Source organism: Lethenteron reissneri, chromosome 54 (genome assembly GCF_015708825.2).
Source record: "Lethenteron reissneri isolate LAM-NWPU_2019-01 chromosome 54, ASM1570882v1, whole genome shotgun sequence".
Classification (NCBI taxonomy): domain Eukaryota; kingdom Metazoa; phylum Chordata; class Hyperoartia; order Petromyzontiformes; family Petromyzontidae; genus Lethenteron; species Lethenteron reissneri.
The window spans coordinates 3,986,701-4,055,716 of NC_083832.1; the positions used below are offsets into that span (position 1 = coordinate 3,986,701).

General features: G+C 50.4%; 1 protein-coding gene across 3 annotated transcripts; it reads right to left on the reverse strand.

Annotated features, from left to right (window-relative positions):
- Positions 1-2,573: 2,573 nt before the first annotated feature.
- LOC133356611 (prestin-like) lies at positions 2,574-36,269 on the reverse strand. 3 transcript variants are annotated; one of them, XM_061574244.1, is made up of 22 exons: positions 36,147-36,269; positions 20,545-20,772; positions 18,045-18,184; positions 17,365-17,475; positions 16,563-16,774; positions 15,711-15,875; positions 14,906-15,058; positions 14,074-14,156; positions 13,012-13,159; positions 12,247-12,360; positions 11,982-12,059; positions 11,620-11,715; positions 10,096-10,202; positions 9,229-9,298; positions 8,989-9,081; positions 8,104-8,226; positions 7,262-7,405; positions 5,754-5,808; positions 4,582-4,757; positions 4,308-4,376; positions 3,242-3,331; positions 2,675-2,737 (listed from the first exon to the last, which is right to left on the reverse strand). In XM_061574244.1, exons 2-21 carry the CDS (start codon positions 20,706-20,708, stop codon positions 3,251-3,253), a joined length of 2,382 nt encoding a protein of 793 aa, XP_061430228.1. In that variant the 5' UTR covers positions 20,709-20,772; positions 36,147-36,269; the 3' UTR covers positions 2,675-2,737; positions 3,242-3,250. The 3 variants fall into 3 exon arrangements, with proteins under 3 accessions (XP_061430229.1, XP_061430228.1, XP_061430227.1); XM_061574245.1 differs by lacking the exon at positions 3,242-3,331 and having other exon boundaries at positions 2,574-2,737; XM_061574243.1 differs by lacking the exons at positions 2,675-2,737; positions 3,242-3,331 and adding an exon at positions 2,744-2,891.
- Between the last annotated feature and the right edge of the window lie 32,747 nt (positions 36,270-69,016).

Below are 69,016 nucleotides of genomic sequence, written 5' to 3' on the forward strand. Positions count from 1 at the left end.
ACGGTGATCTGGCGAATTCCGTAGCGTCACCGCGAGTGTCGTGGTGAGGCACGTTCGGCAGGCGAGGCCGCGACGCTCCGTGCCATCTGCACGTTCGAGCCACGGACCGCTGCGGCCTCACGGCCCCCCACCCCGAATCGATATCAAGCGACCGCTGCATATGCGGTCAAACGGCCTGAGGCCCCTCCCCCCCCCCCCCCCCCTGCTTGTCGAGCACGCAGAGGAGCTCGGTGGTAGAAATTCCACATTCCTATGGCAGGGGCGGGTGAAGTCAAGGGCATCCACGGTTGATTTCCCACAACCGGATTCGCGCGTTTGTCGATCCTGAAGGGTACAACGGCCGAGTGGGATTAGAGCGGGATTCGAGCTCTCGCGCTCTCGCGACGGGAGGTCACGCGCCGTGGCCCCCGCACTGCGCAGTCGGGAGGTGTTCGGACGTCGCAGACGCACGCATGGGAGGCTTCACCATGTGGGGAACGCTGCCCGACCGCCGGGTCACGTACGTAGGTTGAACTTCTTTCGCACCGTACGCAGGCGTACCGTGTTAAAATCGGAGGTGCGGAGGGGAAAGACAAAAAACTCAACAAAAAAGCAGTTAAAGAAATGTGATTACAATCTAGATTTAAAGTGCATAACTCCAGTGGCTTCCTAATGTGGGAAGGAAGAGCGTTCCAGACGGGCGCAGAAGCGCATCTGAAAGCACACGACGATGCGGTGATCATATTTGTTTGATGGCGAGCCAAAAGATGCTGCGAGGATGAGTCGAGTTCGCGTGATGCTGGTTTATGCTCCTTGACGAGATCAGCAAGGTACTGTGGTTCATTTGTGACAAGCACTGTGTGTAATGAGTGCGACCTTCTAATGTATTCGTTCGGCAACCGGAAGCCAATGCAGCTTGGCGAGCACCGGATGGGCATTGTCAGATCTTGCAGTACCCGTCACGACACGTGTCAAAAAATGTTGTACACGCTGCAGATTGCTAAAGTTTTTGCCAGACGTCCCGTAGAGTAGCGAGTTGCAATAATCGAGCCTTGTCGATACTAAGCTACATGCCACCGTATTGGCTATGTCACGCACGACTCAATCGTGGTCGAATGTGTCATCGAGCTTTGATATTAAAATTACAGGACCTCACCATATTTTGCACATGGTGATCAAACAACATTCAGGTCGAGTATGGTGCCGAGGCTCTTTAGGAGGAGCAGAAAACCGAATCCTGGAGTTTGCAACTGCCACACCGGATGCTCCCACACAATATTTCGAGTGCCAACCGGCAGAACCTCCCAGGGGCCCCAACTCAACGGTGCTTCCCCCGTCTGTAAATAAAGAGTACCTGGCTGTTCACCCACCCCTCACCTATGCACCTGCCTGATCACATACTCAGCTACCAACCCACTCAACACCCAGGAGTAGACTTCTTGTCCCATTCCGCCAGGCGACGACATGAACTTTGTTCGAGGGATTCTCAGCGATCGTGGTTTCCCATCGCACGGATGCTCGTGGAAGACTAAGCAGAAATATTTTCCAATCGATTTAAAATAAAAAATAATGAATTTGAGATGTCCGTCAGAATACATACAAGCACGCAAATGCATCACTCAGCCAGACCACACTGCGCATTCTACAATGACAATAGTTTCCCATCTCTACCCAGGAAACCCATACACGCTTCCAGGAAATCCCAGGCTTATAGCGATGGGGAAAGTCATTTGTCAAGACCGGAGAAACACAATAAGTGATTCACGCAATGAGATTCAAACTCTGATGCAGAGACTGCGGTGCAGCCGCTCGATCGACACGCGCACAACGCACTGCCCGGGTACTGGGCAGCCGTGACTCCATCCCCGCACGTGCCACCAACCCAACCGACCACGCACGCTCCCGGTAAAACTCGTCACGTGACACGCAGCCGATTGCCCTCGAGGATTTTTGGTGCCCTGGAGGCATTTTGGCTACAGCTGTCATTCTAACCCGTCGCTCTGTGCCATCATCGAAGCCAATCACCAACAGCGATGAAGATGACGACGACGCTTGTGCGTTTGCTGTTTAAACGTTCACACCGCGCTTTACAGGAAGCTCACTTCAAGGCGTGCTGAGGAGACCCCATCGACGAAAGGGTTCTGCAGGGTGGACCACTGATGGTGGATATGGTTACCACGGCAACCGTGGGTTACCATGGCAACCATCTCGCAACAACCATGCAGCAGCAAGTCACCAACCCCGTGTGAACAGAATCCACCGTGGTGATGGTTTAACTACAGTAACTTTTTCTCAAGACAACCAACTCAACACACACAGGTTTTTTTAAGTCTCCTTTTCGAGACAACTTTTTTTTTAAATATACGTACTTATCTGTATATATATAAAACATGTTTCCCTTCCTCCGAAATCACCACAGCTCGGACAACAATCAAGACGCAACCAAATCAATTGCACATGAATCACGGCGTTAAATCTCAAGTGACGTACGGATAACAAATCCGCCTGCATACATCCAGACATTTGTTCCTCTGCGCGTTGATCTTCCTGCGACTCCACGACCCTCCGGCACGGGACACGGCCCCCCCGCCTCGCGTGACGAGGCATCCGGGAGCGGCGCCGCGCGGTCGAACAGGGGTACCTCTCTCCTCCTCCTCGTCGTCGTCGTCCCCCGAGGAGGGCGTCGCGAGGGTCGAGGGGGCGGTGCGAGCGACTATCCTCGTTCGCGCGCACGTCACATCTTTGTATTCTCTACGACCTGCGGAGGGGACGACGACGACGCACGGGCACCGAGGTCAAGGGACGGATTCGCCACGGCGGGGAGACGTCGTCGCGTCGCCAGCGGTCGGCGAGCGACTCGGCGCAGCGCGGTTCCCCCAGCGGGCACCGCGTGACCGCTTCTGGCAGCGCTGCTGTGGACCGACGAGCCAAGTAAAGCCTCACCAGTGTGCTTGGGCTTTACTTTGAAATTAATCAAACAGGAATTCACCAAGACCACCGCCACCATTGATCCAGTCGTTTCTTTTTAAATCAACAACGTCATTACGATAATCACCGCACGTTCCTTAACCCCGTGTAAAACACTCTCGATCGTGACCATCATTGCCATCACTCCACCAATCACAACCCGTCCACCTTGATCGCTCAAAATCACCACCACCAGCACCAGCACCAGCAGTACCACCACCACCACGTGCGTACCGAGCACCGCAGATTGTTGTAATGCCACCGCATGCAAGCAGAGTCTACGAAGACGACCAACCTAAGCATCTCATTGCTCCTCCACGACTGCGGAATCCTCGGGCGGCAGCCCCAGCCCTCGCCAGGGTGAGCCGACCCCTGGAGACAAGCCCTGGGGGTTTGTGGCCAGGGGATCAATGACGCCAGGTTCAAAGAGGGCAGCGCGATCGCGTGCCGGCATCACGTTCCCACGCAGCCGCGGTTCGGCCGCTGGGAAAGCGAGCGCAGGGACCCGACGGTACGCCGTCGGATCCGCGACCCGACGGCAATGGCACCGCTGACTGGCCGACTCAGACTTCAAGTTAAACCTGTCGTAGTCGTAACTATAATAATTATAATTACGACATTAACAAAACGTGCAGAGTTTCTAGTAAATGCCTCGGGAAATCCTCATTTCCCTCGGTAGTTCTAACCCAGTGAAAATAATTCCACATTGTTATGGCGGGGCCCAGTCCATCCTATTGTTGTCCTTCCCCTGCACCACCAATTAGCACAGTTAGCTACGTATGTTGCGAAACAATAAGGTCACTCTTGCAAATGACACATCCTGGTCTCTGGAGTTCTCGCTGAAACAAAAGAAACGGACTTAAATAGACAAATGCTGTGTTTGTGAAGGCCGTCTAAACCCAGACCCAGGCTCACAGTGAAGGCCTCCTGAACCCAGACCCAGGCTCACAGTGAAGGCCTCCTGAACCCAGACCCAGGCTCACAGTGAAGGCCTCCTGAACCCGGACCCAGGCTCACAGTGAAGGCCTCCTGAACCCAGACCCAGACTCACAGTGAAGGCCTCCTGAACCCGGACCCAGGCTCACAGTGAAGGCCTCCTGAACCCAGACCCAGGCTCCCAGCCGTGGCCACTCTGTGCCCTGGCATAGCCATGATGAACCCCTTGAGGCAAGGAGCATTCCAAGGTGAATTGAGGGCCCGAGTTTACACAACAGACTTGCGTTCACGCATTAACACGAGCCACACCCACAGTGTAGATAGAGTTGCTGCTCGTGTGTCTGCTGATGGTATTTTTAACAAAGTATCTATTTCCTATACCCGCTACGAGCGAGCGAAGCGATGGGAGAGAAGAGCGGACTCACCATCGGCGCGGGGCTCCTGGGCTCCGGGTAGCACCCTCCGTTCTCCACGGGATGCGCGTGTTTGTCCTCCTGGAGGCAACATCGTCCGTCCGTTACCAGAACCTCACTCGCGGTGCTGTGCGTAGCGCTGTCGAGTGCTGCGTGTGTACATATGAAGAACTTCATTCATATTCTGCATGGCCAACCGTGTTACGTAGGAGGGTACGGGGGGGGGAAGGACAACAAACTGGCATGCTGGCTGCGCGGTGTGCCGTCGGTGCCAGCGTGCGCTCACCCGTCCGTCGGCCATGTGGTTGTGCGCGCCAGGCGGTGTGGCGAGCGCCGGTCTGCCGTGCAGCGCGTCTTGGCGCTGGCAGTGGGCCACCGCGTCGGGGACGCTCAGGAAGAGCTGCGCTTTGCTGGAGGGCCCACTCAGGAAGCCGGTTCGCTCCAGCTGGGTCACCACCACCGCTGGCGGCACACAAAGACAAAGATCCCCCGTGTCCAAGTGCCGTCAGCGCGGAGCACCTGCGAAGGCCGGGACGGCGGCGCACGAGGGGGTGGTGTGGCCGGCACCATGCCCGGCTGGCCAGGTGCTCTTTTAAGGCCAAGTTGAGCTACGGGATGTCCAGGAATTGTTCTGATATCTTTCGATTTAAAGCTTTCGTGACTGCGGTGAATCATCTTCTTGGTTCTTTCGGTAAAGTCACGTAGAAGGGAAATAATAAAAGAATAAAAATAGAACATAATAAAATAATTCTCACGACGTTTCGGCCACAACGCAAGCAGCCATCCTCAGGTGAAGAATAGGTCTGTTCTTCACCTGAGGACAGGCCTGTTCTTCACCTGAGGACGGCTGCTTGCGTTGTGGCCGAAACGTCGTGAGAATTGTATTTTATTCTGTTTTATTTTGATTACTTTATTATTTCCCTTCTACGTGACTTTACCGAAAGAAACAAGAAGATGTTCTGATATCGTTTGCCACTGATGTTAGCCGTGGCCAGGAGTCAAACCCAAGTGACGATGTTTGTGCGCTAAACACTGGGCCACCGCTCCCCGGACAGATAGACTCACGAGTTGACCACCAAATCTAGCAAAAGGTTGGGTGCGAGTTTGTGCGTGTATTTGAGAGTGGGTGCGCGAGTCGTGCAGGTGCGTGCGTGCGTGAACGTGGGTGGCGAGTTGTGTGCGCTAGGTCTGGTCCCGGGCATTCCTCCTTAACTTCAAGGTGAACAGAAACAACAGCGGGCGCGTCACACGTGCACTTAATCCGTTTGGTCGTGTCGAGTAGGGGAGGGCCAGATCATCGCGTGGCCCAACCCAATACGCGACCACGACTCGTAGCTCTGCACGCTGCCCGAACCGAGCATTGGATGTCCCCAGGCGTGCGCCCCAACTGGCAGTAACCGTTCAGAGGTGCGCCGAGTGAACTGGGTGAGCGTGCGAGGGAGCAGGCGCGTGACGTACCTCGACAACCAGCCAGGCACACTTGCACTCCCACCTCCTTGTGCTCTTGGAATATCTGTAAGAGAAAGAGCACGCACCGTGTCACAGAGGTCGCAACCGGGTACCCGATACCCGTACCCGGCTACCCGTACCCGGCCGGGTCACTTATTTCAGGTAGGGTACGGAATGCTCCTTGCCTCAAGGGGTTCATCATGGCTATGCCAGGGCACCGAGTGGCCACGGCTGCGAGCCTGGGTCCAGGTTCAGGAGGCCTTCACTGTGAGCCTGGCTACGGGTTCAGGAGGCCTTTCTCTGGGGGTCTGGGTTTAGACGGCCTTCACAAACACATTTGCGACCCTGGAGCGGCCGGGTACGGGTACGGGTAAGGAATCAAAACCTGTTTGCGACCTCTGCCGTGTCATCATCAGGCTACCATACGAGTTGGTGGAGCGCATAGAATGTTGGGAAACTCCTTTCCCGTGGGCGTCGTGGAGGAGCAGTACCCTGGCTCGCCAGGAGACGGCGGTACGGCAACATGCGGACTAAAATCCCCTCCGTACGGGATAGAGCGTTGCCCCCTCGCACACGTAGGTTCTCGCCGGTAGCTCCCGTTTCCTCCCACACATATTAAAACTTCAAAACACGTTCATACACAGATGACGGCAGAGCTTGGGCAATTGTTGTTAGCACCGGCTCACCGCCTGGTTTGCTGCCTTCCTGTTCATCTGTGATACCTCAGCCTTTGTGAGTTGTAATTTTCATCAACGCCTGGGCATATATAAAACTAAAAACCAGTATTTTTACATTATGTAAATCAGATTACGCACTGAAACGTTCGCGTTTCTTGCCGCTGGTCAGGAGCCAAGACGTTTAGGTCCATTAAGAACCTTCAAGGAAAAAGAGGCGACCCAAACCACTAAGAGCGAGTAATTAGGAGGTACACGCCCGAGCCGTGCGGCATCACGGAATGTGGGCCTTGAACAAGCTTGCACACGCTCGCTCTCGCACACGCAACGACCACACAAAGATCCCCTGTATAACCTGTCAAAGACTGTTGGAGAGAGTGCTAATGGCGAGCAACGCCTATGAAAGCCGGAACGGTACGTGTTGGGGTGGGTGGCCAGCACCACGCCCGGTCACACACACACACACTTACTCACTCACACAGACAAAGACAAAGACCCCCCGTATAGCCTTAACAGACTGTCGGGGCAAGTGCTGTTAGCGAGCACCTATGAAGGCCGAAACGGTACACGCCCGACCGCATTTGTCTCCCCAGTGCCAATGTTTACACACCACACCAGGGAGTCATTTCAGGCTGAGTCGACCTAGGGGAGGCCCAGGACCGGTTCAGATAATCGTCACTGGTGTTGGCCATGAGCGGGAATTGAACCCGGGTCGTCAGGTTTATAGCGCAGCGCGCTAACCGCTACACTACCGCTCACTCACACACATTCTCACTCACACACACTCACACACACTCACACACACTCACACACACTCACACACGGCCCGGTGAGCGTACGTACCCTCTTGAGCATCTTGACCCCGGGCGTGTCCACGAAGGTCACGGCGCCAAAGTCGAGCACGAGGAAGCGGTACGCGGTCGTGGTGAGGCCCTGCTCCTCGCCCTCCTCCAGCGGGAGCACCACATGCCCCGCCTCGGCGCAGTCCTGGCACGCACGCACGGCACAACAACGCCCCGGGGCTCAGAGCAGAGCACTCGCCTCACCGCAGCCGCACCACAGCCTCACCCCGCGGCGTCAGTGGGGCCAAATTGAATTGCCACGTTGGCCACCCAGCAGAGGTCGCAACCGGGTACCCGATACCCGTACCCTACCCGATACCCAGCTACCCGTACCCAGCCGGGTAGCTGGGTATCGGGTAGGGTACGGGTACGGGTAGCCGTTTGCGACCCTGGTGCGGCCGGGTACGGGTACGGGCAGGCCGTGAGTCACCGGTGAGTAACCGTTTGTCACTCATTTCGGGTAGCGTACGGGTACCCATACCCGGCCAGGTACGCGTACGGGTACCCGTTTGCGACCCTGGTGCGGCCGGGTACGGATAAGGAATCAAAACCCGTTTGCGACCTCTGCCACCCAGGTGACTCTTGCACACGAGGCTTCGTTGCCGTCTCCCAGGTTCTCATGCGGTCAAGCTAAACCGACGTACGCAGCAGCGCGTGCGCGCACTGCCAAGCGTCGATTCCTGCAGGCACGACGCACGCATCACGAGCGTGAGAATCGATTGCGAAAGCCGAATCTCCCCCCCCCCCACTCCCCACACGCGGCTGATGCTGCGACTGATGCTGCGACTGATGCTGCGGCTGTTGCCCCGTGGCGGCGAGTGGGAGGCCGCCCGAGGTCCTCACCAGATTTAGCGTGGCGCTCTTGGCCTCCGTGCCGGCTTCGCGACGCCGCTTGCGCTCCAAGCGCTGCTGGTGCGCGAGGAACCTCTTGCGCACGGCGATCAGCGACCGGGGGTCCAGACCGGTCTGCGTGTGGACACACACAGACACACACGTACACGTTAACACACACACACACACGCGTTAAAACACACACACACGAACACAAAGAACACAAACACAAAGAACACACACACGCATGTGTGAACACACACACAAACGCGCACACAAACGCGCACACAAACACGCACACACAAGATCCCCCGTATAGCCTTAACAGACTGTAGGGGCAAGTGCTGTTAGCGAGCACCTATGAAGGCCGGAACGGTACCCGAGGGGGTGGGTGGCCAGCACCACGCCCGACCGCCTTTGTCTCCCCAGTGCGATGTTTACACACCACACCGGGTACTCATTTCAGGCTGAGTCGACCTAGGGGAGGCCCAGGACCGGTTCAGATAATCGTCACCGGTGTTGGCCGTGAGCGGGAATCGAACCCGGGTCGCTAGGTTCATAGCGCAGCGCGTTAACCACTACACTACCGCACACACACACGCGTGAACACACACAACAAAGAACACACGCTAACACGTACACACAAACACGCACACACACACACAAACACGCACACACACACCACACACCAACCGCAAAGAACACACACACGCACGCGTTAACACACACGCGAGAACCCCGAACCCTCAGCGGTATCGGCTCAATGCTCAGACTTCCGAGCAACATGGCCACCTATTTGTTTTTGTTCATGGCTAAAGTTAATTCTCAAGCCGTTGGAAAAAAAAATAACAGAATGGAGAAATAAGAGGAAATGAAACTGACGGAGGACAGCCCCACCTTGCTGATCAGCGCCTCCGTGTACATATCCGCGTTGGCGAAGTAGAGCGACGCGTTGGTCTGGAATATCCTGATCCCGGGAATCTCCTTCGCCTGGCACACGTGACAAGAGAGGCGCTGCGTTCACGCGCGCTGCCGACACTCGCCGCACACCGCACGGCAAACAGCCCCGGGGCATTCACCGCGCTTCGTGGACACAAGCCGTCAAATATCCTCGCTTCCATGAGTGCGTGTCCTTACTTCCGCGTATTCTTTGAGGTCCAGGTAGATGTCGGTGTTGGGGATTTTGCCCAGAATCGAGTACTTGGGCCTTGGAACGGCAGCAGGGCGTGGGATCGGGACATGGGAGGGGTGGCACACAAACATCGCCTTTCACAACGGCACGCGGTCGATTCCGGCGCAGCTTCCTTGCGTTTCGTGTCGAACGGGTCCCATCGTGCAAGTGGCAGCTCAGCCGAAGCAATGATTGGTGGTGGTGGTGATGATATTGTGAACTTAAAACGTGCCACCACGTAGCATTCGCTCGCTCTCTGAGAGAGAGAAAGGACGACTCGGAGGCGCCAGGAGGAGGAACCACAGACGAGTGGGAAGGCAGCCACACAGCCGGTGGCAACAATTGCCAAGCTCTGCGGTTCTCTTCTTATGAAAGTGTTATCCGCCAATTAATGAGCGTTTACACGTGGGTGGAAGCCGGAGTACCCAGAGAAAACCCACACGTGCGAGGGGGAAACACTATCCCGTACAGACGGAACGGCTGGAGTCTTTGCCTTGCTGCGTTCTCCTGCAGAGCCAGGGTACGGCTCTTCCTCAACACTCACGGGAAGGGAGTTTCACAGCATCTGTGTGACCCATCAACCCTCACCACCTCCACCGTGCTGGATCACAGGTGAGCGCCTGCTAGTGGCAGTGGTAGTTGATTATGGTGATGACGGTGGTGGCGGTGGTAGTGGTTTCCGTGGTGGTCATGAAGCACACATGACCAATGCCACCACAAGCCCCATCATCCCTCCGCCGTCGTCCCATGCCGCAGATCGACGCCAGTGCTGTGCGTGCACACCGTAGGCTACCAGCGTGCCATGCCCGCGCAGATGATCCGCTGGTGCTCACGTTTGGGTGCGGATGACGACGCTGAGCAGAGCAAACGACACTGCGACGGCCAGGCCCAGGTCCAGCCCCAGCAGCACGGACGCCCAGAAGGTCACCATCCACATGGCCTGCGACACGCAAGGGACGACGAACCGCTCTGTAGCCACACAGACCGCCTCCGCAGGAGAAGCGCCTACAAAGGCCGGAGCGGCTCACAAGTGGGTAGTGTAACCAGCGCCATGGCTGCCCAGACACCTTTGTCTCCCCAGCACCACACTTGAAGAGTCACCTTTTCGAAACTGGTTTGTTTATCTTCCCCCCCCTCCCCCCCCCGGTTTCATCCCTGTTCTGTTTTCAGGGTCATGGGTAGAAAAATCCGTGACCTTTACGTGAACTCTGGTCCACACACTCGGGGGCAGCCATTTCCCAGCCCTGACCTGCGGCAGAGAGGAGCGTTCCTCGTATGGCGGTTAAACTGCCGTGCTTAATTCTCGGAGCTGGAATTGAGCCACATTAAGTGCGATTTTTATTTGTGTCCTGTCCTTGATGACCATCAACTGGGGTACGGGCAACCAAATGGACACGAGCCCAGGATCTCCGCGGTGTCAGCTCCGACCTCTGACCCACATGGCCACTGCACTGGGTCATCATCTTTCCCTGAACTGCCACGGGGAGGCTCAAACCCAGTTGGATTTTCATTGGCTATCGGTGGTGATGTCGTACATCGCTGCCAGGAACCAATCTCCGGTCGGATGAATCGCAGTGCTGACGTGGAGTTGTGTATCATCAACGTGCGCGCGCGCACTGTCCCAGCTGTGCCACATGAATAGATGCACGTGGTCAAATGTGTGCCACGTGAATAGATATGCGTCGTCAAATTACACACCCATCATATATCCTGCTTGCACAAACACACACGCTTGTACGAAGACAAACGTCGCTGAATAGACACAGCCCAGGCAGGTGGTGTTAGAACAGGCACACGAGCGGTGCAATGAGTTCTAGATTTGAAGCTTTCGTGACTGTAAGGATTCATACTCTTAGCTCTTTCGGTAAAGTCACGTAGGTAAAAATTTTGCATTGTTTTATTTTTATTAATTTAAATTTCATTTTTTACCTACGTGACTTTACCGAAATAACTAAGAGTACGGTGCCATGAGGCCAATACCAGCGCACGCTCGGGCACCTTGTCCCCCACCCATCGACTTTTGACAACGCCACTTCACCGCGTTCCCATAGCTAGGGGGAGAGACCCACGAGGGGCAGAGATTTCAGCCCCCCCCCCCTCCACCAGCAATGGGCATCACGAGGTGCATCGCTTCGGTATTCCCCGATCGGCTGGTGCGGTGGAAGTGAAACCAAATCGCCCAATTGGGATCACACGGCAGCAATCATTGCCCCCTGCCGGCAGACTCGTGCCCCGGGTCGCTATTGCGAACGAGACGATCGTGGTGTCCCGAGTTAATCGCCAGGTTAAACAAAATCAACTCGCACACTCTCGTAGTGTTTCTGGAGGGGAGGGGGAGGGGGAGGGGAGCCGCTCACCAGGTCGATGCGACAGGTTCTCCACAGCTGGGGCACGTCGGCGAACTGTTTGAACATCCCCTTGAGGTTGACGAGAACGACAGCCGCCAGCGCCGCCTGCCCCGAGCACACGCACAATGACTCACGCACGCACAATGACTCGCGCACGCACAATGACGCACGCACGCACAATGATGCAGGCTCGACGACTCGTACAGCGCACGTGCTTACAGATCCCCCCCGGAGCCTTCACGGACCGTTGGGGCAAGCGCTGTTGGAGCAGCGCCTATGACGGCCGGCACAGCAGCCCACTTGCTGCGCTGCCTCATTTGGCACGAGCCTCACAGCCTCTGGCTAGAGGGGCCGGGGGAGAGCCACCTTACCCTGGGCAGGGGCCGGAAGAGGCTGCTGATGGCCAGAATTACGATGAGCACCAACAACGCCGACACCAGACCGGCCACCTGCAAAGACGGCGCGGAGTTAACCCGGTGGGCACGGGCGTCAATAAGTCAGTGTAAATGAATTCTGTACAAGTTATAGATTTAGTATGCGTGCATACGTGTCATCAATGCTTTTGCTATACGTGCGTGTATGTGCGCAAGTGGACTCAAGTTGATTCTGGCTCACGGCCAACAATAATGGATGTACCTGCGTTTGCCCTCCCGTCGCGTCCTGCACCAGGCTCCGCGACATGGCACAGCTGATGGTGAACGAGTGGAAGATCGACCCGAAAATGTTACTCAGGCCGATGGCGACCAGCTCCTGCAGGCGCACACAGATACAGATACAGACGTGCACACACAAACAGATATAGATCAAAGATCAAAGATCCCCCGAATAGCCTTAACAGACTGTAGGGGCAAGTGCTGTTAGCGAGCACCTATGAAGGCCGGAACAGTACACGAGGGGGTGGGTGGCCAGCAACCACGCCCGACCGCCTTTGTCTCCCTAGCGGCGATGTTTACACACCGAACTAGGTACTCATTTGAGGCTGAGTCGACCTAGGGGAGGCCCGGGACCGGTTCAGATAATCGTCACTGGTGTTTGCCGTGAGCGAGAATCGAACCCGGGTCGCCAGGTTGGTAGTGCAGCGCGCTAACCGCTACACTACCGCTCGCACACAGAGCGCACGCACACACACACACAGGACAGACGCACAAGTATTACTCCACCACAACTTGCCACACAATTGGCATACGCCCTTGACCACAGGAGGGGGAGCTGGGCAGGGATTGAAGGCGTCATCATGATCATCGTCACACGTCACACTATGGCGGGATAAGCGGAGTGCATGTGGCAAGTACACTGAGTAGTGTGTATCCTACATGGTGTGCTGGTTCGAGTGCTGGTGGAGTGCTGGTGGAGTGTTGTGTGGAGTGTTGTGTGGAGTGTTGTGTGGAGTGCGCCACTCACCTGGTTGCTGTCGATGTTGTATCCGTGCTTGAGGGCGAACGTCTTGCCCATGGAGATGGCGATGGAGAAGCCCACGATGGCCAAGGTGATGGCGTCCACCACCACCTTGCCAAACAGAGCGAACGGTGGGGCCACCGGGGGCTTCAGGCTGCAGCGCGCGAGTGGGCACGCACGCACACAGACAGACACGCAGCACAACGTACAGACACGTGTACACGCGCACACACAGAGACACATACAACCACAACACGCAAACACAATCACACACAATCACAATAAGCAGACACGCACCAATACAGCAATGCGTGCAGACACACGCACGAAAATACAAAGATCCCCCATATAGCTTAAACAGACTGTTGGGGCAAGTTCTGTGAGCGAGCACCTATGCAGGCTGGCACAGCACACGAGGGTGTGGGTGGCCAGCACCACGCCAGGCTGCCTTTGTCTCCCTAGTGGTGACGTTTATACACCGCACCAGGTACTCATTTGAGGCTGAGTAGGCCTAGGGAAGGCCCAGGACCTGTTCAAAGAATCGTCACTGGCGTTGGTCACGTGCAGGAATAGAACGTTGTTCACTTGGTTGTGTAGTGCAGCGCACGAACCACTGCACTAACGCTCCCAACACAACACAACTGCCGTCACCATGACACCTGTGCCAGGCCAGGTGCACCCCGAGGTCACGCGAAGTATCCATGGCTCGCTGCTAGCAGGGTTATGGGACAGACCCAGGTGTTACGGGTTGACTGAGATGACTGGCAGAGGCATCACCACCGTGCGTACAGGCGCACACGAGTGCGTCCGTACGTGCCGGCGCGCACACAAAGATCCCCCGTATAGCCTTAACAGACTGTAGGGGCAAGTGCTGTTAGCGAGCACCTATGAAGGCCAGAACGGTACACGAGGTGGTGGGTGGCCAGCACCACGCTCGACCGCCTTCGTCGGTTTAGATAATCGTCACTGGTGTTGGCCGTGAGCGGGAATCGAACCCGGGTCGCCGGGTTCATAGCGCAGCGCGCTAACCGCTACACCACCGGCGCGCACACACACACACATACACACCCAGTGGGAATGTCTCCAATGATGTCCACCGCATACTTCTCGTTGAGCTCCAGGCCACTGGACGCGAGCGTGGCAAGTACAACCTAGGCCACGCGACCACACAGGGACGCGAGTGAGGACGCGGCGAGTCTCCCGCGCGTGCCCCGTGCCAAGCCGACCGTTTGCAAATCACCCGGAACGCACGCCATCTCACTCGAGCTCAGAGGCTAAGCGGGTTTGAGCCCGGACAGTGCCGACAGGCAACGGCCTGCCCAACAGGCTGTCATCAGGCTGCATCTTAGACAGCAGAGGGCGGTGCGGTAAAATCCACTGTCGTGCTATACTTCTATGCTTTCACATCTTTTCTGCTGGTCCTCAACCCTCCCTGATAAGCGTGGTGAAGTATGGTCACATTAATTTGTTTTAAAAACAAGGTGAGAATTAATTTGCAACAGTGACCCGAAATAATCAACAGGGTCAAATAATCTTCTTGGTTACTAATAGGGTTTTTCCCCTCTTTTTCTGGCAATCTTCTTGGTTCTTTCGGTAAAGTCACGTCGAAGGGAAATAATAAAATAATAAAAATAAAACATTCAATAATTCTCACGACGTTTCGGCCACAACGCAACAGGTCTGTCGGGAAGACAGCGCCTCAAATAACCCCCACGGACCCTCACGGCTTGGGTCAAAGCGGCGTACGTGCGCGCCATATAAACGACGCTTCAAACCTCGCATCAACGGCCCGCCACGCGCACACGTCACCGCACGAGGGGGGCGGCTGGGGGTGGGGCCGTCGGCGTGGCGACCAGCCCCGCGAGAGCCCCTCACTCCCACCACCACCACAAAGCCGTACCAGGATGAGCTCCAGCGGGATGGGCGCGGGCAGGCGGTTCCTGTAGCGGTCGCCCAGCTCCTTGCTCCCAGCGAGGCCCACGGTGCAGATGACGCACAGCAGGAGCGACACCAGGTTGGTGTGGCCCAGACGGGAACAGAACTCTATCGTGGTCTGCGCACACAAAGACAAACGTCCCCCAAGATATAGACTTCTACAGATTGTTGGAGGCGGGTGCTGTTAACGGGCACTTGTTAAGGCCGGGCATGGCACACGTGGGGGAGGTGGGCCAACACCACAGCTGTCCACCTTTGTCTCCCCAATGCTGATGTTTAATACGCACCGTGCCAGGTACTCGTGCAAGGACCGAATCAACCTAGCGGAGACCCAGGATTGGTTCACATATACACCGCTCTTATTGATCATGAGCGGGATTTCAACGAGTTGCCGGTTTTGTAGCAAAGTGCAGACACACCGTAGAGCCACCATTCAAACAGACGCCCCCATATGCACAAATAAAGACAAAGATCCCCCGCATAGCCTTCAGACTGTTGAGATAAGTGCAGTTATCGAGCGGCACCTATTAAGACCGGAACGGCACACGAGGTGGTGGGTGGCCAGCACCACGCCCGGACGCCTTTGTCTCCCTAGTGGCGATGTTCACACACAGCACCAGGTATTCATTTGAGGCCAAATAATCGTCACTGGTGTTGGCTCGCCGGGTTTGTAGGTCAGCGCGCTAACCGCTGCGCCACCGCTCCCCCACCGCTCCCCACACCAGATACACACTCGCACACAGCCGCACGTCGCACGCACGCCTGCTTACGTATACGATGGCCAGGGGCCCGCTGTAGCGCGAGACGCTGACGCCGAACATGTACTTGAACTGGGTGACGCACACGTGGATGGAGCAGGCCGTGGTGAAGCCACGCACCATGGGCTCGGAGAGGTACGTCGCCACCACTCCGAACCGCAGCATACCCAGGGAGAGCTGCCGTCACGGGGTGCACGGGGGACAGACGCAGCGTGGGGGGGTCATGTTATTATGCGCTGCAGTGATAAAATGTGGGTAGTAAGGTGAAAACATTCTTATGACCACCAACATCTGACCAGCGGTGGCCACCGACAGCTTTCCCTAGACAACACTGGTCAACAAAAAAAAAAAAATTCTGGCCTGGACTTTTGCAGCTGTTCTAGACTAATTTCAGGGTGCTGATTCCAAATCTGATCTCAGATTTGCTCTATCACATCTCATTTTATGCTATCGGCATACCCCATTTTCATTGATTTTACCCGAAATTAACTCTGTCACTTATGATTGCAAGTTGTTGCGAGTCAGTGACTGCTTTAGTGTTAAAATATGGTGCTGTATTTTTAGGATAGTGTGTTTATAATATAATTTTATGTAGAAATCCACGTTTATTTAATATTATTCTTCTGCAGTTTTTATTGAAAATTCAATATTTGATATCTCTGATGTGATAGACAAAAACTGATGCCAGATTTGGAATCAGCACCCCAAAATTACCTTAAAACCGTTGGAATAGCTTATGCCAGAAAAAAGTGTGTTGACCAGTGCAATAGACTTACAGCCCAGTCTCTGACCAGGTCTTTATATAATAGACTGACCAGCAGAGCGGTGCGTGCCGCGGTTGCGTGCCGTGGTTGCGGGACACACCTGGAAGATTCCACAGAGGAACGTGACGGCGATGGCGACGGAGACACGTGCCTGGTCGCGTGCTGCCACGTCGATGCCCTCCAGGGACAATCGCATGCTGCTCAGGGTCTGGTTGGTGCCCGTCAAGTTTGCCGGCGGCAGGAGGAAGTCCTCGTCCGGCGCCACGCGCTCCGTCACGTCGCCCACCATGACGCTCAGCACCGCGAACGTGCCTGACAAAGGTCACCCCCATAGTCTCAACAGGCTGTTGGGACAAGTGCCGTTACGCGAGCACCTGGGAAGGCTGGCACGGCAGACGTGGCGGTTTGCGAGAACCCGGTTCATATAATTGTCATTGGTGTTCGCCGTGAGCAGGATTCGAACTCGGGTCGCCGGGTTGGCAGCGCAGTGCACTAAGCGCATAACACGCCCACGCGCGCACACACACGGACACACGCCAGAGTAACAACTGCAGTGACGCGGTCCAGCGGTAACGCGTTCGCCGCTCGTTGCAGAGGTTCGCGGTTCAAACCCAGCGGCCGCCCTAGTTAATAACACAGGTGTATTAACCATAATAACACTACGCTGCTGTCTGCTTCACTCACAGTGGACATTATATATTGCCCGACGTCATTCGCAAGAGTACGCCAGCATCGGGCTCCAAATTTGCCACATTCGATAAATTACTCAATTGGGACCAAGGCCCCCTACAGACATCAGAGTAATGCTCCAGGTGACTGTTGCACCCTGATCTATTGCGTTCTCACCTAGATATACGGATTCAACTTGAAATGTGAATTCTCGGCCTCGCTTCCGCACTAACCAATGGAGATGTGATGAGATGTTCCGAGGAAGAAATAGACGAGCATTGGGTAGAAGGAGGCGTAGAGGCCATAGATGGGAGGTACTCCGGCCAGCAGAGCGTACGCCATTCCTGGAACGACAAAGATCACCCGTATAGCCACAACAAATTGTTGGGACAAGTGTAGTTAAGCAAGCATCAGTAAAACCCAGCAACGCCAACATCAATACGATACGATGTACATTCACGTAGCAGCATCTAAATGCAACCGCATCTCCAGATGCCGCGTGGAGTGAGGGGGGGGGGGAACTAAAACGTGAACACAAATGGGGTCGTAAGTGTTGACTTGAACAAGGGCAGCAGCAGTGTCAACCGCACAGAGGAGTTCAAGAAGAAGAAAATTCCAGACCCCAGGAGCAGAAGCCGAATCGGAGTGACCTTCCACGGAACTATCAACAACTGACCGTCAACAACTGACGTTCATCTTAATATTCCTCGGGGTGTGCCGGTGGTCTTCAAGAGTTGGCCAGATACAGTGCAGATTAGCGACCGACATATTTTTTTTTTTCAATGAACAGAACCCAACGAAGATCTCAATGAATATCGAAAACGCGTCACTGAGAGGGCAGCCAATCAATGAAAGGCAGAGGAGGAGAGGCTTGGAGGGGGCCACGAGTGAGAGAGTGAGCGTAGCCACCCACCCTGCGGTAACTGGATGACACCGGTGCTGATGCCGGCAAAGATGTCTCCCAGAAACCACTCGCGCAGACGGTAGCGCGGCAGCCATGACAGCACGGGGAAAGCCAGCTTCATCCGGGCGCTCAGGTCCGCGCGAGAGCAGCTGCAAACACAAAGACAAAGATCCCCCGTATAGCCTTAACAGATTGTAGGGGCAAGTGCTGTTAGCGAGCACCTATGAAGGCAGGAACGGCACACGAGGGGGTGGGTGGCCAGAACCACGCCCGACCGCCTTTGTCTCCCCAGTGGCGATGTTTACACACCGCACCAGGTACTCATTTCAAGCTGAGTAGACCTAGGGGAGGCCCGGGACCAGTTCAGATAATCATCACTGGTGTTGGCCGTGAACTCGGGTCGCCAGGTTCGTAGCGCAGCGCGCTAACCGCTACACTACTGCTATCCACACATGCACGCACACATACACGCGCACAGTTGCCTATGGTTAGCTACGTACAATACGAAAGAAGTTCAACATACATACAGACACACAGACGCGCACGCACACTTACGCACACACACACACAAACGCATGGAAGCACATAAACGCACAGACACGTGCGGACACATGAAGCCACATACAGGCACACACAAGTACAAACTTGTTACATTTTCAGATGGCAAAAGTGACTCGCAAGGGCTATTGAGGTCAAGAGGTGTGGAGATGGCACTGGGCCACGTCTTGCCATCGCTCATACCCTTCTGCCAGATTTCACAACCGTTGTCGAGTCAACGACTTACCTTCACAGCCTGCTCTTACAGCACCCCATACTTGTAAAGCCGTTTACGGACGAAGGTTTCTTACCCTCGTCAACAAATAAAAACAAAGAGCCGGTTTCAGGTCTGGGTGCCACCCCGAGGCCTGTCTGGGTAGCCTGCCCACCTTTATAATGCGCGTGTTTTGGGCAGCGTGAAGTTTAAACAAAAGTTTGAAACAAAACCTAGGAATTCTTGACATTCTTTCATCGCTAATCCTGCCCGAAGGCGATACAAATCTGAGCACCGGTAGGGGAGAACTGTACCGTACAAATGGTGGCGACTGATGCACGGGGGGTTTAGTGAACACATGTGCGGTGCCCATCCAAAGCACAAGAGACCGAGCCGGGCAAAGGTTACATTTCCCGGTATGGTAACGAGTATCTCAGTGGTTCCGAGAACAACAACATTTGACATTAACAAAGCGCAGAATGAAATTTCAGGGAGGAGCGGTGGTGCGGCACCTGGCGCACTACGCAATGAACCCAGTGAGCAAAGGTCAACTCCTGGTGACGGCTAATATCAGTGGGGGGGGGGGGGGGGGGGGGAGGATATCGGAAATGGCCCCAGGTCCTGATCACCCTCACCAATTCGCACTGGCCACGGTCAAACAATCCCCATGACTGATACAGCGTGAGGAGGCCTTCATCCAGCAGTGGATTGGCAAGGGGCAGCGACTGCGTTCTCACTAACCGCGTCTCGAGACGCCGTGCCGTGGTGGAGATCGCACGAGGTCGCAGTGACAACCGGGATGATTCGTCCATCTAGTAACGGACAATTGTAAATCACTCAGCCCTCTAAAACTCACGGTCACACCCAAGCCACACCTGTTGATGCCGTTACCGTCACCAAGCCGCTGGGCGATAATGCGCTGGCGTCCCTGATCCAAATTTCAAATTCTTAAATTACCCGCAAATTTCTCAAAATTGCGACAGCCGTGATGTCTGCTGCTGGCATCAGTTTTTGTCCATCACATCAGGTTTTTGAGATCAAATATTGCATTTTCAATAAAAACTGCAGAAGAAAAATATAAAATAAATGTGGATATCTACATAAAATGATATTATAAACACACTATCCTAAAAATACAGCACCATATTTTAACACTAAAGCAGTCACTGACTCGCAACAACTTGCAATCATAAGTGACAGAGTTAATTTCGGGTAAAATCAATGAAAATGGGGTATGCCGATAGCATAAAATGAGATGTGATAAAGCAAATCTGAGATCAGATTTGGAATCGGCACCCTGAAATTAGTCTAAAACAGCTGCAAAAGTCCAGGCCAGAAAAAACTGATTTTTTTTTTGTTGACCAGTGTTGTCTAGGGAAAGCTGTTGGTGGCCACCGGCGGTCAGATGTTGGTGGTCATAAGAATATTTTCACCTTACTACCCACATTTCATCACTGCAGCGCATAATAACATGACCCCCCCACCCCCCCCACACTGCGTCCGTGCCCCGTGCACCCCGTGACGGCAGCTCTCCCTGGGTATGCTGCGGTTCGGAGTGGTTGCGACATACTTTTCCGAGCCCATGGTGCGATAGAGCAAATCTGAGATCAGATTTGGAATCAGCACCCTGCAATTAGTCTAAAACAGCTGCAAAAGTCCAGGCCAGAAACATTTTTGTTGTTGTTGTATTCAATTAACCGGAAGCTGTCCCCGGCCGAAAGCGCGATGCAGAGCAACGCTGGGGATGCCACGACTCACTGCACGCAGGAGAACAGGCGCTCCCGCAGCGTGGGCGGCGGGTGCTCCGCCCGCATCGCCAGCCCCTCCAGGTCCGCCTGGCTCATCGGATGGCGCGCAGAGCCCTCCGTGGACCGCCCTCCCAGCTCTCGCTGCCGCGGCAGCGACCCGTCGCTCAGAGCCATCGCGGATCCGCGAGCCGGCGTCGTGGTCCAATCGGTTCAGTAGCACGTCCTACTTTGGCCAACGCTACACACAACAACGCGCAACAGAGGAGGGAGAAAACGTATAACTTAGTACATTTGGTATTCGCGCCATTGTTCAAGCGCACGGCCGTCACGCAGGAAGGCGTCGGTGTGTTTCACGAGAGACGCGCAGTCTGCAGTCGTTGCACAGCCAGGGTTGATGTTGCCGTGTATTATCCCAATTCAGTAATGTGCCGTGTCATTTTTCAAATTCGAAAAATTTGGACCAAGATGCCGGTACACAATGGCCTTCTCTTCTCAAATTACGTCACGGGATCCTCCACGTCAGCTGTGACGCAGACGGCGCGTAATATCTTAAGGTTATTACATCCGCAGTGTTAACCAGGGCAGCCTGCCGGATTGGAACCGCGGTACTCTGCAGCAAGCGGCAAACGCGCGGCCGTTGGGGCACCGCTCCTCGCACATCGTCACCACCACCACAACCACCACCACAACCGCCACCACAACCACCACCACCATAACCTCAGCACCGCTCCCGCACATCACCACAAACACCACAACCACCACAACCTCAGCACCACTCCCACACGTCGCCACCACCACCATGGAGTCGGTGTGGGAAGAGCTTTCATCTAGTCGTGGATAGATAAGCGCTGACTATGATTGTAATGATCATGAGGATGATCATCATCTATATATATAAAATCGTTCATGTCTGTGTGTCTGTGTGTGTGTGTGGACTGCACTTTCATTGGACGGCGGTTGCCCCTGGCAACGGCTAGCCACGCCTTCGCCGCTTTCATTGGACGGCGGTTGCCCCTGGCAACGAGTAGCAACTTTTCTCCGCGGGGTGGACGCCATTTTTAATAGCGCGGGGGGGGGGGGGGACCGGCACCCGTACCCAGCGTTCGCCGGGTGGGAAAATCAGGCAAGGCGGGAGGCTCTGCACGGTGCTAGGCCGACACCCAACACGCCACTCTGAGGTAAATTCATACAAATTTCACGTCCTCTACAGAGTGGCGAGGGAGGCAGAGTGGCGAGGGAGGCAGAGTGGCGAGGGAGGGACTCAGCCTCAAAACGAGTAACTGGTGTGGCGTATTAACATCGCCACTGGGGAGACAAAGGCGGCCGGGCGTGGTGGATACAAGTCCCGGGCGAAGCCGGGTAGTACAGCTAGTCATTTATTTAAATACTCATTCAATAAACAAAACACAATTAGGTACGTCGAGAAAAAGGCCTGCAGCAATGTTTCGCCGCAGGGCGCGTTTGGACTTGCATGCGTCCCGTCACAGGCCCGCGGCTGATCAATGTGATTCTGCAGAGGTGGTGGATGTGACAAAAAAAGCCCTTCACAAACGCCATCGCAGCAGCCGCAGCAGCACCACTACCTGCCCTCTGGGTGAGCTTTTGACCGCCGTGTCTTTAGCTGATGCCATTAACCGGCGTATAATGAAACTAGGTTCTGAAGTATACATACAGACCATGGTCACCAATGAATGCACAAAAACCAAACCACATTCGTTCGGGTTTTTCATTTAAATCTACAGATTTCCGCAGTGAAAATAATGATTTCCATGAAGCAGGTCGGCTCCGACGATAAAGCCCGCACCGGCTAGTGTGGGTAAGATGGGCTATTGAAGAGACATATTCTTAGGTTTTTTCGGTAAAGTCACGTGCTGTGACGGTTCCACCTGAAGACGGAAGCTTGTGTTGCCTCCGAAACGTCGTGATTTTTATTTTATTTTTATTTTACTTTTATTAATTTTAATTTTTTACCTACGTGACTTTACCGAAAAAAACCTAAAAATATGAATCCTTGCAGTCACGAAAGCTTCAAATCTAGAATTATTGAAGAGACGACAGAAATAGGGTAGGATTAGTGCCCAGTGTCATCTGCTGGGGTCGTTTCCGGACACGTGCGATGTCACGACGATTGGACGTCAACAGCACAACCGGCAAACAAGTGGGATACACAAAGCAACGTCTGCTCCCGACAGCTCTGCAAGTGGAAGGTGGCAACACCTCGGACTGCGGTGTAGACGTTGGCCATTTGGGAATCGCAATCCCTCCCACACCATTGTGTTCAAGAACTCGCTCGTATCAATTCAACATTTCGTCAAGTTATTCCAAGGGATTGTTCAATCGTCCCCAGAAGGGAGGGGGGAAAAAGAAACAAAATAACAGAATCCGCTGACACGACGCGGCTCTCTGCAAGCCAGAGACGCCGCCTGCCAATGTGTATATGCGCATTTCCAGTGCAGCCGGGCACAGTACAAGCCCTGCTCGTGACGCACAGCTGTCTGGAATGCAGCGCATCGGTCGCGATCAGTCGAGTTACACAAGCAGCGTTTCGTAATATGTTGTTAACAGTAACGCAACGGTGTTACGTAATTATTCAGTGGCGGTGCAGACAGCACTCCGTGTTCTTCGATTCTACGATTTCGCGTTTCAAACCCAACAACTCGGTGCGTGTGTTGCCAATGGACCAAAATCAGAATCTTTATTTATCCTGGAGAAATCCTATGGCTGGTGAAATGGGTGCCGCATGGGCTGGCAGCGTTCGTATTGCAGCGGACTGCCCGACCGCAAATGCTTCCCCCAGAAGCGCGCCACCGACCCATGGCTATAATCTTGAAGCTGCAGCTGCTGAGAAATCTACTCGCGGGCACCAACCCCCTACTACGAGGCTGAACGGGGCTGTCTGCTGAATGCAGAACAACGTCTTAGCCTCGCGCGGTCCTCATGAGGACGGCACACGCTGGGTACGATGGGCGGCAATGTTCACATACCGTATATAGAAGCGTACATAGATGTAGAACGTGGCAATTGGGCTACAATTTTGGCGCACGATGATCGACTGTACCGAGGCAATGCCTCAAATTCTGTTCTATTCTTGGATATGGCAGCACTACGTTCAGGAGCCAGATGTAATGTCAAGTTCAGCTGGTCACGATAAGAGGGCTTCAGGGGAGACAGAGGGTGTAGTTTTTTTGCTCCTCCGTTGAAGGAGAACAGACTACAGTGGGTTTCACTGTGGTCCATGGTTCGGTTTGCATGGCCACAATCGCACGACGATTATGATGGAAACGCACGCATCGATCTGTTGATGTTCCCATGCGGATGATGGTCACACCACTGCCTTCGAGGAGGAGGAATGTCAAAGCTAGGAGGTGTGATGTTTTGGGTCTCGAATGAGGAGTCTTTTCTGGATGTCCGGGTTGTTCCACTCCGTTCGCCAAGCGTTCTTCCACAAATGAAACGAATGGGACAACCCTCGCTGCCTCCACGCTACCGGACCACAGCCCAGCACCACGACCGCCCGACAAATCTGTACGCGTCACCGCAGAGTGCAGACGGAACCCGGGAGTACGTACAGCCGTGCGCCGTGGTGCCGAACGCTGCCCGTGGCAAGACATCACAAGCGGCTGCAGCACATGGCGCTAGCCGCGAATCCAAGATACGGGGAGCCAAGAGACATGGGAAGCCGAGAAAACACGGGGGGCCGTGTCTGTGGGTGAGCTCAGGGCACGCGGATCACTCAAGGACCCTCACTGCCACCCTCAGGAGCTCTCTCAAGAGAGAGAGAGAGAGCCGTGGTGGAATGTGGCCTCGAATCAGAGTGCAAGGCAAACGCACAGCAAAGCCCTCGTGCACACACGACTTCAAAAACACAGCAAGCCTCAACTGGGACCCAAGGCTACCAGAGAGGGACCTTACTTACCAAGGTCTGGCAGTTCCGCCAGCCTGCTGGTGAGACTGCATGCCGGTCAAAACCCGACCCAGAGTTTGTTTTTAATAAACCAATGTTGTTGAACATATGCAACGCCAGCAGGCCATGTGGCTGATGGGATTTGCAAAAAAAAATGTACATTTAATGCGGAGGGCAAATATTTGTTCGGGATGCATATTGTCAGTTTATGTATTTTGCGACTTATATTCTCAACGACGCAAGCGATTATGCGACAGATCATCAACCCACTGCCAGATGCAGGCCTCCCCACACCCTTTCGGTCATGGGCGTTGAATGACCATACTTCACCTCGCTAGTGAGTCCGGGTCGTCGGTAAAAGGGACTTTGCTAGGAACCGTGTAAATATCATTCATCACTGATATTAGCTGTGGCCCGGAATTGAACTTGGGTCGCTGGGTTCATAGGGCAGCGCGCTAATCACTGCGCCACCGCTCCACCCAGCCTAATCTTATTTTATTTCCATGTTCATTTTGGTTGTTAGAAAGTATATACGGTATATATATATATAGAAACACACACAGACAGCGAGAGTTTACACAAACAACTAGCAGTCGGTGAAGGGGCAGCCTGCTATTAAAAGCAGAAGATTACATCTGCCGCTGTGTGGCTGGGCGCTCCTTTTGGGAGCAAAATGAAATAACAGGAAATGTGTATTTGGGTTGCGGCTTCCTATATAGCCATTCCCTGCAGTCACAATACGGCTCACGGTGGTCACCAGAAGTCTGCGACTACATTTGCCACTGGGCTACAAAGTGAAAAGCTCTGTTGCCACTCCCACAGAGAGCTTGAGGAAGTCAACAGATGACTGCACACACAGCAGAAGACCAAACATTCAAGTGACCATTCTCTACGATACCCACACCAAGCAACTATTCTCCACTATAACCACATTAGGCAGTGTGGCCAACAGAAGCAATAAACCAAACCCTACAACAGTTTGTTCCATCATCACATGTTTTATTTCTCACCCTGAAGCTCTTCTTGCAGTGCGACGCTCCCCAGCGATGCCCATTCATTTTCTCAAGACACTGCACCGGTTTTGACTTCCGCCCTGCCACCAGCGAGGTGCGGCATCACACACCAATGGCTCCGGGTGGCCAAACGTGACGAGCGAGCGCAAGAGAAGGCCACAGACGTCGCGAGGAATCAAGAGCGAAGCCGCAGCAGCAGCAGCAGAGTGCGTCAAACAATCCAAATGATGCGGTGGAGCCCTTTGGGTGGCAGATTTGTGCCAGAAAGATGCCACGTGTTAACCAAAAATAAACTGACTTCACAATCGGAGTAAGAATCATTATTCATCCTGCTGGAATCCAATGAGCTGTGGAGCTCGTTTGAACAGATGTCTAATAGGTGTGGGCCAGCGAGTTATCACGACAAACAATAGCAGAAACGATAGGAATGCAAAACAGAGAAAAGGTCAGCAAGTCACTAAAAATAATGAAATTAAATAGACAGTACATATACAAATTGCATAAGTATATACATTCCTGCCAAATTTTCAACACAAATACAAGCTTGGGCAAGGCAGCAAAACAACAACAACAAAAACCAGTCCCAGACCACACAAGACAAGACACAGTCCCTTAGTGACATGGCACAATGAAAATGAAATTGGCCACAGCAATAAACCTGTGGCAGCTGAAAAGCCATGGATGGGTTCTTGCCGATGACACCAAGCAAAACAAGAAACACCACTGGAAAATTCGAATCCAGTCGAGGAAACCCCACCGAGTCGGTGTTGATTCTCTGTTTTGGGCCGAGGCAGACCCTTGGCTCATTAGTTTATTGCTTTGTTTGCTTATTACTCACAACTCCAAGATGCATCGCGGTGTTTTCAGCCACCGTACAAGGTATCGTGCCGGCGTCTGTGTGCAAGGTAGCCCTGCACTCGCGCACAGCGACGGAACGACTGCGTCTCAGCGCACCACCAGGCGCGGTTGGCAGGCTGTGAAGCGGCGATGACCACTGTTGAGTTGACATTCGTGGAATAAACAGTGCGAGGATGCACTGGGTTCAACAACTTCCAAGCACGCCGAGACCATGACGGCACTACTTACGCTGACTCCTCGCTTTTCCACGAGAAAATCACAGACAGAGAGAGAGAAATCCGGTCACGATTTGATTCGAGAATTAATTCTATTTATCTTGTTTGTTTCGTTTATATGTTACGAGCTGTACTGCCCGGCTTCGCCCGGGACTTGGATCCACCACGCGCGCCCACCTTTGTCTCCCCAGTGGCGATGTTCACACACCACAGCAGTTACTCGTTTGAGGCCGAGTCGACCTAGGGGAGGCCCAGGAGCAGTTTAAATAATCGTTACCGGTGGTGGCCGTCAGCGGGAATCGAACTCGGGTCGCCGGGTTCGTAGCGCGGCGCGAGAACCACGACCCAGCAATGCGTTACGCTTCCACATGCGCGGGTCACGTGACAGATTTGACGTCACAGCTCACTTGCCGTGCTAAAAATTGTATGCATTATTGAGCTCCCCCCCCCAAAAAAAGTGTATTTTTATAATTTTTGCATGTGTACAGTCTGGAAAGTACCCACATGGCAAATTTCCAGTCTGCATGTCGGGAAGTAGGCTAAACATTTTGAACAGACACACATATTCACAACTTTGCCTTTTATATATATGGAGATGACTTGTTTGTCCTGCCTCGTTCAGCCCCGATAGCCTACCGGTAACATTTGCATTTTATTTCTGCAAATAATCGTTTCGTGCATGTACGATTCGTTGCACGTACTCTAAAACTGATTGCCGAGGTGATAAATCATTACAACATCGCCAGCCAAGGTCTATCTACTTTTAGATGAAGGTCTCCCTGACCCTAACCTCTCAGTGCTGTGAAGCCACAATCCATCTTACTAATGGACATCGACTGATCTCATCCCTCCATCTCACACACACACACAGGAAACAAAGACAAAGATCCCCCGTGTAGCCTTTAACAGACTGTTGGGGCAAGTGGTGTTAGCGAGCACATATTAAGGACACACACACCACATAAGGTACTCATTAAAGGCAGAGTCGCTCAAGGGAAGGCCCAGGACCGGTTCAAATATTCGTCACTGTTATTGGTCATGAGCAGTATTTGGACTTGGGTCGCCGGGCTTGTAGCGCAATGCGCTACCTACTATACTGCGAGACCACGTGAGTGTACACACAGTGTGCACTCAAAAAGACGTTAAATATACACACAGGTATACAAACTACATCAGCTGTTCATTGTCAGTAAGTGGCAATTACATCGTCATAGAGCTTGTTCCAGGCTAGGTACACACACAAAGACGAGCTCACATCATCACTCAACCTCGACAATGATCGTCTTCTCAGGCGAATTATGTCCTTTGGCTGACATTCCTTCGTGGACCTTGTCCCTCGGTATATCGCGCCTTCTCTCGCTTTCCTTAAGAGTGTACGCCGCGTCTACGATGTGTGCTTGTTCCCTGGCCCACACGTCCCTCTCGCACTGCCCGCGTGCGATCCCAAGCCGCGTCTCGGATTCTTTGCCCAATATTCTGCCTTTTGCTCCATTTACTTTGCCAGTGTGCATATTTTTTTTACTTTTGTACCCAGGCCAGAAAGTTAACATGTGCAATGATTAAAAACGTTATTCTGAAGGCACATTGCGATGCTGCGTTTCATTATCAAGCTCAGCTCAGCAAAAGCCCTCTCTTCCACCCTGATCACCCCCCCTCATTTGATTCACCAATGATTCCTGAAAGTCTTTGACCAGACAGGTAGCGTGGGTTAATTAATGAGGCCCCCACTGGTAGATCCGGCCTCTGTGGAATGTGGCTTGTAAAAGACTCTCTCCACCCACCCACTAATTCCCACACTGTATGAGCCACACACACATACATATATTCATAAATTCGTCGAATGTATAGCCCCTATTCAAAACGCACCGGGTTAAACCCTACGACCAAATCGTACGGAGTGCGCCCTCGCCGTGGATGGCGACCACCGCCATGTAGTCTATAAAAAAACAGGTGCTATAGGCTGCCGCGAGGCTATGCTGTCACGAGCAAGCCGTGCAACAACGTCCATTGCTGTACGGTACTCTACTGTCAAAGTCTATGCTCCCCACTTTCACCAAGTCACGATAACCAGCACGGTGAAGTACGATCAAATGACTCCCAAAAACCCGTACGATGTCGTGAAGCCCTCATCGAGCAGTGGCTACATCAAGCAGGCGGTTCACATACGTGACTATAACACACACTGGAGTAGGCGTGCGATGGTTCGGGGGAATGGGGGCGAGGAGATCGAATGGTTGAGCGTGCAGAATGAAAAGAACCGCTCCTGTTGACAAGCCGTGCGGTTCCAGTGGGCTGCTTACCCCAGAGCAGGAGACGGACGGTCGTTAACCAACAGCCGCTTCTGACTCGCTGTGTAACTCCAACCATTCAGTCCATCAGATTATGGGTCATTCTAGATTTGCAGCTTTCGTGACTGCAAGGATTCACACTCTTAGTTTTTTCGGTAAAGTCACGTAGGTAAAAAATTAAATTAAAATTAATAAAAACAAAAATAATAAAAATCACGACGTTTCGGAGGCAACACAAGTCTCCGTCATCAGGTAGGACCGTCACAGCCAGATTTGCTGTATCAAGTGAGGCAAGGATTCCAAGATGCAAGTTCTTAAATACAAGTTAAGGGGGAGGGGGGGGGAGCTTATCAGAATGTGGTAGCCAATGAATGGAACGTATTGGGAGGGGGGGGCGGGGCTAAAAGAGGTGTGCGTAGACGTCGACGTGGACGTGTTTGTGTGCTAGCCCTAGTTGGTGCACATGATGACGTATTGGAAGGCGGGGGGGGGGGCTAAAAGAGAGGACGAGGAGTACGTGTACGTGGACCTGTTGGTGCACAAGCACCTGTTGGTGCACATGATAGAAGAGAACGAAAATGCCCGTGTTGTTTTTACCAGCGTTGGCTGAAAATCAAATACGAAAATGGAGAATACTGTTAAACGCTGGGGATGTTAACACTCGGTAAAGTAAAATGGTGCCCGTCAGATAAGATGGTCCAAAAATGTGTAGTTAAATCTTTTTTGCATGGTTAGTTTATGGGTCACCGGGACAAAAGCTTTTGAGCAACATTGCTTTGAGCTGTCCAATCCTACACTGGATTAGATATACCCGAGTCTCATCAACAGAGTCATGTTAATCAATAGTTACCGAGTTGCCCAATGTTACAGGCAAGGGCCCTCTGTCAGCAATGGTCGATGTCCGTCCATCACAAACTCGGGGAGAAAACTGTGATGCGCCGTCGTGGTGCATTGTGGTGGAAAAGACAATAAATTGTAGGCGAGGGCCATTCGTTCCACACCAACATGAGTCCACGTGGCAGCTGACGTGTAGTCTGAACCCGTAGTAGGTTCGTAGCAACAGCGTAAGCTCTCGTTGTCAGTGGCCAAAATTGAAGACTATAAAACTGAAGACTTCCAAGCAATCAATAAAGTCAATATTCCGACTTAATGATTCACTCAAACCCTGTTGCTTCCGTTCACACGCTTTACACATTTTACATGTAAACGTATACAGTAACCGGAGTTCATAATATTGTCAGGCACTGTCTCGTATCTTCTCATAAAGTACCTCGTGTATTTCCTTTGCGTTGTTAAAGTCGGTATTGTGCAATATCCTGCAGCACAGGAAAATAAAGTTTCGAGTTGATTTTGCCGAACGAGATGAGAACTCACGAGGCCAGGATAGGGTCCCATTTGCAGAGCGACCTGGGGGGCATCCCCTTGCCAGTAGGGGGGCAGGCAGGGGGGTGATGGCTGCGTGTGATCCCAACCGAGTGTGTTTGGGGGTCATTTTAAAATTAGAAAAAGTTGGGCCCCGACGGCAGCACACGACAGCCGACTTGCAAATGACATCACGGGGTCTTTAAAGTCCACTGACAAAGCAGACGGAACATCGTATTTTACTATTATATTGCCCGTGTAGCAATAACCGGGGCGGCCGCTAGAATTAAACTAGTGAGCCTCTGCAATAAGCGGTGAACGTGCTATCGCTGGGCGGTGTCAATGTATAGTTAGAATTTGCACGAATCTTTGCGTTATTTATGTTGACAATCTTGGTCACAATGTTCTGATATGCAAGAATTGTACACCCTAATCTTGATTTGAAGCTTTCGTGACTGCAGGAATCCATACTCTTTGGTTATTTCGGTAAAGTCACATAGGTAGAAAAATAAAATAAAATAAAAAATAATCTATGGTGTCAGGTACAAGTACCTTGGTGAACGAAGAGACTACATCGAAGCTGACAAGCAAATCATCTGAAGACAATGAAATGTCCTTGATTATAGAAACCAAGTGAGCCGTGATAATTGGTTCTTTACCCTTCTATCTGGCAACAAAACTGACACCTTTTTGCAAGGAGTCATGTTTGCATAGACCGCAATACCTGCAGTCATAATACAAACAAAAGAACATAACTCTGATAATGTGCACTGTCCTTGAAGTTGATTGGTCCACACCCGAGACAGCTTTCCTTCGAGTCTAGTCTCATATGGGTTGGACCAGATGACGCCAAAAGGCGCACAACTCAAGGACAATGCACCATCAGAGTATGAGAGCTCGGGGCAAGCATCTACACTATGGGGACCTCATTTGCCAGTAAAAATATGATAATTGGTTCTTTACCCTTCTATCTGGCAACAAAACTGACACCTTTTTGCAAGGAGTCATGTTTGCATAGACCGCAATACCTGCAGTCATAATACAAACAAAAGAACATAACTCTGATAATGTGCACTGTCCTTGAAGTTGATTGGTCCACACCCGAGACAGCTTTCCTTCGAGCCTAGTCTCATATGGGTTGGACCAGATGACGCCAAAAGGCGCACTGATGGTGCATTGTCCTTGAGTTGTGCGCCTTTTGGCGTTATCTGGTCCAACCCATATGAGACTAGGCTCGAAGGAAAGCTGTCTCGGGTGTGGACCAATCAACTTCAAGGACAGTGCACATTATCAGAGTTATGTTCTTTTGTTTGTATTATGACTGCAGGTATTGCGGTCTATGCAAACATGACTCCTTGCAAAAAGGTGTCAGTTTTGTTGCCAGATAGAAGGGTAAAGAACCAATTATCATATTTTTACTGGCAAATGAGGTCCCCATAGACAAGTGAGCCGTGTTAAGTACTGCTGAGGTGGTCTTGCCCCTGAATGGAAGCAGGGTCTCAGACAGAAATCATACCAGTTTGTAGGTAGGCGAGTTGATGATGGAAACGATAGGACGGAGCGGGGTACATTCTTTATAGATTTTTGGAAGGCCATAAAATCTGGGTGGTCTAGCAGCCAAAGGTTTAAGAGAAAGCTGCTTGGTCGGTTCGATTAGAAAAGTCGAATTCGTGATAATATTGTTGGTTTTTGTAGCCAGGCGGTTGGTAGGATCTTTGTTGATTTTGGTATAACTGCCATTATTAAGAAGGTCCTGGATTTTGTTGTTGTATGTGGTTTTATCCATGATGACCGTGGCATTGCCCTTGTCGGCTGAAAGGATGACAATGTCATCTCTCTTTTTCAATTGAGCGAGTTCAGAGCGCTCGTCTCTGCTGACGTTACTAATGGGTTTCTTAGCGTTTTTGAGGATGGCGGCGATTTCAGATCTTGCCACGTCTGCTGGGATGTGACCCAAACCTTTGAGGGCTACGTCAAGCTGGGCAATGATATCATCCACTGTGATGTGTTTGGGGGGTGACTGCAAAGTTCAGCCCTCTAGCTAGTACCGATTTTAGGCTATCGGAAACTGGGTTGTTACTCTGATTGACAATCTTGTCAACATCTAACTTTTTAATGTGTGGATCTGGCTTCTTTTTTGACATGATGTTGAATTTAGCAATCAGGTTAACTTTACATTTGGTTGACATTGTCGTGGCAGAAGAAACAGTCATGTTATCTACAAGGTCCCAATCAGATGTGGACATTGTATCTGTTAATGCTAAGTGTTATTGTAGGAGACATGTCTAAATTATCAAGTTCAAAGCAGAGCAGTAATTGTACAGCCTGTATAACATGTTTGTATTTTTAACCCAAATCTGCCTTACAATAGAGTTTACACGTTAATGGGTTTTGCCCGATCATAAATAAACAAATTACGCCAATAAATAAACATCGGCATGTAATAAGGCTAATTTTAATGTATATACTATTTAACTATGAACATAAACAGTCCAACAAGACAAAACTAAATAACATAATCAAAACCAAAACACGGGCCGGGCAGTAAAACCATGTATAGCCTGCCATCCCATCTCATCCCCGACTTTCCCATCTCATCTAAGCCCAACCCAAACCACTGCACCACCACTCTCTACAGGTGCGAAGTATAGTGCGAAAATAAGAGATTCTGCGAGTCTGGGACACGTGGTGAACCTTCGTTTAGAACCAGAATTTGCCGAGACGCACCATTCGCCCACACGCACGTACGCAACACTTAGCGAATGAAAGAGCTTTGCGGCTTTAAAAAGGGCTGTGTGAATTCACGGCCCTTTGTAAAATTCAGTGCTAAAGGATTTCTTCCATGTCACTCAGTGTTAGGGTTTTGACCATACTTCACCAAACTGATCGAGGTCAGGGGCAGGTGGGGGGTGGGAGATCCAGGACCTTTTCATGTATGGCTTGTCACCGACGTCCACCGTGTCCGGGAATTAAACTCAGGTCCCATAACCACTGCTCTCCACTCCCTCACACATTTCACTGCTTTAAATAACTCGTACCACTCCAGACAGTGGAATGACCTTCGTCACACACCAGTGCTGGACCTTCATCTGTGAACAGGTAAGAGCCCATGAAGACCACGAGTCTATTTTTCAACGGAGAACCGATTCTCAACACACACACACAGCAAAGGCAGAAAATTCCAAAGTGTAAAAATTGGCCACCGTACGGGATGATAAAGCAGTCACTTTGTGGTCTCTAATCGTTACCTGCTGGCCGTGTTGAGACAGTGGCTTTCGAAAATAAGCCGCTCAGACCCTGTTCCGTATTTAGCACAGCGCTCCGCTCCTTGTATCCATGTAACACGACTCTTAAGGTCAACACCTGCCCATACCCAATCCCCGCCAGCGAGTACGATGCACAGTTTCCGCTCAATAAAAACAGCAGGACGCGTTGGAAACGGCAGCGGTTCAACGTGGAACAAGGCAGCGACGCGGCTCTGTGGCGGCAACAGTTGATGGGGTCACGGCAAGAGACCGCTCCATCTTCTCGACCGCACACGGCTGCGGAGTGGGCAGTAGTAGAGCGACGAGGGTTGGTGGATGAACCTGTTCGTGCACACAGCGAGTGTAACACCCCCTCGGACGCGTGTTGGGTGTAGTGCTCCAGCTCCCACCCACACGACGAGCTAGCATGACGAGCTAGCATGACCAAACGGGTTACATAACCCGTTATTACACACCAGTTCATGCTTTCATGGACTCTGTCCAACCTCTCTCATCTCGCTGTACACCCATTCCGTGTCCTCCAAATCCAGCAACAAAGGCCTCTATCTAAACTTGGAGCCGTCTTCCACTCGATGGGAAGCCACTCCCGTCGCAGATTTACATCGCGGCGATGTGCATGTCTACCCCTGGCCACCTGTGATGCAACACTGCCGTACTTATCCTGACTCTTTGGTTCTTTCGGTAAAGTCACGTAGGTATAAAATAAAATAGATCACGACGTTTCGGGCGCAACACCTGATGACGGACGCTCGTGTTGCGCCCGAAACGTCGTGATTTATTTTATTTATACCTACGTGACGTCACCGAAAGAGCCGAAGAGTATGGATTCCTGCAGTCACGAAAGCTTCAAATCAAGATGACTTAGCATGTTCAAGGTGTCTACTCCGTCGCCTCTTCGTCTATAGAGTGCCTACAACATCACCGTGTATCCCTTCATGCCTCCCCATCTGCCCTGTCGTCGCCTACGGTCCACTAACTCTGCATTGTCTTGAGAGCCAGATACCCCGGTGTATCCCACATAACACTGTTTGTGCAAGTGCTATTCAGCAAGCGCCTATGAAGCCCTTGCACAGCGTACGTATGTATGTGTCCTGTGGGCAACACCACGCCAGGCCGCATTGGTCTCTCCCCAGTGCTAACGTTTACACGCCGCATAAAAGTACTTATTTATCTATTCGAGGCCGAGTCGACCTAGGGGAGGCCCAACACCCGGTCACATAACCACCACTGATGTAAAGTCATGGCTGCGAATCGCCGAGTTCGTATCAGAGTGCGCTTACAAGAGCGCCACCGCTCCCGGACTCTGTAACATTACTCACGTGTTTACACCATTGGAACCTCCTTTGCCAGTAGCAAAATATGATAATTGGTTTTTTACCCTTTTATCTGGCAACAAAACTGACACCTTTTTTACAAGGTGTAAATGCTTACCCCGAGCTATCATACGCTGATGGTGCATTGTCTTTTGAGTTGTGCGCCTTTTGGCGTCATCTGGTCCAACACCATGTGAGACTAGGCTATAAGAAAAGGTGTCTCGGGTGTGGACCAATCAACTTCAATGACAGTGCATACATTATCAGAGTTATGTTTTTTGTTTGAGTTCTGACCGCAGGTATTGTGGTCAATGCAAACATGACTCCTTGTAATAAAAAGGTGTCAGTCTTGTTGCCAGATAAAAGGGTAAAAAAAACAATTATTATCAATTTCGAGTTAAAGCTTTCGTGACTGCAGGGATTCATCTTCTTGTTTCTTTCGGTAAAGTCACGTAGAAAGGAAGTAATAAAATAATAAAAATAAAACATAATAAAATAAAATAATTCTCACGACGTTTCGGCTACAACGCAAGCAGCCGTCTTCAGGTGCGTTGTAGCCGAAACGTCGTGAGAATAATTATATTTTATTATGTTTTATTTTTATTATTTTATTACTTCCCTTCTACGTGACTTTACCGAAAGAACCAAGAAGAATTATTATCAAGTGGACCGCCGAATCGTGGCTCACGGGCGAACACGGACGACTGAACTGGGGGTGTTAGAGGAGCAACAGCGATCACACGTGGATGAGAACACACGCGCGTTGACGAGGGAGATGGAACACAATCGGAAAGGTCACCGAGGAGCACGTGGAGACAGGGTGAAGATGAACCCACCGGCTCGCCCCCTTTGATGATCGATGGCGGCGAGTGGGCAGCGGACACGGACGTCGCGATCGGTGGTCGAGACTAACAACGGAGCGGCAGCCAACGGAGAGAAACGCGGAGCGATGAAACCGGCTCGTGTGGCCGTGCCAGATGCTCATCGCGAAACCCCGAGCGGTAGCGACAGTGTGTGGGAAAACTTTCATCCAGCAGTGGATAGGTCAAGGCTGCTGGTGCTGCTGTGTCGAGGCTAATGGGGCAGACGACGTTGTACGAACGTGCCAGAAAAAATAAACGACTACCGAATCGAACGGTGGCCACAATAACAGGCGACCATTCATAGAGCGCACATCCCCCGTTACTCCACAGGGGTCACCCCGCGCACCGGCCCCCGACCACGCCCGGGCAGGGGTCCCCAGGCCGAGCGCTGACGGGTAAGCCGCTATCCGAGCACCGGTGTCTGACTCGCCCGACTAGGCCTCGCCTCGGTGATTCCGCCTCGACGCGCCGCCCGGACTTTCCCTGGCTCCGAGGGGGGTCCTCTCGGTCCGGCCCGAGGCACCTCGTACCTGCTGATGCTGCTGTTGCTGCCCGACGTTCCAGGTTGGCATCCGTGAGCGGGAAGCAGCGTCCACGGCACGGAGCGGTGCCTTTAAGCGGGGCGCGCACAGGCACACACACGCGCGTGTGACGTCACGGGGGGCGGGGGGTGGGGGCGGAGGGGGGCGGGCGAGATAAATGTGAAGTCATGCTGGCATCATCATCAGCAGCAGCAACAGCATCATCATCAGCAGCAGCAGCATCAGCAGCAGCATCATAATCAGCAGCAGCAGCATTATCAGCAGCAACAGCATCAGCAGCAGCAGCATCATCATCATCAGCAGCATCATCATCATCAGCAGCAGCAGCATCATCATCATCAGCAGCAGCATCATCAGCAGCAGCAGCAGCATCATCAGCAGCATCATCTTCATCATCAGCAGCATCATCAGCAGCATCATCATCATCATCAGCAGCAGCATCATCATCAGCATCATCATCAGCAGCAGCATCATCAGCATCAGCAGCAGCATCATCAGCAGCAGCAGCATCATCATCAGCAGCAACATCATCAGCAGCAGCAGCAGCAGCAGCATCATCAGCATCATCAGCAGCAGCATCATCAGCAGCAGCATCAGCAGCAGCATCAGCCAGGGCCAATCCACTGCTGGATGGAGGCCTCGACGCTACCTCTGTCGCTCCTGAAACTTAAAACAACTCGCAAAGGCTACAGCTGTGCTTCATGTAGCCGTGAAGGGACATTGAGATTTGTTAGTGGGAGCCGCGTGCTTTATTTAATGGTGGGATAACAGTGAGATTTCCAAGAGGGTTTACTTTTGGGCAATCCGTAAAATAATTTCTCGAAACTTTTTCTCAAGCATTTTTGTTCTTGTTGGGTCTATGGCATCAAACGGCGAATACAATGGTGCCTGGCTGAACACAACACATCCAGAGTTTATTTAAAGAAATGAACATCATTACTCAAGCGAAATCTCAAACAGGTGGGGGGGGGGCAGTTAGAGCCTGTGCGAGATTGGATAGGCAGGCAGGCAGGGGAGTTGTGATTCTCCTTTATTTAACCGTGGGAAACCCACTGAGGCTGAGAACTACTGAGGCCTTCGTGACATGAAGACAGGGACCAAGAACACATTCCTGAGGAGGGAGCTGGTAGGAACGTTGGATTGCTCGGTCAATGGCCAGGGTCAACGGCGGCGTGGTGTATTCCGCAAATATGCCTGACTGTGAGGGCGGGCACAAGCCGGCGTGAGTAGGTTAAACGTTGAGTTTTATAAGGGCACCACGGGGTGACCAGCCCCTCCCCACCCAGCCCCACCGCTCCCACCCCCCACCCAGCCCCTCCCCACCCTCCCCACCCAGCCCCTCCTCACCCTCCCCACCCAGCCCCACCCTCCCCACCCAGCCCCTCCCCACCCTCCCCACCCAGCCCCTCCCCACCAGGCCCACCCTTTCCAGCCCCTCCCCACCCAGCCCCTCCCCACCCTCCTTACCCATCCCCCCCCAACCCAGCCCCTCCCTGCACGACGGACGGACACAACAATCCCCTGTGGGCTGGTGTAACCAGGGGGTTGCTACCAGTACGAGCTGGCTCTGACCCTGTAGCTACACGCCAGACTGACACAAGGGCAATGCTTCGTTCACACCTTGAAGTGACTCTCAAACATTGTGGTGTAGGAGCGTCACTGTGCCGTTGCCGTATGTTTGTTGAATTTCTTTCGCACCGTACGGTAGCCATCCGTGCTAATCGGAGGTGTCGGATCTTTGTAATGAATATAGGTTATACCCCCAATGTACGTCTCCCCATTTAACGTCGTTTCGCGAACACGTCGTCGTCAAATTTCGATTTAAAGCTTTCGTGACTGCAGGGATTCATCTTCTTGGTTGTTTCGGTAAAGTCACGTAGAAGGGAAGTAATAAAATAATTAAAATAAAACATAATAAAATAATTCTCACGACGTTTCGGCCACAACGCAAGCAGCCGTCCTCAGGTGAAAACCAGGTCTGTTGAGGCGACAGCGTCTGAATGAAACAGCACCAGGCTTGGAGCATATATTTAAGCTAGGTTGGAAGGGGGGGAAAGGGCGCCTTGACAAAAGAATTTGCATATCAAAAGGAATTCAGCATAATTATTTTATTATGTTTTATTTTTATTATTTTATTACTTCCCTTCTACGTGACTTTACCGAAAGAACCAAGAAGATGAATCCCTGCAGTCACGAAAGCTTTAAATCGAAACGTCGTCGTCACTTTATTGACACCGCTACCCGATGTGCATTGCCTCAACCCCGCACTCACGTCGCTGACGCCATCGTCCGTCCGTTACCCATCGCCTCCATCTACCCCAGGGGTCGGGAACCTTTTTGACTGGGAGAGCCATAAAAGCCAAATATTTCTAAATATATTTCATTGAGAGCCATATAGTATTTTTAACGTATAATAAATTAAATATGTCTTACTTTTAATGCGACGTCTGGTGCTGCATAGTTTTGCTGATGGCCTTGTAGTCTGGTGCATACGTGGTGAGGTTGAGCTTCATGCAGGCGTGACCCGTGACATTTATCTTCAAAACTAATTTCTGTTCACTTTAAAATGACACAGTATTATTAAGTAATATCACAAGTATTTTAAAATCAGTTCCAAACAGATTTTTTTTAAATTATTTTTTCAACTCAAAATTGTCTGGAAGCCATATGCCGTCACTGGAAGAGCCATATATGGCTCGCGAGCCATAGGTTCCCGACCGCTGATCTACCCTGTCAATTGCTTTCATTCACGTCGTCTCGAAATTCTTCGTCGCACCTTTCAGGAATTGTACTGTCATTACTCTTTGGTTCTTTCGATAAAGTCAAGTAGCATGCTTTACCATCTGGTGATGGACGCTTGTGTTGCGCCCGAAACGTCGTGATTTATTTTATTTTCTACCTACGTGACTTTACCGAAAGAACCAAAGAGTATGGATTCCTGTAGTCACGAAAGCTTCAAATCAAGATTGTAACTGTCATTTATAAGAATGTTTTTTTTTAATAGACATTAATTCGATGCCCCAACCCCCCCACACCTCCAACCCCCTGCCCGCACCGTGACACCCCAAGCAGGGGACAGGTGGCTGTGCGCACAGCGGTTCCGAGGTCGTTGTCTCTGTGGAAGACGAGGGGAGGCGGGCTGAGATAAGGTTGGGGCAAAGGTTTACATTTATTTGAGCGTGGGATATTTGGCCGTTCAATGCATATGTGTTTGGACAAGAGTAGAACAATCAAAGGTCTACACAGGTACATTCAATCATCCATTTCCTGCACAGACGTCCTTTGTCAACTCCTGCTTAGCTTTGATCATGTGCTTCATATGAATATAGAGTACCTGGGGCATAAGATTGGGGTCACAGTTAGATCAGCAGTGTGGGTGGGTGTCTCTCCGGGGCCTTGCAAAGTCCGCATCCAGTGCTGGAATGCGCGTACATCTCATTCAAAAATGAATATTGAAGACACGAGCTACAGCAGTGCGATTGTGGCCATGCCACCATATGGACCATTTAGCAAACCCACTGTATTCTGTGCTCCTTCAATGGACGAGGAACAGCAAAACGACACGAACTCTCTCTCTCCCTTGAAGCCCTCTCGTCATATCCAGCGGACCTAGACATTGGCATCGAACTCTGAACGCATTGCTGCTGCTGCCATCGTGCGGGAACAAGTGAATAGTGGTGGAGTAAGTGCTGGTGGTAGTCGCCCCGACACTTGAGGAGTCACGATGTGTGGACGTACGGAGTGATGCCCATTCAAGGTGGCTGCTCTTACGTGGGATGGATTATTAAGAAGCTGTGAACGAGGTTGGTGGCGTTTTCTCCAATGTGAGTTTTCTTTCATGAACACGGAGTAATAATTCGCTGCTTGGCACAACCAGGCCAGGGTTCTGCTCGTGTTGAACCAGACACTGCTGAAGTGATGCACCACGAGAAGACCGTGCTGTGGCTGATGGAATGGGTAAAAAAAACACGTTTATGTTTTATTCTCGCGGGACAGTTGTGGGAAGAAGGCGTATCGCCTGCTTATTTATTCTGTTGATTTAAAGTACAATGCATTCTAATGTAAACTTTGATCAATAATTTCAATTTGTTTTTGGTGGCCACGAGTAATGTGGTGGCCACTCAAAATGTTAAGTCCGCATTTGAACCTCGTGTTACCGGTGTTGGTATCGCACTCTATTCCGACATCGTGTCAGCGAGGGTGAATGGCTACAGCTGAAGACAACAGTTCTCTCGTGCAATGAAAGACGGATGCCAAGATACCCGAAAATGCGGAACCCACGTGGCGACATTTCAGATGACTGCAGATGATAATAATAATAACAATCACATTGCTAAATTTAGGTCAAAACTACTGGAACAATACACGCGGCAAAAGCCACCAAGAAAAGTTTATGAATTACACAACGGGGCACACTCTTGGACGGATAAACACTCGGGGTCGTGACGTGGCCTCGCGTTCGCCTCTTGTAGCAGAGGTTCGCGGTTCGAATCCAGCAGCCTCCCTGATTAATACTGCTGTGGTGCCGTGCGCTAATCATAGCAATATTCACGCGCCGTTTGCTTCACAGTAGACATTAACGATCCATTGACGTCATTCGCAGGAGTAGGCCATTGTGTATCGGCATCAGGGTTCAAATTTGGCAAATTTTCAAATGACCCACAAATTATTTAATTGGGAGTTTTCACAAAGCAGCGAGCAGCACCCCCTTCCGGATAGTGCAGTGTCCCAAGCCACGCCTGCACGTGCGACTCGTCCTGGCCACTCAAGTCCTCACCTGGTTCAACAACGTCAACGTGACCCCATGGGAACCTCATTTGCCAGTAAAAATATGATAATTGGTTTTTTACCCTTCTATCTGGCAACAAAACTGACACCTTGTTACAAGGAGTCATGTTTGCATAGACCACAATACCTGCAGTCATAATGCAAACAAAAAACATAACTCTGATAATGTATGTGCACTGTCCTTAGGCTCTAAGGAGATCTGTCCTGGGTGTGGACCAATCAACTTCAAGGACAGTGCATACATTATCAGAGTTGTGTTTTTGTTTGCATTATGACTGCAGGTATTGCGGTCTATGCAAACATGACTCCTTGTAAAAAGGTGTCAGTTTTGTTGCCAGATAGAAGGGTAAAAAACCAATTATCAACGTCAACGTGGTGTGCCACCACAGGTCTATTCGTGTACGCACTGGGACCGCACGCCTGCGTGCCACCACGCCAGCTAAGGCCCTGGCGGCGACACCCATCCACAGAAGTGCGCACATTCAGCGCAAACACTAAGATTGTACAGAGATTCATACTAATCTGGCTGTGACGGTCCCACCTGATGACGGAGACTTGTGTTGCCTCCGAAACGTCGTGATTTTCATTGTTTTATTTTTATTAATTTTTATTTCATTTTTTACCTACGTGACTTTACCGAAAGAACTAAGAGTATGAATCCTTGCAGTCACGAAAGCTTCAAATCTAGAATTGTACAGAGAGCGGAAATGAAGCGTCAGCGACGAGAACGAGCGACGGTTCACATTCACGTCGTGACGGGCAGACCACAAACCTCCCTGTCATACGCCTGTCTCTCTCGCGACTTTTACATCACCCCTCAGCTGCAATCCCCTGACGTTACGCGTGCCACTCGCTGTCGGTCACGTCTCATTGTGACTCAACAATGTGAGTGTTAAATTTCGATTTAAAGCTTTCGTGACTGCAGGGATTCATCTTCTTGGTTCTTTCGGTAAAGTCACGTAGAAGGGAAATAATAAATTAATGAAAATAAAACAATAAAATAATTCTCACGACGTTTCGGCTACAACGCAAGCAGCCGTTATTTTATTATTTCCCTTCTACGTGACTTTACCGAAAGAACCAAGAAAATGTGAGTGTTGTCCGTTGCATGCGCCACGCGACAAAGCTTTTATCTAAATTCGACAACAACAACAACTGTAAACTTCTCTGTACTCGGACATTTCAGTGGCCACTCTGCTGCACGTGGCTGTTCTGACCCAGCGCTGTGGAGGCAGTAACGAGGGTTTTGTCCATCACCGCACAGATGTTGTGAAGCTCCCTTCCCCTGGGCGTCGAGGAGGAGCCGTTCCCTGGCTCGCTAGGAGAAGGCAGTTCAGCGAGTGAACTAATCGCCATCTGTTTCCATCTCTACAGGGATAGAGTGTTGCCCCCTCGCACAAGGCGTGGGTTGTCGGTTTCCTCCTCCCACGCGTGAATAATAAACACGACTCGTCATTACTCTTTGGTTCTTTCGGTAAAGTCACGTATAAAGAAAAAATAATAAATAAATAAATAGCATACGACGTTTCGATTGCAACACGAGCAATCATCGTCAGGTATAAATGAAATAGCAACAAAAATATTACCAGAAAACTATAGACAGACATATAAGCCGACAGATATCAGATTTTTGTTGCTATTTCATTTATACCTGATGATGATTGCTTGTGTTGCAATCGAAACGTCGTATGCTATTTTTTATTTATTATTTTATCTTTCTACGTGACTTTACCGAAAGAACCAAAGAGTAATTCCTGCAGTCACGAAAGCTCCAAATTAAGATTGAACGACTCGTCATTGATTGGTTTAAAACAGATTCAAATAAAAAAATGTAGCAGAGGCAGGACCCTCCTAAAAACGAGCTATATGCCTCAGTGTGTCTCTCCTGGATAAGCAAATAAATGTTACAAAAGCGGTTGCTCTGGAGTGCTGGGTGGCCGCGCAGACCGCTCACCCCGATGAACTGCCTAGGCAATTTCCCCCTCCGTGGGGTACGTTGCCAATGGAGCCATGGACGTCTTTCCCCGGCCGCTTCTAACTTTGGCTCACTCGAACAGTCAACATTTGAACATTTGCAATGTAAACAGAAGAACATCTGAAAAGATGTGAGTTTTAATTTTCAATTGCCGCGCAGCAGTGGCGCAGTGACGCAGTGGTGAGTGCACTGTGCTATGAAGCCAGCCACCTGAGTTGAGTCCCAACCACGGCTAACATCAGTGGTGGCTTGAGATCTGACCCACTCCTGGGCCCTGCCCTTCTCCAATGTCGTCAAAACGCCACGTGGCCGATACATCATAGGCAGGCCTTCATTCGGCACTGGGTTAAGACAAGGCTTAAATTATTATTGTTATTTGGGTTGTTCGGTAAAGTCACGTAGATACGTCGTAGTTTTATTGGTATTTTCTTTGAACCTATCTACGTGACTTTACCGAAAGACCCAAAGAATATGAATGCCTGCAGTCACGGAATCTGTAAGTCAAGGCTTAAATTATTGTTATTTTAATTGTTGTTTCGATTTAAAGCTTTCGTGACTGCAGGGATTCATCTTCTTGGTTCTTTCGGTAAAGTCACGTAGAAGGGAAATAATAAAATAATAAAAATAAAAAACCCCGCCCACCTCCTACGCATTCCACAAGTAGTGACTAATCCCATATCTGCATTTCCCATAAATATGCTAAATTCCTCTTGATATGCAAATTATTTTGTCAAGGCGCTCTTCCCCCTCCAACCCAGCTTAAATATACGCTGCCAAGCCTGGTGGTGTTCATTCAGACGCTGTCTTTCCGACAGACCTGTTCTTCACCTGAGGACGGCTGCTTGCGTTGTGGCCGAAACGTCGTGAGAATTATTTTATTATGTTTTATTATTATTTTATTATTTCCCTTCTACGTGACTTTACCGAAAGAACCAAGAAGATAAATTCTTGTTATTACTATTTGGGATGAATTACATCCAACATAACCACAGTTTATCCACAGTTTTCACTAAGCTGGAGAGTTCAATAACACAGAGGAGGCTTCATTAATGGCCATAACCCACTTTTATATTCACAAACAAACCGGCGTGCAAACAGGACAGAAGGCGCGACCACGGACCTCCCTCCCCGTCCGTGATTTTCCATCAGGGTGCATCACTCGCAGTGTGCATCTCCTCGTTCTGATGACTGCATGTGACAATGCAGCGAGAAAACCAATCAGCATGACTGGCGTTTTGCCTGTGTGGTACAGGCTAATTAATAACCCCAACACGAGTGGCATTCAGCTTGTTTGGCTGGCTGGCGAGCTGGCTGACCGGCAAGCCGTGGGCATCTAACTCCGTGTCGGGCGGGGGGGTCGAGGAGGGGACGCTACGGGCCTCGCTGCCGAGGCGCGCGGGACGGGTCGGGCGCTGTGGATCGACCCTAACGATCACTGCACGCCGCCTCTCTTCGCGGTGGACGTTAAAGAGCCCGCGAGGTCGTCCCAAACGGGTGGTTCGTTCCATTGTGAGTCTGCGTCACGGCCCAAATTTGCCAAAATTCACCAAAGCGACACCGCGAATGACTGCACTGAGAATTGAACACGCCGCGACATCGCCCGTGCCTCCTGCTGGCTGGCGATAGCCTCGTGGGAATTCCAAACCTACTCAATTATCATTCTAGATTTGAAGTTTTCGTGACTGCAGGGATCCATACTCTTTGGTTCTATCGGTAAAGTCACGTAGGTGAAAAATAAAATAAATCACGACGTTTCGGGCGCAACACAAGCAATCATCATCAGGTGCTCCCCCCTCTTTCTATCTCCCCCCCTTGCTCCTTCCCCCTTCCTTACCTATGTAGCCTATTGTTACAGCAGCCCTTTTGCCAACTTCAGCAATTGTTTCTTGCTGTGGTTGTCCCACCTGATGACGGACGCTTGTGTTGCGTCCGAAATGTCGTGATTTAATTTAGTTTATACCTACGTGACTTTACCGAAAGAACCAAACCTACTAAATTATCATTATTCATCTTCTTGGTTCTTTCGGTAAAGTCACGTAGAAGGGAAGTAATAAAATAATAAAAATAAAACATAATAAAATAAAAAGACAGAGACTCTGTCTTATCGACATACATGTTCTTCACCTGAGGACGGCTGCTTGCGTTGTGGCCGAAACGTCGTGAGAATTATTTTATTATGTTTTATTTTTATTATTTTATTATTTCCCTTCTACGTGACTTTACCGAAAGAACCAAGAAGATGAATCCCTGCAGTCACGAAAGCTTTAAATCGAAATTTATCGTTATTCATTGCTATGTCAATTAAAACTATATTCTCACGCTTACGATAGAGGCATCTCGCCTCGTGCCTCGTCAGAGCACTGACAGCCCGCACTGACGCGTTCAGTCCCAGGGTGTTGACCTCACGAGCGCACTGCGCTCTCTGGAGCGTGCTCATCAAAGACTGCACATAAACCATCATTAATAAAAATTTGATTTAAAGCTTTCGTGACTGCAGGGATTCATATTCTTGGTTCTTTCGGTAAAGTCACGTAGAAGGGAAATAATAAAATAATAGAAATATAAAACAAAAAAATTCTCACGACGTTTCGACTGCAACACACGCAATCATCATCAGGTGTGAAATCCACAGCAAATTTTCTTGCTGTAGATTTCACACCTCAAATTTTCAAAATTTTCTTGCTGTGGATTTCACACCTGATGATGATTGCTTGTGTTGCAGTCGAAACGTCGTGAGAATTTTTATCGTTTAATATTTGTATTATTATATAATTTCCCTTCTACGTGACTTTACCGAAAGAACCAAGAACATAATTAATTCGTTTATTTTCCCAACGAAGGTCTAAAGCGCAAGCCCTGTCTGTCCGTCTCTTACGGCAGTGGTAATGGGGGGGAGGGAGTCACGATGATTTTCCACCCCGCGCGACAACCTGGTGCGGTGGCCCTGCCAGCGCTGTTTCACATGGGGCTCCCACACAGAGATGCCCGGACCCAGTGACCTGCGGCAGATGTCCGTGGGCCGTCGTTGAGCCGCCTAAGACGGGTTTGCAGCGGACTTGACTCCGTGTTGTTGTTCCACGGAGCGACACGCTGTGTCTGATCAGCACTGCGCGGTCGCGCTGGGCTGGACTCGACTCGCAGCTTACTGACGGTCTAACTCACCGCGACCGTGGCTATTAAAACCAAACGGCGGAACGCGTAGTCCGGCAACGGCCGCTTTGCTCGTTCACCGGCGGCGTCTCAGACATTCGTAGAGTCATACTCTTGGTTTTTTCGGTAAAGTCACGTAGGTAAAAAATGAAATTAAAATTAATAAAAATAAAATAATAAAAATCACGACGTTTCGGAGGCAACACAAGTCTCCGTCATCAGGTGGGACCGTCACAGCCAGATGTGCTGTATCAAGTGGCCTCACTTGATACAGCAAATCTGGCTGTGACGGCTGTATCAAGTGAGGCCACTTGATACAGCAAATCTGGCTGTGACGGTCCCACCTGATGACGGAGACTTGTGTTGCCTCCGAAACGTCGTGAATTTTATTATTTTAATTTTTATTAATTTTTATTTCATTTTTTACCTACGTGGCTTTACCGAAAGAACTAAGAGTATGAATCCTTGCAGTCACGAAAGCTTCAAATCTAGAATTCGTAGAGTCCCTCCCGTGGCGCTCACTTCTCGCTGACTCCGCAACTTGGACGGCAACACAGAACGCCGCTGCTCAACCTGACGGACGCAAGGCGATAGGCGTCTCATCGAGGCTCCGTTTTCTTAACTCACGTAACCAACGCCTTCAAACCCGGGGCTTCCAGACGTGCAATTAGTAACTTGACACGAGTCTTTTACACCATTGGAACCTCATTTGCCAGTAAAAAATATGATAATTGGTTTTTTACCCTTCTATCTGGCAACAAAATTGACACCTTTTTTTAATCAGAGTTATGTTTTTTGTTTGCATTATGACTGCAGGTATTGTGGTCTATGCAAACATGACTCCTTGTAAAAAAAGGTGTCAGTTTTGTTGCCAGATGGAAGGGTAAAAAAACAATTATCAGGCACGAATCTGTCTCAGCACATTCGCATCACCTTCATGTTTCAGGCCATCATCCTACATTCTAATCGTTTTCTTGCGCACGATGTCAATGTGTGCAAGAGCTAGACGCCAATGTCGAGGTCTGTTGGCCATGACGAGAGGAGTTCAGGAGGGAGAGTTCGTGTCGTGTTTGAAGGAGCGCAGGCTACGGTGGTTTATTGTACGGTCTTTATTTTGGGTTGCTTGACCACACTCGGCACTCCAGTGGCTTTGCCTTTAATTTCCAAAGAAAAATTCTGACCAGTTACTTCCCACCAACATGCAGTGTGGCCTCATTTGCCTGTTTGGCTGAGTGACTAAAATGTCACTCTAATGGTGAGGTTGTGAAACAACTGTTCCTTGCCTGCTCATCTGTTTATTAATGCTGTGCGAGAGGTGAATCAGTGCCTGATTACTGATTACCGGAGGTTTTGGAATTTACGTAACGAGATTTTATTTCCTCGCTTGCATCACCTCCACGATTGCCCTCCCGTGTGAGCTGAGGGCATCAGCTGCTGACATCATCATTTCTATGGAACTCCCGTTTATTCATCCTCACAAAATAGCCATTATGAAAGTAATCTCATTACCCGTTGGGAATGGAGCAGTGATATAATATTGCTCCTACCTGCCGGAGTTAATCAGATTGCACAGTGCACTCGGGATGAACACATGGAAGAAGGAACTTGCCAGAAATTTCGCCTATTATATATATTTTTTGAAGACCGCAGTGTTGTTGACGAGCGTGTTGAGTTTGTTGTTGCTGATTTCGTTGAGCCAGTATTACAGATGCGTCATTACAGCGGCGACACACACAGCAGCAGCAGCAGCCACGTGACAGATTACGAGCTACAGCATCGAGGGCTACCATCAAGAGAAAGCCAGCTTATGTCATGAACTAAAACAAAACCTGGTTTCAAAAGTAATTTTCCAAGCGACTGCAAGACGCGCCTCTGGTCAATAATTAGTGCTGCTCGGGCAAATTAAGTGCACGCATGCACGCTTTACGAATAATTGATTCCGTTCAAAACGTGCTCAGTAATTTCCACTCAACCGTCCTCCCGCACAAGTTTTTGGACCGGGGCGTAGGGCCCAGTGTTTTATTTTCCTCCCCATTTGGCGCCGACTCGCGCTCCACCTGCCCGCCGCCGCGACCCCGACGGAAAAAATCGCTGGGGGCTGACTGGCTGGCTGGCTGGCTGCGTCTTCGCCGTTCCGCTCGAGCGCTCCGATGCACGATAGCGAGGGGAGGGAGAGCGGAGACGCGCGCCCCGCACGCAGGCGGCTGCGGCGATCGTCAACAATGAATCTGCAGAAATGAAAGCGACTCGGAGTGTCCTCCTCCTCCTCTCCGTGCGCGGCGCGGATTACACCGCTGGCAAACATCGTCCCCTGGATGGGGGGGGGGGGGCCTCTCTTCTCAAAGCGTTCGCCGAAAAAGTCTTGCAACCGTGGGGAGGAGTTGTTTTGTTTTCATGTTGCTGGATTCACAGATGATAAAGCAGTGGTCCCATATTGTGGAGAATAATTAGGACCACGCTGTCATAGGCAATCAAACAAACGTAATGAATTCTCACGGCTGGAATTTGTCAAGGTAAATATGCACACCATTGTTTTGTGCAGTTATTGGTGACCGGACCGAGACGATGCACTCCCTGCACCCGAAAACCTCCGTGCCCATCCACAATCTCAGCAGTGAAGCGTGGGGGGTGACCCAACAGGACTAGTTCAGATATCACTTGCCACTGATGTTAGCCGTGGCTTAGAATCAAACTCGGGGTGGCAGGTTTATATCGCAGTGCGCTCATCACCGTGCCACCGCTGCCCCTCCGAATGGAGTCATCTGAGTTGTGTTGCGTCTTCCGATAGGGACACGGCCCACGCGAATTCTCAGTTGAACTCATCGGCCCGAACTCACCGAAGGACACACGTTGTCTCTCTGTAACTCAACGTCCAACTGTGACCTCAACACCCTCCCTGAGACATCTACCCCACTTGCACCAACAACACACCGAGTAGCGTTCTGAAACTACACACCCGGTCATCAATCAATCTTTAATTGGCATGCCAATATCGCCCTCAACAAAGCAGGCATCAGTGCACATTGGCTAGGAGACAAACTCCGCAAGCAGAGGCCATCTCATTGTCGAGAGCGATGAGGGGAGGCATCGCTGAAATAGTGTGGACACGTGGTGAGAATGGGCTCAAGTGCAATTGTGATGAAGGGGAGGATTACATTCGCGTGTAGCGAGTTAGATTTGGATCTGCGCTTAATCTGGCCAAATTCCAGCTCTGAATTGTTTTAAAATATCGGGTGGACTGTCACGCAGATAACGAGCGGGTGTGGGAGTGCTGTCCCCTACTGCGTGGACTAGGGGTCGCCTGAATCGATTGTGGAGGCGAAGCTCTGTGATATCCACTTCCGCGGGTCGTTCTCTACCACAAAAAAAACGCAACCAGACAAAATGAAAACGACAATAAAATAGCGCACAATACGTTAACGAAACAAACTACAATACTTTATTATCATTATTAAATATTTTGTTTAGAAGCGCACAATCGGAAAACAGAACAGAGTATGTGAACAATTGTACACCTCGGGCTGTACAAATGATTGAACCAAGAATCGGGACCAGGAGGAAAATGATGGAATAGAGTTCAGAAGAATCGGCACCATGAGTGCATTCACCGAGTAGATCCCGTTCAGCTAAGAAGCCCCTAGTCAAGAGTGGAGGAGAGGAGCACGAGGGGAGGAGTGGAGAGTCCACGAGGAGCCGGGAGGCTGATCCAGGATAGGATCGAGAGCCGGCGGAGTAGCGGTGGGGGCTGCGGATGACCTTGGCCTCTTTAACACGTAGCAGGCTTTCGCGACCAATATTATTCATAATCAACGTTTTTGGGTTTAGATCGCGTTATTTATAAATGTGTCGTAAACCTCCACCACCCGACACGGCCAATCAGAAAAAAGTGTCACGTTGACAAAAGACAAATAGTTCACTGCTTTAGCCCACCGGTGTGTTGAAGCGTGAAACCACAACAATACACCGGTGGGCTAAAGCAGTGAACTATTTGTCTTTTGTCAACGTGACACTTTTTTACTGATTGGCCGTGTCGGGTGGTGGAGGGTTACGACACATTTATAAATAACGCGATCTAAACCCAAAAGCGTTGATTATGGACCTTGGCCTCACCCGCGCGTCGCGGCGTGCGGAGCGTGGAGGAGAGGGTGGGTGGAGACAGATTTTGGGGAGAGATTTTCAAACAATGCGACGTCAATGGAACCCTTCTTCTTGGTTCTTTCGGTAAAGTCACGTAGAAGGGAAGTAATAAACATAATAAATATTATTTTATTATGTTTAATTTTTATTATTTTATTACTTCCCTTCTACGTGACTTTACCGATAGAACCAAGAAGATGAATCCCTGCAGTCACGAAAGCTTTAAATCAATGGGGCCCTTTTTGCCAGTACTGTCTCAAGATGATAAAAAAACAGGCTTTATCCTTTGTGGCATAACTAGAGGTATTAAGATGGTTGTAGCTGTGTATCCCGAGCCATCCGTGGTGTGGCGTTTGCATCGTTCTTGTACTGGTCGCCTTTTGGAGGCATTGACTCTGTAGTACCGGTGACAGACAACGCCACAAAGGAGGCCGTCTCTTGTGCAGGCCAATGACTTCCATGGACAGTGCGTGAATTTCGATTTAAAGCTGTTCGTGACTGCAGGGATTCATCTTCTTGGTTCTTGCGGTAAAGTCACGTAGAATGGAAATAATAAAATAATAAAAATAAAACATTATTAAATAATTCTCACGACGTTTCGGCCACAACGCAAGCAGCCGTCCTCAGGTGCAGAACAGGTCAATTATATATGTATTTTTTTTTATTTGTTTGCGTGTTTTACCACAAGTTTGTGTGGTTGATGCAGACTTGATGCCTTGTCATGGGTTTTTTTTTGTTTCAACATCTCAACACCTCCTTGTATTCATGCCAGAAAGAGTAAAGCATTTTCTTTATTTTAATCAAGGTTAAGTCAAGCAGAAAAACAAATTACGCATCTGGCATTTGCCCTGCTCTCCAGCGCGATTATTAACTATTTCTTAGCTTTATAGCTCTTTTGCAGAAGCGACCTGGCCACAAATGATAGCTCAACAAAGCGGTTTATTACGTGGAAATGCATAGCCGCCAAATACCCTAAACGCGTGATGTTTATAAATGTGGAAAAAAGCCAGAGAGACCACGGGAAAAGAGACACGCAAACTCCAAAAATACAGCAGCAGGCGTCAGGGTCGGGATCGAACCCACGGCCTCCTGTATAGCAGGCGAGGTAGTTAACATCTCCTAGCCACCGTGATGATGAGAGAGAGACACGCAAACTCCAAATATACAGCAGCAGGCGTCAGGGTCGGGATCGAACCCACGACCTCCTGTACACCAGGCGAGGTAGTTAACATCTCCTAGCCACCGTGATGATGATGGTTAGAGACATCGCAAACTCCAAATACACAGCAGGCGTCAGAGTCGGGATCGAACCCACGACCTCCTGTATAGCAGGCGAGGTAGTTAACATCTCCTAGCCACCGTGATGATGATGATGAGAGAGAGAGGCACGCAAACTCCAAATATACAGCAGCAAGCGTCAGGGTCGGGATCGAACCCACGGCCTCCTTTATACCAGGCGAGGTAGTTAACATCTCCTAGCCACCGTGATGATGATGAGAGAGAGAAGCACGCAAACTCCAAATATACAGCAGCAGGCGTCAGGGTCGGGATCGAACCCACGGCCTCCTGTATACCAGGCGAGGTAGTTAACATCTCCCAGCCACCATGATGATGATGATGAGAGAGAGAGGCACGCAAACTCCAAATATACAGCAGCAGGCGTCAGGGTCGGGATCGAACCCACGGCCTCCTGTATACCAGGCGAGGTAATTAACATCTCCTAGCCACCATGATGATGATGATGAGAGAGAGAGGCACGCAAACTCCAAATATACAGCAGCAGGCGTCAGGGTCGGGATCGAACCCACGGCCTATTGTATACCAGGCGAGGTAGTTAACATCTCCTAGCCACCGTGATGATGATGAGATAGAGACACGCAAACTCCAAATATACAGCAGCAGGCGTCAGGGTCGGGATCGAACCCACGACCTCCTGTATAGCAGGCGAGGTAGTTAACATCTCCTAGCCACCGTGGTGATGATGATGAGAGAGAGAGAGGCACGCAAACTCCAAATATACAGTAGCAGGCGTCAGGGATCGGGATCGAACCCACAACCTCCTGTATACCAGGTGAGGTAGTTAACATCTCCTAGCCACCGTGATGATGATGATGATGAGAGAGAGAAGCACGCAAACTCCAAATATACAGCAGCAGGCGTCAGGGATCGGGATCGAACCCACGTCCTCCTGTATAGCAGGCGAGGTCGTTAACATCTCCTAGCCACCGTGGTGATGATGATGAGAGAGAGAGGCACGCAAACTCCAAATATACAGCAGCAGGCGTCAGGGTCGGGATCGAACCCACGACCTCCTGTATACCAGGCGAGGTAGTTAACATCTCCTAGCCACCATGATGATGATGATGAGAGAGAGAGGCACGCAAACTCCAAATATACAGCAGCAGGCGTCAGGGTCGGGATCGAACCCACAACCTCCTGTATAGCAGGCGAGGTAGTTAACATCTCCTAGCCACCGTGATGATGATGATGATGAGAGAGAGAAGCACGCAAACTCCAAATATACAGCAGCAGGCGTCAGGGATCGGGATCGAACCCACAACCTCCTGTATACCAGGCGAGGTCGTTAACATCTCAAAGCCCCCGTGGAACATGACGTTTCGAAGGCGTGTTTGTTATTTTTATTGGCACGCCTCAAATCGACCCCTTTGGAGAAGCTTGGCTTGCTCGAGCGAGAGAAAGCCACTGCGACTGGAATGCGCGCGAGAAGGTGTTTGCGAGTTCACACTGCGAAAACTCAGCATCTCCGTCACAATCAAGTTTGGCTTAGCCGGCTCACTGTGACCAACAGCTCCTAATCACAGCTCCCGCAGTGAGGGTATTACCATTATTATTTCTTCTCAGTGAGTTTCTCTCACTTGAACGCCACTGCAATGTGTAAGCCCGTGACCGAGTTGCCAGGAAAGCAACCAAACTCAGGACCTAAGCAGGGGCGAGCCTGGAGAGCGCTTGGATGGGAGTCCACCGTGCATAACAGGTGCTATAGACTGTGGCTGAGTTGCGTTGCGAGCAGCAATACGGCCGTTCAGCAAAAGCCATTGATGTGGTGTACGACACTTCTAGACTGTATTCTAGACTGCAGTCGATATTGCATTCTATCGCCTAGGCTCCCCACTTTCATTCGCGGCTGTTAGTGTCACATTGCCGAGTTGTGAGTGTCACATTACCGGGTTGTGAGTGTCACATTACCGGGTTGTGAGTGTCACATTACTGGGTTGTGAGTGCCACATTACCGGGTTGTAAGTGTCACATTACCGGGTTGTGAGTGTCACATTACCGGGTTGTGAGTGTCACATTACTGGGTTGTGAGTGTCACATTACCGGGTTGTGAGTGTCACATTACCGGGTTGTAAGTGTCACATTACCGGGTTGTGAGTGTCACATTACCGGGTTGTGAGTGTCACATTACCGGGTTGTGAGTGTCACATTACTGGGTTGTGAGTGCCACATTACCGGGTTGTAAGTGTCACATTACCGGGTTGTGAGTGTCACATTACCGGGTTGTAAGTGTCACATTACCGGGTTGTGAGTGTCACATTACCGGGTTGTGAGTGTCACATTACTGGGTTGTGAGTGTCACATTACCGGGTTGTGAGTGTCACATTACCGGGTTGTAAGTGTCACATTACCGGGTTGTGAGTGCCACATTACCGGGTTGTGAGTGCCACATTACCGGGTTGTGAGTGCCACATTACCGGGTTGTGAGTGCCACATTACCGGGTTGTGAGTGCCACATTACCGAGTTGTGAGTGCCACATTACCGGGTTGTGAGTGCCACATTACCGGGTTGTGAGTGCCACATTACCGGGTTGAGAGTGCCACATTACCGGGTTGTGAGTGCCACATTACCGGTTGTGAGTGCCACATTACCGGGTGAGAGTGCCACATTACCGGGTTGTGAGTGTCACATTACCGGGTTGTGAGTGCCACATTACCGGGTTGTGAGTGTCACATTACCGGGTTTGTGAGTGCCACATTACCGGGTTGTGAGTGTCACATTACCGGGTTGTGAGTGTCACATTACCGGGTTGTGAGTGCAACATTACCGGGTGGTGAGTGTCACATTACCGGGTTGTGAGTGCCATATTACCGGGTTGTTAGTGCCACATTACCGAGTTGTGAGTGTCACATTACCGGGTTGTGAGTGCCACAGTACCGGGTTGTGAGTGCCACATTACCGGGTTGTGAGTGCCACATTACCGGGTTGTGAGTGTCACATTACCGGGTTGTGAGTGTCACATTACTGGGTTATTAGTGCCACATTACCGGGTTGTGAGTGCCACATTACCGGGTTGTGAGTGCCACATTACCGGGTTGTGAGTGTCACATTACCGGGTTGTGAGTGCCACATTACCGAGTTGTGAGTGCCACATTACCGGGTTGTGAGTGCCACATTACCGGGTTGTGAGTGCCACATTACCTGGGTTGAGAGTGCCACATTACCGGGTTGTGAGTGCCACATTACCGGGTTGTGAGTGCCACATTACCGGGTTGAGAGTGCCACATTACCGGGTTGTGAGTGTCACATTACCGGGTTGTGAGTGCCACATTACCGGGTTGTGAGTGTCACATTACCGGGTTGTGAGTGCCACATTACCGGGTTGTGAGTGCCACATTACCGGGTTGTGAGTGCCACATTACCGGGTTGTTAGCGGCACATTACCGGGTTGTGAGTGCCACATTACCGGGTTGTGAGTGCCACATTACCGGGTTGTGAGTGTCACATTACCGGGTTGTGAGTGCCACATTACCGGGTTGTGAGTGTCACATTACCGGTTGTGAGTGCCACATTACCGGGTTGTGAGTGCCACATTACCGGGTTGTTAGCGGCACATTACCGGGTTGTGAGTGTCACATTACTGGTTGTGAGTGCCACATTACCGGGTTGTGAGTGCCACATTACCGGGTTGTGTGTGCCACATTACCGGGTTGTGAGTGCCACATTACCGGGTTGTGAGTGTCACATTACCGGGTTGTGAGTGTCACATTACCGGGTTGTAAGTGTCACATTACTGGGTTGTGAGTGTCACATTACCGGTTGTGAGTGTCACATTACCGGGTTGTAAGTGTCCACATTACCGGGTTGTAAGTGTCACATTACCGGGTTGTAAGTGCCACATTACCGGGTTGTGAGTGTCACATTACCGGGTTGTGAGTGTCACATTACCGGGTTGTGAGTGTCACATTACCGGGTTGTGAGTGTCACATTACTGGGTTGTGAGTGCCACATTACCGGGTTGTAGTGTCACATTACCGGGTTGTGAGTGTCCACATTACCGGGTTGTAAGTGTCACATTACCGGGTTGTGAGTGTCACATTACCGGGTTGTGAGTGTCACATTACTGGGTTGTGAGTGTCACATTACCGGGTTGTGAGTGTCACATTACCGGGTTGTAAGTGTCACATTACCGGGTTGTGAGTGCCACATTACCGGGTTGTGAGTGCCACATTACCGGGTTGTGAGTGCCCACATTACCGGGGTTGTGAGTGCCACATTACCGGGTTGAGAGTGCCACATTACCGGGTTGTGAGTGTCACATTACCGGGTTGTGAGTGCCACATTACCGGGTTGTGAGTGTCACATTACCGGGTTGTGAGTGCCACATTACCGGGTTTGTGAGTGTCACATTACCGGGTTGTGAGTGTCACATTACCGGGTTGTGAGTGCAACATTACCGGGTGGTGAGTGTCACATTACCGGGTTGTGAGTGCCACATTACCGGGTTGTTAGTGCCACATTACCGAGTTGTGAGTGTCACATTACCGGGTTGTGAGTGCCACATTACCAGGTTGTGAGTGCCACATTACCGGGTTGTGAGTGTCACATTACCGGGTTGTGAGTGCCACATTACCGGGTTGTGAGTGCCACATTACCGGGTTGTGAGTGCCACATTACCGGGTTGTGAGTGTCACATTACCGGGTTGTGAGTGTCACATTACTGGGTTATTAGTGCCACATTACCGGGTTGTGAGTGCCACATTACCGGGTTGTGAGTGCCACATTACCGGGTTGTGAGTGTCACATTACCGGGTTGTGAGTGCCACATTACCGGGTTGTGAGTGTCACATTACCGGGTTGTGAGTGCCACATTACCGGGTTGTGAGTGTCACATTACCGGGTTGTGAGTGTCACATTACCGGGTTGTGAGTGCCACATTACCGAGTTGTGAGTGTCACATTACCGGGTTGTGAGTGTCACATTACCGGGTTGTGAGTGCCACATTACCGGGTTGTGAGTGTCATATTACCGGGTTAAGAGTGTCACATTACCGAATTGTGAGTGTCACATTACCGGGTTGTGAGTGTCACATTACCGGATTGTGAGTGCCACATTACCGGGTTGTGAGTGCCACATTACCGGGTTGTGAGTGTCACATTACCGGGTTGTGAGTGCAACATTACCGGATTGTGAGTGCCACATTACCGGGTTGTGAGTGTCACATTACCGGGTTGTGAGTGCCACATTACCGGGTTGTTAGCGGCACATTACCGGGTTGTGAGTGCCACATTACCGGGTTGTGAGTGCCACATTACCGGGTTGTGAGTGTCACATTACCGGGTTGTGAGTGCCACATTACCGGGTTGTGAGTGTCACATTACCGGGTTGTGAGTGCCACATTACCGGGTTGTGAGTGCCACATTACCGGGTTGTTAGCGGCACATTACCGGGTTGTGAGTGTCACATTACTGGGTTGTGAGTGCCACATACCGGGTTGTGAGTGCCACATTACCGGGTTGTGTGTGCCACATTACCGGGTTGTGAGTGCCACATTACGGGTTGTGAGTGTCACATTACCGGGTTGTGAGTGTCACATTACCGGGTTGTAAGTGTCACATTACTGGGTTGTGAGTGTCACATTACCGGGTTGTGAGTGTCACATTACCGGGTTGTAAGTGTCACATTACCGGGTTGTAAGTGTCACATTACCGGGTTGTAAGTGCCACATTACCGGGTTGTGAGTTCACATTACCGGGTTGTGAGTGTCACATTACCGGGTTGTGAGTGTCACATTACCGGGTTGTGAGTGTCACATTACTGGGTTGTGAGTGCCACATTACCGGGTTGTAAGTGTCACATTACCGGGTTGTGAGTGTCACATTACCGGGTTGTAAGTGTCACATTACCGGGTTGTGAGTGTCACATTACCGGGTTGTGAGTGTCACATTACTGGGTTGTGAGTGTCACATTACCGGGTTGTGAGTGTCACATTACCGGGTTGTAAGTGTCACATTACCGGGTTGTAAGTGTCACATTACCGGGTTGTAAGTGCCACATTACCGGGTTGTGAGTGTCACATTACCGGGTTGTGAGTGTCACATTACCGGGTTGTTAGTGCCACATTACCGGGTTGTAAGTGTCACATTACTGGGTTGTGAGTGTCACATTACCGGGTTGTGAGTGTCACATTACCGGGTTGTTAGTGCCACATTACCGGGTTGTAAGTGTCACATTACCGGGTTGTAAGTGTCACATTACTGGGTTGTGAGTGCCACATTACCGGGTTGTGACTGTCACATTACCGGGTTGTAAGTGCCACATTACCGGGTTGTGAGTGTCACATTACCGGGTTGTGAGTGCCACATTACCGGGTTGTGAGTGTCACATTACCGGGTTGTGAGTGCCACATTACCGGGTTGTGAGTGCCACATTACCGGGTTGTGAGTGTCACATTACCGGGTTGTGAGTGCCACATTACCGGGTTGTGAGTGTCACATTACCGGGTTGTGAGTGTCACATTACCGGGTTGTGAGTGTCACATTACCGGGTTGTGAGTGTCACATTACCGGGTTGTGAGTGCCACATTACCGGGTTGTGAGTGTCACATTACCGGGTTGTTAGTGCCACATTACCGGGTTGTGAGTGCCACATTACCGGGTTGTGAGTGTCACATTACCGGGTTGTGAGTGCCACATTACCGGGTTGTTAGCGGCACATTACCGGGTTGTGAGTGTCACATTACTGGGTTGTGAGTGCCACATTACCGGGTTGTGAGTGCACATTACCGGGTTGTGTGTGCCACATTACCGGGTTGTGAGTGCCACATTACCGGGTTGTGAGTGTCACATTACCGGGTTGTGAGTGTCACATTACCGGGTTGTGAGTGTCACATTACTGGGTTGTGAGTGTCACATTACCGGGTTGTAAGTGTCACATTACTGGGTTGTGAGTGTCACATTACCGGGTTGTGAGTGTCACATTACCGGGTTGTAAGTGTCACATTACCGGGTTGTAAGTGTCACATTACCGGGTTGTAAGTGCCCACATTACCGGGTTGTGAGTGTCACATTACGGGTTGTGAGTGTCACATTACCGGGTTGTGAGTGTCACATTACCGGGTTGTGAGTGTCACATTACTGGGTTGTGAGTGCCACATTACCGGGTTGTAAGTGTCACATTACCGGGTTGTGAGTGTCACATTACCGGGTTAAGTGTCACATTACCGGGTTGTGAGTGTCACATTACCGGGTTGTGAGTGTCACATTACCGGGTTGTGAGTGTCAGCATTACGGGTTTGGATGTCACATTAACTGTGGTTGTGAGTGGTCACATTACCGGTGTTGAGTGTCACATTACCCGGGTTGTAAGTGTCACATTACCGGGTTGAAGTGTCACATTACCGGGTTGTAAGTGCCACATTACCGGTTGTGAGTGTCACATTACCGGGTGTGAGTGTCACATTAACCGGGTTGTTAGTGCCACAGTACCGGTTTGTAAGTGTCACATTACTTGGGTTGGGATGTGCCAATTACAACCGGGTTGTGAGTGGCACAAGTGTACCGGGTTGTGAGTGTCACATTACCGGGTTTGTTAGTGCCACATGTACCCGGGTTGTAAGGTGTCACATTACCGGGTTGTAAGGGTCACCTTACTGGGTTGTGAGTGCCACATTAGCCGGGTTTGTGAGTGGTAACAATTACCGGGTTGTAAGTGCCACATTACCGGGTTTGTGAGTGTCACATTACCGTGTTGTGAGTGCCACATTACCGGGTTGTGAGTGCCACATTACCGGGTTGTGAGTGTCACATTACCGGGTTGTGAGTGCCACATTACCGGGTTGTGAGTGTCACATTACCGGGTTGTGAGTGTCACATTACCGGGTTGTGAGTGTCACATTACCGGGTTGTGAGTGTCACATTACCGGGTTGTGAGTGCCACATTACCGGGTTGTGAGTGTCACATTACCGGGTTGTTAGTGCCACATTACCGGGTTGTGAGTGCCACATTACCGGGTTGTGAGTGTCACATTACTGGTTGTGAGTGCCACATTACCGGGTTGTGAGTGCCACATTACCGGGTTGTGAGTGCACATTACCGGGTTGTTAGTGCCACATTACCGGGTTGTTAGTGCCACATTACCGGGTTGTGAGTGCCACATTACCGGGTTGTGAGTGCCACATTACCGGGTTGTTAGTGCCACATTACCGGGTTGTGAGTGCCACATTACCGGGTTGTTAGTGCCACATTACCGGGTTGTGAGTGCCACATTACCGGGTTGTGAGTGCCACATTACCGGGTTGTGAGTGCCACATTACCGGGTTGTTAGTGCCACATTACCGGGTTGTTAGTGCCACATTACCGGGTGTGAGTGCCACATTACCGGGTGACGTGGCCCCGCACGTTCGCCGCTTGCTGGAGAGGTTTGTGGTTCCAATTCGGCAGGCCACTCGAGTAAATACTGCGGGCGGATTAAACGTGAAATAATACTCGGCGCCTATACATCACTCAGCACGAGTGAGCCATTGTATCAGAATCAGAAGTTTATTTCCCGACAGTATCACAGCATTCCACAATTACATATTCAACTAATAGCATCTTATTGGTTCTTTCGGTAAAGTCACGTAGAAGGGAAAAAATAAATAATAAAAGTTATACATAATAAAATACAATTCTCACGACGTTTCGGCCACAACGCAAGCAGCCGTCCTCAGGTGAAGAACAGGTCTGTCGGAAAGACAGACCTGTTCTTCACCTGAGGGCGGCTGTCCGAAAGACAGACCTGTTCTTCAACTGACAACGGCTGCTTGCATTGTGGCCGAAACGTCGTGAGAATTGTATTTTATTATGTTTTATTTTTATTATTTTATTATTTCCCTTCTACGTGACTTTACCGAAAGAACCAAGAAGATGAATCCCTGCAGTCACGAAAGCTTTAAATCGAAACTAAAAAACTCTTAATAGCTATTAATGAGGACAGCGATGGCAGAATGGAGATGCCAAGAGGCGAAACTAGGTGGTTCCAAACTCTTTTGAGGAGCTACGACAAATGCTTTTGATCCAAATCGTGTGCGAAATATGAGAACTATTCTTAGGCAATCAGACGCGCCTCACAAATGTTTAGGATTATCAAATGGTAATAACAACAGGTGAGACAAATAGAGAGCACAGCTACGCACAGTCGCCTTGTGAATTAGAACAGCCCTGCAGTGAAAACGTCTTCTCACGTCCAAGGAGATTTGTCCAGCCATGGCACAGAGGTCACAGTGCCGCGTGCTCCCCGATGGGTTCCAAAGAACACAGGATGAGATGTTACTATCCTTTGTGCAAGCACTTCCAAGAGTTCATGAACAGTGAGCCTGGTGAAATTTGGGGAGCGCATCGTCAGTAGTGACCCTTTGGTTCCTAGGGTGTTTCGGCCTTTCATACTATACACCCTCCCCAAAGGCGGCCAGCGACAGGGTGATCAATCCTACGCTTGCGTCCCATTCCCAATTAGTCATAGGAGTTGCCTTGTTGTTGATAGCCAACATCCCAAATTTGCCAAATTCAAAACCTGAAAATTATTCAATCGGGATCACACGCAGCAACATCGCCCCCCTCCTGTGACGCACAGCGTCTTAGTGATGGCATCGCGCAGTGAGAAGGGCACGAACACCAACTGTGCGCAGTCATCGAGATTAATAACACGGGTCAACACACTTTTTCTGGCATAAGGTATTCCAAAGGTAATTTTGGGGTGCTGATTCCAAATCTGGTATCAGTTTTTCTCAAAATTGCGACAGCCGTGATGTCTGCTGCTGGCATCAGTTTTTGTCTATCACATCAGGTTTTTGAGATATAAAATATTGCATTTTCAATAAAAACTGCGGAAGAAAAATATTAAATAAATGTGGATGTCTACATAAAATGATATTATAAACACACTATCCTAAAAATACAGCACCATATTTTATCACTAAAGCAGTCACTGACTCGCAACAACTTGCAATCATAAGTGACAGAGTTAATTTCGGGTAAAATCAATGAAAATGGGGTATGCCAATAGCATAAAAAATTAACCCGTAAAAACAAAGTTTTTCACTCTAAATCCTTTATATGCGTGGCGGCTAGAGTCCTCTCGTCCTCTGGCTTGAGATGGCTGCCACCTATGGGTCAGATGATTGTCTGCCAGTATTAAGCAATTGGTAATTAAATATTTAATTTGTTTTCCCTAAACAGTGTAAAATTTGGAAAAAGATTTTCACGAACATTAATTGTCTCGCACAACGAGTCTGTGTGGAAAATGTCAGCTCGATTGGATCACGGGAAGTGGGTTAAAAAACGACCGAAAGATTTGCACGGTCGTAAGCAAGCAAGCAAGCACGCAAGCACGCAAGCAAGCAAGCAAGCGAACTTAATATAAAGGATTTAAAAATGAGATGTGATAGAGCAAATCTGAGATCAGATTGGAATCAGCACCCTGAAATTAGTCTAGAACAGCTGCAAAAGTCCAGGCCAGAAAAAAATGTTTATTTGTTGTTGACCAGTGTTATTGAGTGGTTCCAGCGATGGCCGTTGAGTGATGTGATGAGAGAGATCAACTGACAGCGGTTGTGAATTGACGCGATTTTACACTTTCCACTCAGGGCTCTGCTCAGCCCATCATTCCTCTGCGGTCGATAACAAATAGTCTCAGCAACACTTTGTGGAAAAGAAACAGTCATCCTGTGAATTATTTCCCACCATAGGATTGAGGAATTTCTACGACTGGCTTAGGGCAGTCAACAGAGATGATCACCGCAGCGAGACTATAGTTGCCATGTGATCTCCAAGGTGGCACAGGCAAAATGAATTAATCCACGTTTGTTTTCCCACGGCAGAACGTGTGTTCACGACCTGCTCACTTGTACTCCCACGTCAGGGTTAAGCTAAGCGATAAAGATTAGGGTCCGGTGATTAGGGTCCAGTGGTGAGGGTTAGAGGTTAGGCACTGCCTTGGTGAGGACAACGTTAGCACCACACAAAGAGTATAAAATGGCAATAATGTACTGTACAGTACTGAAAGCAAATGGAAAAACTTCGCAAATACATTTGGAGAGAGGTATTACTCGGAGGTTTTAGTTGAAATTGAATGTCACCATCCTAGAATCTCACCCAGACCCGCACCCCTTGGCTTGGACATTCCTCCTCCACCAAGACATCGGTGTGACCATCAACCACATCAGAACACCGCCAGGTCGATGCACGCAACTCCTTCATAAATGAACAATTAGAGACCAAGCCACAGTAGTGCAATTGTGCCCATGCAACTCTAACTATGGACCACACGGTAAACCCACTGTCGTCTGCGCTCTATCAACAGAGGAGGAACAGCAAAAAAAATTAACCCGTAAAAACAAAGTTTTTCACTATAAATCCTTTATATGCGTGTTCAATGGGCCACAACCCAGCCCACATTGGTCTTTGAAACGGGCGGCTAGAGTCCTCTCGTCCTCTGGCTTGAGATGGCTGCCACCTATGGGTCAGATGATTGTCTGCCACCATTAAGCAATTGGTAATTAAATCTAAAAAAAAATCCTAAAAGGTGTAAAATTTTGAAAAAAAAATTTCACGAAAATACATTGTCACGCACAGCTCGATTGGATCACGGGAAGTGGGTTAAAAAACGACCGAAAGATTTGCACGGTCGTAAGCAAGCAAGCAAGCAAGTGAACTTAATATAAAGGCTTTAATGACACGAACTCTCTCTCTCTCTGCTGAAGCCCTCTCATCGTGGCCAGAGACCTCGACACTGGCATCGGGCTCCTGAACAGATTGCTGGCGTACACAAGAATAGAATGTGAAAAACAAAAGGTGTGCAAATGTTGGTTCCCAAGGGGAACAGATATTCTCTCCTGGGACAAACGCATGTGCGGAGGAACGTGTACATGTTTTACGACTGGCTCGACTCAACGCTGTTATTTTCTATTTAGTTTCATATCAGCAGAGCGCACCGAGGGATGTAGCGTTAAGTGGGATGTGGCACGCAACATGAATATCTCTGGGAGTGAAAAAACAAAAGTGAAGGCGACTATATAAAAATAAAATATGAACAGGAGTTGCCTTTGATTGCAAATTGCGGTCGATACGGCAGGGGTGACAAGAACACTATCCGAGTGCAAGTTCACAATGACTTGCAGGGAAGACCCGCGGTCCACAGTCCAGTGAGACAAGCCATTGTCACAGTGAACATCAGAATCGGGGGTCAAACTCCAGCATCTGCGTCTTGGTAGAACGCCACCCCCCACACCCCTCACTATCTGCGTGGGTTAGGTCAATGGTGAATCATTGTTACGAGGGCGAGACCGGCTAGCTTGGTGACTCCGCTCGAGTCGCCGCGAGGTCACGGCGGACAAACTCCAGCACGTGGTCAACGCAGCACGTGGTCAACGTGGAGCGGTGGGCAGTGGCTGCTGGCTACCGCGAGCCTCGGAGAGGAACGCTCGGGCGGTCTCAGCGAGATTGCTTCAAATTCTGAGCTGTCGTGGGACTTGCTGGAGAAATAAGTTGACTAATATAATGAATAATTATTTTATTATATTATTTTATTTTATTATTTTTATTTTTATTATTTTATTACTTCCCTTCTACGGACTTTACCGAAAGAACCAAGAAGATGAATCCCTGCATGTCACGAAAGCTTTAAATCGAAATATAATGATAATAATTAGAGAAAAAGTCACAGCTCTGTAATGGATGCAGGCTTCTCCCGCACCCGTGTTAGCCTTGAGGGCTGTTTGACCATACTTCACCAATCGTTTATGAATGTGGGTGGGAAGGTTGTGGAGGGGCTAGAGAGGGCTATTGCAGGTGCTATTCCATTGACAGCGTTCGAGTGGCGGCATCTGTCCAACACACGGTGCCGTGTCGCATCTGGGGGCAGCAGTGGGGTGGAAGTCTGCACCTCGGTTCTCGGGCTCGATTCCCGACTCGGGCGTATGGAGTTTGTATTTTCTCTCTCCCTCTGTCCTGCAACGGGTTTCCTCCGTTTCCTTCCATACAAAAAAATACTTAACATCGTATTGGTGGAAACATCCCAAATGCTGAAAATGTCCCGCACATGACTCATTGGGATCACACACAGCAGCGGCAACATCGCCCCCATACTGCGACAAAACGTAGCAGCACTCTCCTGAACAACAACAAGTCCTTGGGACCTCGGTGAGGTTTTCCGCGGCCAGCGAGCAAGAACGATCAAACATCTTGGCAGGTCATCAGCATTGTGGTCATACGAAAGCAGTCCTCAGCTTCAGTTTCATTTATGAGGATTTACCTAGGCAATATGCCGTGGTTTCTATCGGGAAAGTTCAGACGTCAGAAGGAAATATAAAATGATATAAATACAAACAATAAAAAATTCTCACGACGTTTCGACTGCAACACAAGCAATCATCATCAGTGTGAAATCCACAGCAAGACATTTTTGAAATCCACAGCAAGAAAATTTGTAAATTTCTTGCTGTGGATTTCACACCTGATGAGTGATTGCTTGTGTTGCAGTCGAAATGTCGTGAGAAGTTTTGTTGGTTTTTATATTGTATTATTTTATTATTTCCCTTCTACGTGACTTACCGAAAGAACCAAGACACTGAATCCCTGCAGTCACGAAGCTTTCAATCAGGGATTAACCCTGTGAGCCATTCGGCTCTTGATTTGGGTTGCAACCGCAACAAACAATAAAATTACAAGTAACACCTAAAATCATTGTACACAAATCCAAACATCACATACCTAAACAATTAAATCCTACCAGAAAAAGCACCCCCGTCAATGCTGCGTACAAAAGGCCCTCCCTCACCCTGACACTGCTGATGAGATACATCGAATGTCGAACCCGATCCAGAGTTTTGCTTGTGTTCAAGCGATGCTGCTGATCTGATGCACTACTACCAGAAGGACGTGTGGCTCATGGGATGTGCATCAATTTATTTGTATAGACTGGAAGTGAATTGTCTCTTGCAGTGTGTATGTCGGGTTAAGACTCGATTGTCCTGTGTAACCCCTGCAGCCACTGGAGGCGCTGCATCACCACCACCACCACGCGAGACGAGATGCGGTGCTCGACCATAGCATAGGGTTTCCCCTTTTTTCTGGCAAAAACAGCTGTGTTTAGATGTTAAAGCACAAAACTGAAACCTTTTACAAGGGATCACGTCTGCATTAACCACAATGCTTGTGGTCAGAATGCAAACAAAAACGTACTCTGATAATATATGCATTGTCTTTAAAACTGATTGGTCCACACCATCAGTGGACCACCACACTCACAAGCACGAGCGTGTCTCCAACTTCATTATTTGTGTTGACACATCCACAGGAATGTATGTTACTTGAGCAATTGGTGCTTGTGCACTTTATTTGTTTATGTTTCAGTGAGTTCCTTTTCTCGATGTCGCACTTGTGTCGTTTGTTTGTATTGTTTGTTGTTCTAACTTGCTGACCGACTGTTCAGTCTTTGCCACATCTGTCACAAAGACAAAGAGCTTCATGGCTCATCGGATTCCGAGAGGATAAATATAGTGGGAATCGATTAATCGACTTCGCAACTGTATCGATCCACACCCACGTGTCAAACCCCCGACCTTGCAATCGATTCAATCCAACGACACTTATCGAACCATTTGAATCGATCCTCCGTGTCAGGTCCCATCTCAATGTCGCCCACAATTATCGAATCGATTACACGCGGATAGCGTTGACGCAAAGGAATCACTTTGTGGCGTAACTGACGCGACGATTCTCGCACTTCGATTCGATCCAACTATGGCGTCGCTGTGTCTGTCTCGGGCTCTGCGCGGCGTTACCCGTCGCGCCACTCGGGTGAGTCGCTCCCTCCTCCACCCTCGTCCTCCTCCTCCCCCTCATCGTCCACCTTCGTCACCCCCTCGTCAATCCGCTTCGACTTAATCGCGGCGGCGGGCGGCGGGGTCCACGCGCGATCTCCCGCGAAGCGCCCCGAGGTCACGGGGACGCTAGTCCCACGCAGGGCTCGCTAGGCCGCGCGGCAGTAGCGAGGATTTGGGACACGGTGGGAGACGTTTCAGTTGTTTTATAGTTTCATTTGTTAGTTAAAGCCCTATTGAGTTGTCGGCTCTTGAATCGGGTGCAACCGCAACGAACAAAAAACACGAACAATTAAACATCTTGAAGTGATTTCGATTAAAGCTTCTTTCGTGACTGCAGGGATTCATCTTCTTGGTGCTTTCGGTAAAGTCACGTAGAAGGGAAATAATAAAATTATAAAAATAAAACAATTCTCACGACGTTTCGGCCACAACGCAAGCAGCCGTCCTCAGGTGAAGACCAGGGTCGGGGAGACAGCGTCTGAATGACGCTGTCTCCCCGACAGAACCAAGATGAATCTTAAAGTGATAATTGTTTTTTAACCCTTCTATCTGGCAACAAACTGACACCTTTTTTACAAGGAGTCATGTTTGCATTGACCACAATACCTGCGGTCATAATGCAAACAAAAAACACAACTCTGATAATGTGCACTGTCCTTGAAGTTGATTGGTCCACACCCGAGACAGCTTTCCTTAGAGCCTAGTCTCACATGGTGTTGGACCAGATGACGCCAAAAGGCGCACAATCTTAAAGTGACTATGCCACGCAGAAAAAATCCAGGGAAAAGCAGCAAAAATCTTACAAAAAAGCACCACAAACCAACTCTCTGTGCAAAGCTCCCAGTGGGATGCGCCCCGAGGCAGCAGCAGCAGAGAGCGGCGTTCGTCGCACGCGGCCTCTGCGTTACAGCGAGGCCGTAGTACCGCAGCAGCAGCAGCCGCAGCAGCAGTAGCAGCAGAAGCCGCAGCAGCAGCCGCAGCAGCAGCAGCCGCAGCAGCAGCAGAAGCTGCAGCAGCCGCAACAGCCCAGCAGCAGCAGCAGCAGCAGCAGCATGACGATCCCCCGAGCTCGGCTCGCGTGTTCGCGTGCCCCCACCCCCGGGGAGACATTTCTCGGCTCTGGCCGTGACGTTTGCGGTGTTTTTTTTATTTTTGTCGAGAGCGGCTTTCCGCGAGTGAAGGAGGAAGGTGAGTTGTGAGATTTCTGTGTTTTTTTTGTTATTGCGCAGATTTGCCAGTCGCTTGGTTGTTGTGCGCGTCAGGATGAATAGACGCCGGCTGGCTTGTGTGGGATTCGCAATTGCCGCTTCGTAAGCGTCCCAGTGTCTCCCGGCGGTCATCGGATGCGTTCGTGTAAAAGTGAGGCCGGGTCGATAAAATAAGAACCACGTAGTGGCGCTGAAATTGTCTCTCTCATCTGACCTCGCCTTGCTCTGCGTCTCCCCTTGTGGTCTCCTACCTGTCCCTTCCCTCCCCTTGTTTGCAGGCCGACCTTGTGTCTCCTCGAACCTGTACACCCCTTGTCCCTTCCACCTGTGCCGTCTCCCCTTGTGGTCTCCTACCTGTCCCTTCCCTCCCCCTGTCTGCAGGCCGACCTTGTGTTTCCTGGAACCTGTACACCCCTTGTCCCTTGCACCTGTGCCGTCTCCCCTCCTGTTTCCCATCTAATTTTGTCTCTATCCTGCGTCTGACCCCACCCCCTGGAACTCCCCTTGTATGTAGCATCCTGCCCCATGTCTCACCTTGTCATACTCCATCTGACCTTGCATCTTTTTCCTCTTATATTGTCTGCTATATGCATCGTATTGTGTTCCCTTTTACCGGTATGTCTCCTATTGTCTACTGTCTGCCATATATCCCTTCCTGTCTCCCATCTGACCTTGTGTCTCTACTTGTCTATCTGCCACGTGTCCCTTGACTTTTTACATGACCCTGTATCTTCAATTGTCTCCTGTCTCCCTGACGTCTCAAATTGTCTCCCATCTGTCTGGTGTCCCCCCCACCCCCATCGCCCATCGGTGTCACCTCGTCTCCCGCCTGTATTCGTTGTCTCCCGTTATTGTTTGTCTCTTCCACCTGCTGACACGTCCCTTTGTCTCAATCATTCAACCACCCACCGTCGGCGTCCCCCCGTCCAGCACGGTCCCGAGCTCGGCTCGCGCGCCGCCGGGAGGGACACTTGTCGGCTCTGGCCGTGCCGTTTGCGGTTTTTTTTAACTTGATTTGACGAGAGCGGCTTTCCGCTGTTGTTGACCGATGCAGGCGCCATGGGGGTGAGTCGCTGCATGAGCACCATGGGCGATGTGAACTACGCACAGGCGCTGCTCAACATCCCTGAGACGCAGGTGTCCACACTCGACAATGGCCTCCGTGTGGCCTCCGAGAACTCGGGCCTCCACACGTGCACGGTAAGTGATAGCCTCACCACCCCCCACCACCCACCACTCTTACACTACTACCCTTACCCACACATTACCCTTACCCCCAAAGACAGATCTTCCGTGTAACCTTCAACAGACCGGTGGGGCAGTGGATGTTATTGCTGCCCACCCTCCACCACACACCCCTTACCACCCTTACCACTCTAACCTCCTTGGCATTACTCTCACAAAAGGGCACAGCACAATCACCAACTGGGTCGTATTTTACTTGAGTCAGGGATGGGGAACCTATGGCCCATCGGACAAACACGGCCCATGACCACACG

What these genes read in the sequence shown, in the direction of transcription:
- LOC133356611 (XM_061574243.1), bottom strand. Translation starts at nt 20,708, where the DNA reads ATGGCTCTGAGCGACGGGTCGCTGCCGCGGCAGCGAGAGCTGGGAGGG. An exon ending in ATTGGAGACATTCCCACTGG is followed by an intron (nt 13,160 to 14,073) that starts GTGTGTATGTGT and finishes CGCGCGCTGCAG; the next exon opens with CCTGAAGCCCCCGGTGGCCC. An exon ending in TCTTCCGGCCCCTGCCCAGG is followed by an intron (nt 11,716 to 11,981) that starts GTAAGGTGGCTC and finishes TGCTCGGGGCAG; the next exon opens with GCGGCGCTGGCGGCTGTCGT.